General features: G+C 41.1%; 1 pseudogene; it reads left to right on the top strand.

Moving 5' to 3' along the window:
* Nucleotides 1-26,587: 26,587 nt before the first annotated feature.
* LOC141248970 (uncharacterized) lies at nucleotides 26,588-32,513 on the top strand (annotated as a pseudogene).
* Nucleotides 32,514-63,753: the final 31,240 nt, after the last annotated feature.

Below are 63,753 nucleotides of genomic sequence, written 5' to 3'. Positions count from 1 at the left end.
AAGCTCGACGCGATCACGCACATCAAATCTGCAACATCGCCGACAACGCATCCATTGCCGCGACCCCCCGCGTATACACCCACTGTAAGACTGCCCAATTTCATCTCGTTTTTCACCTCTTGTTGGGGTTTGTTGTGTTGATGGCTGTTTGTGCTTGTGCTAGCTTGTTAGTGTTGGTCTTGCCTTGTGGTTGCCAATTTTGTTGAATTTGGAGTGAGAATGTCTAAGCGATCACGAAAGGAAGTAGGTTCTTCCTCTTGTAGTTGTCCCCAAGGCCTAAATCCGACCAGCATAGTTGACGACAAACTAATTGTGGGAACAAAGTTCTTCGATTCCTCCACACTTGACGTCTAGGGATGCTTGAGAGTATGGAAGATATGTTTGCAATGCCGGTTTGGGCGACTTCATAGAGCTCGCTGCCCCCACATTCCCAAAACTTATGAAAGAATTCCCTGTCTCCTTCCGCGAGGTTAAGAACAGGTGACAAGGGAAGTCGAGGGAATCACGCTCCAGTATAAGAAAAGGGCGCGCTCTGCTTTAATTACCCAAATGAAAAGCATCTTCGGTGTAACAAAGGACCCCACCGATGGGTCTGACACGGCGGTTGAAACTCACCTCCAGGAGTTTTTCTACACCATTGTCGGCGCCACACATCGGGGAAAAGACGAGTACAATTATAATCTGTTTCACCCTTGCCTTCGATTAGCACACAAATTCCTTGCCGGAACATTCCTCGGGAAGGCGGGAATTGAACAAGTTCCCCACCTCCGACCTATGGTATGTTTACAGCCTGATGGAGGAATGCGTGAGCATACCCCCTTTGATCTCCATCTCCTAGCAGCCTGCAAAAGCGCCGCACGAAGGAGCATGAAAAAACATTTTGGAGGGATGATAACATTACTAGTGCTCGGCCGTTCAACGTAACGCTAGAGGCGTTAGAGGGAGAGGAGAATCCGTAGGGTCGCATAAATACGATTAGCATTACTTGGCCGCAGAAAAGATAATAACGGGACGACACAACCACTGGAGGTGGAAGTCCAGACAAACAACGAGCACACCATTGTTCTGCCCCGACCAATTCGTCTTTGGTCTAATCCACCTATTCCGGATTCTTCCCGATAACACGGGCATTGCGGCAGATGAAGAATCAGCAGATGAGCAGCCCCCCACTACAAGGTCAAGACGTCCCACCAGGGCCGCTTGCGCAGGATTGGAAAGAGAGTCTGTTCAATCAAATGCAGAGCTCAGAACAGGCTTTGGGCACATTCAATTGCAGCTGCCAGAATACTCCTCTCTGGAGCAGCAGCTAGCGGGGACGCTTCTAGGAATGAAGGACTTCAGGTGAGTGTAGTAGGGCGCCGCTGCAGCTATCAGCGGGATTTTGGCCTCCAATATGATTTGGAGGAGTGCTATGATGAGGAGTGAGGTATGTGTTCTCTTTCCCCTAACCTTTTACCTTTGTCTTTCTTGTTCACAATAGGGACATTGTGCGCTTTAAGTGTGGGGCAGGAGATTCATACTTTGATAGGTAGTTCTTGTATATAATTAAAGAAAAAATTTGCTTGAGTGTGATTTGATGTTGTTGTTGATTGAAACAATTATGTCCCTAATTCTGTGTGATGCCATGTTAGGAAAATGGAGTTTGAACCCTTGAATCTCTGATGGTTGTTAATACTGCACGTACATTGTCATTGTTGAACAATCTGAGTTAGTCTTAATAAATCATGAATTGAGCATGTTGATATATGAATAGGATGCACTAGGAAGATTTTAGGAATACATGTTGACCAGCCTGTTTTTACTCTATAATGTGATTTTTGTTAGGGAGTATATCTGATCCCCGTCCTACTTGAGTCGAAGAAAGGAATAAATAAAGGTAGCAAAATTCAAGTGAAAGAAAGTCGGAAGAGAACGCGATGCCCAAAGTGTGAAATAGAACCGATGGATCGATCCTCCATGAACTTTTGAGAAAATTGCCTTGTACCCAACAATTTGGCCAGGACATAAAATGAACGGACCCGAAAAAAGAAGGAAAGAAGCAGAAAGTGAAACTTGAGTAGGATAAAAGGGGGCCAACAGAAAAATATCCATGGTTGTATGGATTTTGTAAAAGGAGGATCTTGGTCATTGTGTTTCCAAAAGCATTGGACTAGTTATGTCTCAAGCTTATGGTATGAAGCACGTGAGGACAATGATTGATTGTTAGGATGATTTAATGTTCGATCACATAATATTTGGGTAGAAGCCACGTTACATTTTTTTTGGATAAAACTTCCATGAACCTATCTCGGAGGAACATTGTGAAAAAGGAAAGAAGTTGTTGAAACCATTGCGTTTGTTTGAGTCTAGCATGGAGTGAGTTTCTTTGCTGAATAATTGTCTTTGAGTGTGGTTTTGATGATGAGTGTTATGTTGGACTCGGAATCTATCTATGCATGTGCTTGGATGTTTTCAGTGTTTCTATGGAGCGCTATTGTCAAGGGTGAGGAGTCAGTGCTTTCAAGTTGTTTCCCACATGAGTGACGCCACGAGACTTAAACGAAGAGTAAGGCATTGCAGCTTTCTCGAGGACGGTTCAAGAACTAAGTGTGGGGGAAATTTGATAGAAGTTGTTTAGCGCAACATAAGAAGAGGTTCTTAGCACATTTAGAGCATAATATCAATGATATAAGGGTGTTTCAGTACTTGGGACCTACGCAGCGTGCTACGCCATTTAACAAGGAGAAGCTGCTCCAGAACAGAAGGCGGGATCGTGTCACACTTGGGCGCGATCGCGTCCTGTCTCCAGAAGCCAAGCGCAATCATGCATCTATCGGCGCGATCGCGCCTCTGGCCGGAATGCGAGATTCTAAATGGGCTTTCTTAATTATTACTTGCTACGGGCCTCCTCCTCCTTATTGATAGGGTTCTAGAAGAGCCTAAGGATATATAAGCAACTAGGTTGCCTCCATTTGCATTCATTCATCATTCCAAACAATTTGTCATCATTTGGAAGAGATTATCTTCCAGTTTGTTTGCATTTCATTTGATCCCTGAAACCTTCGGATCATCCTCGGTTGTAAGATATTCTACCTTTGTTCTAGTTATGTTGAATTGTTTCCTCTCTTGTGCCGTAAATGTTATTGAAATAAACTTGACTTTCTAGATTGACCATTTAGTTAGATTGTTTAATTCATATTCCTAGGTTTATGTTCGTTTGGGTTGGAGAACTTAAGCATTTAGTAGCGCAAGCAAATCACTAGGACTATTTGACCTTGAGATTGTAGGAAGTTGAATGCATGATCAATATCAAGGATATTTAGTGCACCTATTTATTCCTGAACGTACTCCTGCTAGATTGTATAGACTGGATAGTTTCAAGGCTATAGACTAGTTTGGCGCTATTGGGACTAGTTGCACCAATACCAATTTTAGAACATGATTTAAGAAAATTCATTTGAACTATTGAACATAGGAGGAATAAAATTCAATGATCAACCCGCTGATTTGATATGTGAATGTCGATTGAATGAAAGTGCTTCTTTAAATAATCATTTATTCACATTACTTTAGTTAGAACACAATAAAAAACCCTATTGGTTATTTAAGTGTCAATCATATTATTTACATCAGAATTAATTCCCCTGACTCTTTTTGGATCGACCATTTCTTACCACTTTACTAGTTAAAAGTAGTAGTCAGGTATTTAGTATTTGATTGAGCATAAACTACACACGTTTTGTGGTTCATCAAAAGCTCTAAACTCTTGTTCGGCTCTATGAACTCGTTAGCTCAACTCGTGTGCCTAACAACACCTAATGCACACAAATAAAGTATTTCTAACCTTAAACTCTAAAGCTAGCCAATCTATTATAAGCAGCAATGAAGACAACAACCTTGGCAAACCGTGTGATCATTAGCGCTCCGGAAATGCATCAAACGGCCTATGTCGCTTTGTTTTTCTTCACTTGATCTTCTATCTCATCATTGTGGCAATCCTCACCCTCAACGCATCTCTGATTTGTCCAGCTTGGGGATCCTCATCCATCCACCATCCCAAAGTAGAAATCCGAACAAGCTCCCTATTGTTTCCATTTCCCTAAGTTGTAGCTTCAAAAACCTTCCCTTCACTTGACCCAAATCCTCTATGCACTTGTGCAGGATTCCACTCATAGACTCTTGCTTTTCGCTCTATTTCTGTATCTTCTCTCTTTTCTCTGAAGCGCGATCCACTAGCTTTACAGCGACTCTCGCTCGCTTAAAGCTAGTCATTCCGGCTTCTTATTTTGTCTCTACAAATCTTATTCTATCTTGGTGAGATTCATCTTTCCCCGCTAGACCCTTAAGCTAGTCTCCTCGTGGACTCAACTAGGTCCGCTTGTGTCAAAGTTACCCTTAGAACTCCTTGAGCTATACCTGATTAGCTTAGAACACACCATGGACATCAAATACATAGGTTTGTTATCATCAAAATAAGTGGAACGGTTGTTCTAGCTAGGTACACACTCTAGCTCAAACAAACAATTCCTCCCTTTTTGATGATGACAAACCCTTAAACAATTAACCTCATAAAATTTCAAAGTATACTCAATAAATCTATAGATATGAAATAAGGCTTAATCAATTACTTTCAGATATAGCAAATAAGCTCAATATCTTCGTTAAAAACACTTAACGAGTATACTTTCATTCCCTTAGACCAAGCCGGTCTAATATCTCTCCCCTTAGTTGAAAAAGGTATGTACCTATTTACTCCCCCCTTTTGAAATTATCGAAAAATGCAAGTATAACTCATGCAAAGGGAACTAAAGTGGAAAGTGCTATCAAGCTAACTCAGTAATCAAGCATGGAAAGTCAATAAGAAATAAATAGCCAAAGTGTAACCAAGAATAAAGCACATGATTATAGAAACCAAAAGCATACTTTATATAGCATTAAAACCTTACAAATTTTAGACGCTGGAACCATAGAAGTCTTAGCAAGCAAAAAATATAAAACAAAAGGCACATCACAAACGCACATTGAAAACCCTAGCCATCATGCTTGACGAGTGAGAGCAACTATGTTCTGTAGTAGAATGACCATCTCATCTTCTCTAGTTGTCATGAGTTCTAGTTGTGATGTAATCTTTGATAACTTCTTCTATAATGTAGAACACTGTGACTGGATAGAAAAATGATTCGCTCGGTAGAAACAGACTCGCCGGCAGCAGGTAGAAGCAATTCTCTAGACTGAGTTCAGGATGAAGAAGCAGTAGGAGTAGATACCGTCGTAGGAATTGGTTTGGCGACATATCTCGATCACCTTCTCGATTGTCAACATGTCTTTGAATGACATTTCTTAACTGGCTTGTAAAGACCCTCTGCCTTCAACGTTCGAGAAATGATATGAGGAAATGGGAGAGGTGAGCCGTGATGAGCGTGACTAACAACCATATATGAAAACATGATCTGGGATGGGTTGACTAGCTGACAGCTCAAGCACTCTGCCATAATACAACAGTTGGAAATCGTCACCAGATCCAGACTAGAATTCCTTGGATTGATATTCTTTATGATAAAATAACGACGAAGTCGCTTGGTGGATGAGAGATGTTCTGTCTTCAAAACCGCTGGCACAATTTTGCCGAAGACAGTCACCTTGATCACTTTTGAGTTACTTGGCCAGTTCTTCTTATCTAAGCGACCAAAGCCAACTAGAGAGCCATCTGAGTCGGGCTCTTGTACGATTGACTTTGCTAGATTCTTTGCTTTAAACTTTCCCTTGCATCATTGAACAGCTGAAAGATACAAGGACGTTCACCTGCAGATGAGTTACTTCTTAAGCGGGCGTAGAATTGTCTGTCGAGCTCTAGATCTGCTTGACTGACCTCTGTCTCGAGCTTGTCTCAGTTCTGCATTTTTGAGCAAGTAGGTGAAGTGATCTGAGTTGGAGGCGAGTTCTATCTTATGGAGAATATCTGGCGAGACAATGACCAGAAACAGAATATCTCACTTCGCTATATCAGATGGAAGAGGCGGGAACTCAGACTTCACAACTGGGCTTGCTTTCTTTCTCTTTCTAGTACGCGGAAATTTTTCTGTCTTCACTACTACCACAGTCGAGGGCTCTGTCTTGTCACCTTCTTCTTCTTCTTCTTCTTCGTAGAGCAGGTCCTCCTCCTCTATCAGCTTGTGTTTGCCCGCAGTTTTAGATGCGCTCTTAGCATCCTTGATAAGATGATGTAGAACTGCGGCAAACACATCATCCGCTTCATCAGAAAAAGAAGCAACAAGTATATTAGAAGAGGGAGAGATGAGTTGTAGATGGTCACCTGAGGTAGACTTTGTTGGCGTCATAAATGGATCTGTTATAACGGTGGAATTGTCTGAAATTACACTGGAGATCACATTGGTGACTGGATCTTCGACTTAGACAACCTCTTTACCTTCTTCAACAGTTGGACCAACGAAAAGGTTAGTAACACTGACTTCTGGATTTAGCAGTGTGTCAGATGTCTTAAACGATGAAGACAAAGTCGCCAGATTTTTGGGCCTACAAGGAGGTAGAGCTTTTTGTCCAGCCATCCTTTCAAGCTTCTGTTGCGCAAGCTTCTAAAGATCCGACTCACGAGATGTGCATAACTCTTCAAAGAGCTCTTTCTTATTTGGAATGGGAATAAGGATTTCATCGACCATTTTAGGATTTGAGGTGCTCTGTGTATTTAGGGTTTTGGAAATTGGGGCTTTTCGAGGAGTGTGAGAGAATTTGTAGAGAGCAAGTGAATGCGAGGCTACTAACGGAGTTTATGGAAAATATATAGAGGCAGAATAAATTAGACACAGTAAAAATCTAAAGCTAAAGCATACCTGTGTACTTATAGTGTAGATCAATCTTCCTCTTTAAGTTTCCACCGCTTAACCAACGGCTAGAATCACTCAACGTCTAGCATTCCAAATCACTTTAACAACTCTATTTTCTCGTTGGAAGCGTTGCAACGAATACATGCACATACCTTTTCTAAAGATACTCTTTAACAACGGTCGACATGTGATCTGCAAATAGATCGCTGCAATTACTAGAATAGATGCGTTGTACTGGTTAGTTAATGCGTTGTAAATGGCTATGTGTGGCTTTGCTGAATCTATTTAGACTAGACCACTGAGCCACATAGTTTTTTTGAATCTATTTAGACTAGATCACTAAGCTACTTGTTTAGACCGTTATCTTTTCTGAGCCTCAAAGATAAGCTTTCGCATTTAAGAAAACTTCACAATTAAGCAAACCTCTGAGTAGCTTAACCCAGAAATACCACAGACAGCCTTGTCATCTATTCTCACATAAGCTCTTTATCATGTTAGGAGTGTAAAGTGTGTGATATGTATACTAATTATAACCATTTAAGCATGAAATGAATAACAGGGAATGGACATTTCATATAAAGGATATAACACACTCACACTCAGCATATATGAATATATGGTATGTGCATATTGAGGGGTAGCTAGATTTTTGAAACAAAAATGAATACTTCTTATTTGTAGAGTTTATCAAGGGACATAGGAAGGCACTACATTTAAGTAAAGAAAGGGGACATCGTAGGAATGGGTTATTTCCTTAGGCTTGTAATATGGCAAGAAGACGATCACCATTCTCTATTTGTGGCACAAGAAGAGCATGTAATTGGTCATGACTATAAGCAATAGCTTTAATGCAATATACTACTTTAGCTAGATTGGATTTTGAAATAAATGATGCATGAATATAAAGCAAGCAAAAGAAAATCAAACTAAAGTTCCCAATGTAGATTAAACTGCTAATTTATAGTCAAAGTATGGGAGAAACTTACAACACATATCTTGCTTTAGCTAATGAAGAGATAGAAAACTGGACTGAAGGCCTAAGGTGTGGAAAGATATCCATGAAAAGTGCCTTGAAGAGATATGATGTTGTTTTTCTCTTCCAAGAGTACAAGAAAGTGTCTCTACGAGATATATAAAGACTCCTCTTTGAAGCTCCAGAGACTCGCTTGAACATATCTAATTCTTGTTTGAAAGAATATGTGTAGCTTTATCATAGATGAGACTCGCTTGAACAAAGCAAATCTTACCTCACATAGATGTACATCTCTTGTTGGATAACAATGAAAGAGATGTGTGTTGACGACTGAAGTACGCTTGATTTCTTCTTGATAGAGATGAATCTCCTCTCTTAGTCTGAAATGAGAGTAGCTTGAAGATTTGACTATATAGCTCTTACTCTACATTTCAACCTGCAATGAAAATCAAGCTTTTGGTGTCCAACGAAACGATGACTTTCAAGGCACATTAGCACTAGCTATTCCGGAGATGGAAGGTAGAACATTCATCATCACACCTCTAGGAATCGGCTCATAATAGATATCATCGGTAAGATCAAGCACTTGGTGAGACTTACCTTGGAAGTACTCCTCTATGTGCTTTAGTTTGTTCGTCCTTAGCTTTTGAGGGCCTTGTACGTACAAACATGGTCATAGAGGACCCGCTCTGGTCAAGCTCATCTATAGCGAGACTCGCTTGATGGAGATTGTCTTTACAAGATTTATCCATAAGTTGCTTATTAGGCTTTTGCTTCAGCGCATTTAAGCGCTCATACTCATGCCTATAGTGACCATTGTTTCCATAGAAAGTGTAATAATGGTTATACCTTACATAACCATACTTGCCTTTCCAAGGAAAAATGGTATCTCTTTGTGTAAATCTAGTAGGTTGAGTGTTTGGATGAGATTGTTCTTGTTTGATATACATTTTATGCACATTCTCTCCATGACACCATTGTTTTTCATATCTTGGTCCTTCCTCAGAACATTCACTTTGCTTTGTAAATAGCAATTCTCAGCTTTACAAGAGTGATGTTCTTTATCTAGCTTGATTAATTTATCATGTAGCTCGCTAGATAAAGAGGGACCTGAATCGGATGAGTCATGATTGGTGAAGCCCAAACCTGGTTGTGCTTTCACAAAAACTATTTGTTTGACAGTTTTGCTCCAAACATTCGCAACTAGATCATCTAGCTTGATTAGGATTTCATCAAGCACGCTCGCTAAAGTTTAGTCATTGCTCTGGGATGAAGCTATACTTTTGCCTTTACAAAGCTCATAGGATTTTCTAAGAAGGGTGAGCATTGTAGACAATCTTTTTAGTTAGCTCAACCGTTTGTACCCTTAGATCATGAATCTCTTCTTGCTGAGCTCTTGCTTTAGCACCAAGAGCTTATGATCTAAAACCAATTCCATTAAAAGCTCAACAAGGTTTCGCTTTGGAAGAAGTTAAAAATTTAGAGAGCTTACCTCGATGTCCTCATCTGTCTCGGAGTCTTTGGCGGCTATTAAGAACAACTCTTGTGCTTTTCCACAGTCTAGCTGATCATCCAAATCTCCCCATAAAGTGACAAAGGCCTTTCTCGGTGGCGTTTCAAATGGTCGACATCTTTACTAAACTGCTTTGAAACTCGAGAGTCTCGCTTGAAAGAATATGTGTAGCTTTTGATGCAGGAGCATCCCTCAAGCCAACTACCCAAGGAGGCATCACAAGAGCCATGTCAAAGAAGATCCAAGACCTCATTATACAAGCAACTTTGACTCAAGACTTAGGGCATGATTTGGAACCCATTGCTTCTACACTTCTGGCATGTAAAAGAAGTGCTCATCCCCAACAAATCCAATGAAGACAGCCAAGCCATTGGAGGACTCTACATGGCTGGATTTGGCGTTTTTGTGCAACTATCACAACTAGACACTTAGCCGGTTAAGCTGTCTAGGTGTAACGTTTTCACCCTCTTCCCTAACTATTTTGTGGAACTTATCTTAGGTAATTTGGTCTTTATTTCAAGTATTTTTAGGTGTCAAAAGGGCCGTATTCAACCTAGGTATAAAAGCCTAAAGTTAACCTTCACTAGGGGCCTTTGATTAAATTGATGTTGTAGTAGAGTAAAAACTCCTCATAGTTTTCTCATGGGCCATCTTTGATTAGTTTGAGCAGATCTATCAAACCTGCTTACCTTCCCTATTTCATCTTGTTTATGTAATTGATTTTGTAAACTTGTTGAATGGGAAACTCTTGGTGCTCATGGTAGTATATCTCCATGTTGTGTTAAGTTATAGCTTGTTTGATTTTTCTCTTCTTGTATTGTGTTGAGGTTAAGTCCAAGGTGCCTTACATAGCAAGAGAAGTTCTCTTCAAGAACATATCCATTTATTCCCTTTAAACTCTTTCTTTCTTCTTGTTCTTGCTTGTTTCAAGTTTGAACAACACTTAGAACACTTGTTCTTAGTGTGTGTTGGTTCAACACTCTAGATCCGAGCTTGTGGGAGGATAATCCTACATCAAGTGGTATCAGAGCTCAGCTGAGTTTTCAACCATCTCTCACCCTTAAAAACACAAAAACAAAGTGATTTGCAACACTTGCAAAGTCACACCAAAAAACAGCCCAAAAAACACTAGCCAAGCCTTGTTGTTGTGTGCCTTTTTGTTGGTCTAAGTCTAATGACTCTTTTGAGTATTTGCAGGAACTAAAACACAAGTTGGAAGTGTTTGAAGAGGCCTAAGGAATCACCAAGCAAAGTTGAGGGAGTGTCTAAGAGAGAACCAAAGCAAAAACCTAAACCGGGTGCTTGATTTCATGCACAAAAGTGGTCAAGAACCCAACTTTGAAGCTTCACACCTCAAACCAAACACAACAAATGAAGAACACTTATGAGCCCCATGAATAACAACATTTTATCTGTTTAGGGCAACAAAAATAAGGCCAAGGGCACGAGTAGATTGTCCAAACACTAAAGCCAAAAATCTTTCCAAAGCGGTAAAGTGTCATTTTCTACTTTTCAAAAGTGTTGACCTAGCCTATTCACAAGACTTTGCAGCCTCATTGGGTCGTGACTTTTTGGATGTGACCTGAGCCTTACACATAGAAAAACCCCCACTACAAGGATCAAGAAAGTTCACATCCATTGCAGCTCCTTAACCTCTTGAAACAAACACCCAAAGTTGCTTGCAACACACTTTTGTACCCTGGGTAACGTGCTAGCTTGCTTTTTCTTAACTAAATCTTGTACCTTTTGTTGTGTACTCCAAGTGCAACATTTGGAACGTGACAAGTGTCCTATAGCACATAAAGAAGAAGGAGAGAGGGGATTTCCATGAGCCCCTCACACCTAGCCTAACCCACCCCTATACCTTGTACTCGGCTACACTTAGCCAAGTTTAAACAATATCCTAGCCTAATTCTCAAGGACACTTCCAAGGCTAAGCAAAGGGCATTTCAAGGGCTTCTTTATGCACCATAACTTAGGTAAGACATTCTCAAGTCCCTTTGAACTAAACACTTTCCTACATCATCTTCTTACAAGTGCACTTGCTTGTCTATGCTAGCTATAACTCTTTGTTGATTAAGCATCTTAGTGTACCAAGCTAACAAGTGTTACTAGAATCACATTGCATTGATAAGGTGATCAAATAGCCAAGGTTGAGAGGACATTAAAGAGTGTAGAGTGATTCAAACACAAGCAAACACAAGCTTATTAGACTAACATTAACATTGTTCATTGTTTGTTGTCTTTGATCATGCCTAGCTCACAACAAGGATCCCAACATGGATCTCAACAAGAGGAGGTTCACCCACACCTACCCTCGGACAATAGCATCACTAATCAACCTGATTTAGTGAACATTCTTAGTGACTTGAAGAAGGTCATTGGTGACCTCTCTAGTAGGCTAGCCACCGTTGAATCCAAACAAGACAAGCCTAGAACTCCACCTATAGTTCTAGGGACCCAATTTGAAGTTGGAGGGACTTCACGCCCACACACTCAACTACCATTACCAAACCAAGAAGTGAGGCATGAACCCATATCACCTCACCTAAGGCCGGATCCCATAAGAATACCCACTAGACCCATTGTCTCACCATGGCCTAGACCTCCACCAATGAACTATCCAAGGGAGTTTTCTAACCCTAACTCTCCTGAATGGAATAGGTATAGTGATGATGGTGTTGATGAGTTTCAGGGGATAGGCATATGAGGCAAGGAGGAAGAGGAAGGAGGCCAAGGTTCCAAAGACATGAGCAAAGATATGATCAAGCTCCTAGACCAAGAGAGGAAGATGGTATTGGCAAAGTGAAGGTCAAGATCTCTAGCTTGGAGGGCAAGTGTGATCCTCACTTGTACTTACTGTGGGAGAGGAAAATGGATCAGATTTGGGCTTGTCACAACTTCCCTGAGATGAAGAAGATACAACTTGCAACATTGGAGTTTCAAGACTATGTCATGCTATGGTGGGATAGTTTCACTCAAGGGAGAAGGGATGCGTTTGCACAACCTATCACCACTTGTGATGGCATGAAGAGACACATGAGGGAGAGGTTTGTACCAGAACATTACAAAAGAGAGCTTAGATACAAGTTAGTGAGTTTGAAACAAGGAAGCATGAGTGTGGAGGAAGTGTACAATGCCATGCACATGGCCATGATCAAGGTTGATGTTAAAGAGGATCCAGTGGACAACAATGCTAGATTCTTAAGGGTCTTGAATCCATCTATCTCCCTAGAAGTGGATATGTACCCTTATGACACAAGTGATCAAATCCTACACAATGCTATTAAGGTGGAAAGGAAAATGAAGCAAAGATTGTTGCAAGCTTCAAGGCCAACATCTAGGCCTACTACTAAAGGCAACACATGGAATGGAAGGCCATAATCTAGCACTCCATTTCAGCCTAAGGTTTCCCCACCTTCAAGAGACTTTCCTAAGCCCCACGGCAATGCCATGGGCACTCAAGGGAGTACTTCTAAACCCCCTCAAACATCCAACAATGTGCATCCTAAGTCTAGTAGTTTAGAATGTTTTAAGTGCAAAGAAAAGGGCCATTTTATGAGAGATTGTCCTAACAAAAGAGTGATGGTTATCAGTGCCCTAGGACAATATGAATCAGAGAGTGAAACTGAGGAGAATGACCCTAATCTTGCTATAGAAGATGACTTAGGAGAGGACAATGATGAGATACAATATGAACAAGGAGAAGTGTTAATTTGCAAATGAGCTTTAAGTGTGCAAACTGAGTTAGTGGAAGATAATCAAAGAGAGAACTTGTTCCATAGTAGATGTGTGATCAAAGATAAAGTGTGTGATGTGATCATAGATGGAGGGAGTTGTTGCAACATTTCTAGTAGTGAGTTAGTTGACAAACATAGCCTACCTTCAATCTTGCACCCTAGACCATATAAGTTGCATTGGATGAATGATTGTGGAGAACTTAAGGTCCATAAGCAATGCAAAGTCACACTTAAGATAGGACACTATGTAGACACCATCCTATGTGACATCTTACCTATGCAAGCATGTCATCTATTACTAGTTAGGCCTTGACAATATGATAATAAGGTCACACATGATGGGTTCACAAAAAAGTATACCTTTATGTTTAATGGAAACCTAACCACTTTGAAACCTATGACTCCTCACCAAATTTTTGAATCTGCGGAAGCTAAGAGAATGAAGGATAAGGTGAAGGAGAAGCCTAGGATAAAAGACAAGCCATTGGCTATGTATACTTCCAAGTGACAAGGACAATTTTCCATGCTTGTGTTCAAAGAAGTTAAGGAGGATGATTTTGTGCCCAAGGATGCAAGACTCGTGAGCTTAGTGAAGAGACACAACATGACCTCATAGAACCCACATATCACCCTATCTAAACCCATTCAAGATGTCCTATATTCCTTCCATGAAGTGTTTCCACAAGAGCTACCACTAGGCCTTCCTCCACTTAGGGGCATAGATCACCAAATAGACTTCATACCCGGTTCTATACTCCCCAATAGGCCAGCCTATAAGATGAATCCCATGGAGATTAAGGAAGTGGAGACGCAAGTGCAAGAGTTACTAGAGAAGGGATACATTAGGGAGAGTATGTCCCCTTGTGCCGTGCCAGTTCTCTTAGTGCCAAAGAAAGAAGGCACCATGAGAATGTGTGTGGATTGTAGAGCCATCAACATCATCACAATCAAGTAAAGACATCCAATCCCAAGGCTTGATTACATGTTTGATGAGCTCCATGGAGCCACATGCTTCTCCAAGATAGATCTCAAGAGTGGTTATCATCAAATAAGAATGAGAGAAGGTGATGAATGGAAAACTGCATTCAAGACCAAGTTTAGCCTCTATGAATGGCTTGTCATGCCATTTGGCCTCACCAATGCTCCATCAACCTTCATGAGATTGATGAACCATGTTCTAAGAAGCTTTGTAGACTAGTTTCTTGTGGTTTACTTTGATGACATTCTCATCTACTCTAAATCTCTACTTGACCATGCCTACCACCTAAGGGAAGTATTATCCAAGCTCAAAAATGAATCACTCTTTGCTAATATTAAGAAATGTGATTTCTACTCTAATCATATAACTTTTCTTGGCTTTGTAGTGAGTTCTACGGGGTTGGAGGTGGACAAGGACAATATCAAAGCCATACAAGATTGACCAACTCCAACAAGTGCAACACAAGTTAGGAGCTTCTAAGGACATGCTAGCTTCTATAGAAGATTTGTCAAAGACTTTAGCACCATTGTCTCCCCTTAACTGAACTCACAAAGAAGAATATAATATTCCAATGGGGACCAAGGCAAGAAGAAGCATTCAATGAGCTCAAGGCTAAGCTAACTGAGGCACCACTCCTAGTTCTACCAGATTTCACAAGGCCCTTTGAGGTTGAGTGTGATGCAAGTGGTGTGGGAATTGGAGGAGTGCTTATGCAAGAGGGTATGCCTATTGCTTTATTTAGTGAGAAACTCAAGGGTGAAACTCTAAACTATTCTACTTATGACAAAGAATTGTATGCCTTGTTTAGGGTGTTGAAAACTTGGCAACATTATCTTTGGCCTAGTGAGTTTTTCTGGCATACTGACCATGAGTCACTTAAACACTTTAGAAGTCAAGACAAACTTGACAGGAGACATGGTAGATGGATGGAGTTCATTGAGACTTTCCCTTATATTATCAAGTATAAGAAAGGGAAAGACAATGTAGTGGCTGATGCTCTCTCTAGGAGGCATGCCTTGCTCACCACCCTTGATTCCAAGGTGTTAGGTTTCACCTACATCACGGAACTTTATGGACATGATTCTGATTTTGGAGCTATCTATGCTCATTGCCTTGACAAGGGTCAAATGGGCAAGTATTACTTGTTTGATGGATTCTTGTTTAAGGTTGATAGAGTTTGTATACCTAAGTGTTCTCTTAGGCTTCATTTTGTGGAGGAATCTCACAAGGGAGGAATAATGGGGCACTTTGTGAGAGACAAGACTCTATCCATTCTGAGTTCCCATTTCTTTTGGCCTCATATGCTCAAATACATAGAAAATATGCTTAAGAGATGCATAGAGTGCCTTAAGGCCAAATCCAGAGTTAAACCCCAAGGATTGTACACACCATTGCCTATACCTAGTGCACCATGGCTAGATATTAGTATGGACTTTATAGTTGGTTTGCCTAGGACTAGAAGGGGTAGAGATTCCATCTTTGTGGTGGTAGATAGGTTTAGTAATATGACACATTTCATTTCTTGTCACAAAACTGAGGATGCCACTAATGTAGCTAACTTGTTCTTTTCTGAGGTTGTAAGACTACATGGATTACCTAGGACCATTGTGAGTGATAGAGATCCTAAATTTCTTATCCATTTTTGTAAAACCTTGTGGGGAAAGATAGGCACTACACTCTTATTTTCCACATCTAGTCACCCACAAACGGATGGACAAACGGAAGTGACCAATAGAACCTTAGGTACAATGCTTAGAGCCTTGATTAAGAGTAACCTAAAGGAATGGGAAGACTTGTTACCACATGTAGAGTTTGCCTACAATAGAGCTACCCACTCTAGCACAAAACTGAGCCCATTCATGTGTGTTTATGGAACTAACCCCCTAACCCCATTTGATCTTATTCCTTTGCCTTGCAAAGAGATGTGTGACTATAGTGCAGAGAACCAAGTGAAGTTCATTAAAGTTCTCCATGAGAGGACCAGAGAGAGGCTAGAAAGCTTGTCCAAGAGTGTGGCAGGGACAAAGAACAAGTTTAGAAGGAAGGTGTTGCTCAAAGAAGGTGATCTAGTATGGGTGCATCTAAGGAAGGAGAGATTTCCAAACCTAAGGACTTCCAAGCTCTCTCCAAGAGGAGATGGACCATTCAAGGTGTTAAGAGTGGTTGGTGACAATGCCTATGTCCTTGAACTACCTGAGGAGTATGGAGTGAACCCAACTTTCAACATAGGAGATCTCACTCTCTTTGAAGAACAACAAGATGAAGCATGGGAGGAAACTAGCCAAGAAGAGCCATTTCCCATTATGGGAGGGGATGGCCTGAGGTCAGGCCTCTCCCAAGAGGGAGGGAATGATGCAGGAGCATCCCTTAAGACAACTACCCAAGGATCCATCACAAGAGCCATGTCAAAGAAGATCCAAGACCTCATTCTACAAGCAACTTTGACTCAAGACTTAGGGCATGATTTGGAACCCGTTGCTTCTACACTTCTAGAATGTGAAAGAAGTGCTCATCCCCAACAAATCCGATGAACACAGCCAAGCCATTGTCGGACTCCAACATGGCTTCATTTGGCGTTTTTGTGAAACTATCACAACTAGACACTTAGCCGGCTAAGTTGTCTAGGTGTAACGTTTTCACCCTCTTCCCTAACTATTTTGTGGAACTTATCTTAGAGTAATTTGGTCCTTATTTCAATTATTTTTAGGTGTAAAAGGGCCGAATTCAACCTAGGTTTAAAAGCCTAAAGTTAACCTTCACTAAGGGCCTTTGATTGAATTGATGTTGTAGTAGAGTAAAAACTCCTCCAAGTTTCTCATGGGTCATCCTTGTTAGTTTGAGCAGATCTATCAAACTGCTTACCTTTCCTATTTCATCTTTTTTATGTAATTGATTGTGTAAACTTGTTGAATGGGAAACTCTTGGTGCTCATGGTAGTATATCTCCATGTTGTGTTAAGTTATAGCTTGTTTTGATCTTTCTCTTCTTGTATTGTGTTGAGGTTAAGTCCAAGGGGCCTTACATAGATAGAGAAGTTCTCTTCAAGAACATATCCATTTCTTCCCTTAAAACTCTTTCTTTCTTCTTATTCTTGCTTGTTTTCAAGTTTGAACAACACTTAGAACACTTATTCTTACTGTGTGTTGGTTGAATACTCTAGATCCGAGCTTGTGGGAGATAATCCTATATCATCTGACTTGACTACCTTCTCTTCTTTCTTCTACTTTTTTGCTCTAGACTGGTTCTCTTTCTTAACCACCTTTGGAGGAACTGTTTCTCCACTTTCTTCTTCCTCTATAAGCAGATTTTCCTCCTAAATCTCTACCATATTTCGTTAACCTGTACCCTTTGATGCAATCTTAGTATCCTTAATGAGTGTGTGCTAGGACGGGGAAAATTCCTCATCCTCTTCATCTTTAAATGAAGCAGCTAATGTCTGGGGGTGTGAGGAAGATGTAAGCAAGATTTTTTCACCTTCTACAGTCTTTTCTAGCAGTGTAAATACCTCTAACTCAACATTTACCAGATCTGTGAGCATGTTGGCCATTGAGGTTGTTACCAGATCAATAGTTGGTACAAGCTCTTACTTGTCTGAGCGGTTGTACCCTTGGCGATGTCGGTAACACCTAGCTTTGGATTACGTGTATTGGCAAGAGTCTGTGAAGACATTGATCCCAATACCGGAGCTTTGGGTGTCGCTGGTGCAGGAGTTGTAGAAGTCTGAGCAACCAAATCCATTCTTTCAAGCCTTCGTTGTGCTATCTGCTCAAGATCCAATGTTCTAGAAGCATATAGCTCTTCAAGAAGATCTTCCTTAGTTAGCTTAGAAAGATGGGATTTATCATCCATTTGGAATGTGGTGCTTTGTGTTTTAGGGAATTTGAGAGTTTGGGGCTTTCTCAGGACGTAATAGGTTAGAGTGAGTAGAGGCGAGTGGGAGCGAGTGGGAATATAGTGATTTCAGAGAAGGAGATAATGATAGGACACGGTAAAGGTCAATAGTGAATGCATACCCATGTCTTTATAGTTTAGCTCTATCTTCATGTGTAAGATTCACCACTCAACCAACAGCTTAAAAATCGTAATGGCTAGCTCTACAACAGATCTATCTCTGCAATGGCTATAATTCAACGGCTAGATTATCTTAAGTCATACAACGACTCAATGGAGATATATTTTCTGATAATTGGTTTTCTGAAAGACATATGGCACTGCAAATAAACACGTTGTAATGGATAGAAGAGACGCGCTGTCAAGCTAGGTGTGGCTTTTCAAAATGTATTTATGCTAGATCACTGAGCCACGTAACTTTTCTAAATCCATTTATACTGGATCACTAAGATACTTGCTTAGACTTCACTTTTCTGATCGACAAAGAGAACCTTCCTCATTAAACAAACTTCACAGTTAAGCAAACCCCAAAAGCAACACAGACTACCTTTTCAGCTACTCTCACACAAGCGCTTGATCATGCTAGGAGTGTAAAGGTTGTGATATGTTCACCAATTGTAACCATTTAAGATTGTAAAAGAATAATGGGAAATGCACATTTCACATGTAGGGACACAACACACTCACACTCATCATATATGTATATCGTATGTGCATAAGACGATGTTTGGCTTTTACAGAAAAATGAATACTTCCTATTGTGGAGTTTAAGAAGGGAATAAAGAAGCACTAAATTCATGTTAGGCAAGGAACATTGTAGGAACGGATCAATTCTATAGGCTTATAATATAGAAAGAAGTCAATCACCGTTCTCTATTTATGGAACAAGAAGAGCATGCAATTGGCTAAGACTATAATCAATAGCTTTGATGCAATATACAAACTTAGCTAGACTGACTCATGAAATAGATAAGCATGAATAGCAAGCAATCAAGAAGCACAATCAAACTAAAGTTCCCAACATATAAATAAATTGCTAATACTTAGTCAATGTGTGGGAAAAACTTATAGCGCAGATCTTGCTTTGACTAATAAGAAAAGATAGAAAAATCCAGTAGAAGTCCAATGCGTAGAAAGATATCCGTGCAAAGAACCTTATAAAAGATATGTTGTTGTTGTTTTGCTCTTCTAGAAGTATAAGATATACTTCAGCGAGTTGAATAATGATTCGCTTGAAGTCTCCAAAGATACGCTTGAAGTCTCTAAAGACTCGATTGAAATATATGAGCCCTTCTTGAAATAATATATCGCTTTGAATAAAGCATTTTTGGATAAATTATCACTTAGATGTACAAATCCTATAAGATAAGAGTGAAAGTGATGTGTGTTAGTCAATGAAGCACGCTTGATTTCTTTGTTTTCAACCCTAAAGGAGATAAAAGCTCCTCTTTATTTCTCTAAATGAGTTTAGCTTTAGGATATGACTTTGTAGCTTCTACTCTGCAATTCAATCCTGCAAAATAAAATCAAGTTTTTGGTTTCTAATGAAGCATTGGCTTCGAAGGAATGTTAGCACTCGCGATAACAGAACTGGAAGGTAGAACTTTCATCTTCACAACTCTAGGAACTCGCTCATGTTCTAGATTATATATAGAAAATGTTCTAATAAAGTTTGAATGGATTGTCCTACTCTTTGTTCAAAGATAGTAACTAGTCCAAATAGTCCTAGAAACTCTAATCATGCTACAACCAAGGAAATACCTAGATTTCATAACACAATTGAATAAAGCTCAAAGATATGTAGGTTCATGCAATACCATTGACAAATAGTCGGTATTTGACATGAATCCAAAATCTCTTCCCTATAAACAATCACCAATTGTTCTTGCAAATAGAGTTTGCTACAAAAAGTGAAGACTCTTCAAATAGAATTGTCTAAATCTAGCAATAAGAATAATATCAATCAACGTAGTTCATGACCTAGATGAAATCAATATCAATCGATTACAAATTAAATCACAAGAGATCAAGGAACAATTCCATAAACAAATTAGAACAAGAGAAGTAAGTACCTTACCACAATGACCAAAACCAAGGCTAGAACTTTAAGGTGAACATAATAGGGTCTTATTTCTTCAAAAAATTGAGGGAAAAACAAATTACAAGAGAGAGTTTTCTTGAGAATGAGATATTTGGTTATGAGATAATGGTCAAAATAATCTAATATTTCCTTATAAACTGCTCCAAAATGGAAGTTTCAAAACCCCCATTCAACCATCTTAAAAGCTAGGAGTTACAAACAATGGTCAAACTACAAGAATTCACTTCGGGAGGCACGACATTGTCATCGACGTCCATATCACAAGTTTCGTTTCTTCTCAACTGATCGGGTATCCGCGGATCACGTTTAGTGAAATAAAATGATGCAAATTTCGTGATTTCTTCTTGCAAATATCCGCTGCTAATGCTTCCTTCCACCCTGCCTTTATTGCTGACCTTTTTCTTCAACTTCCCCAAATATTTGTTTTTTGAATCTATTAGTTATTAATTGATAAAAGAATGAAGGGAAAAACGTAAATTGCACAACCAATACATTTCAAATGGATACATCCATCAATATTGAACTAGTCCTGCCATCATCGCCTCATAAGGAAGATGCAAGGGAATATGCTCCATAGAGTCATGACAAAACTGGGCGGGAAAATACGTTCCAGCTTGCAAAGTATTTTGGGGATTTACCCACCAGACGATGCATGTCTTCTTCTGTCAATGAGGTGGAAGTTAACTCCTTGAAGAAGATACTCAGCTCCGTTAATGGCTCCCACACATCTTTTGGTAAAAGCTCCTGAACAGCGACTGGCAGAAGTCGTTGCATAAATACATGGCAGTCATGAATTTTCATCCCATGCATTTTCAGATTTTTCGGATTGACACATCTGGACAAGTTGGACGCGTACCCATCTGGAAACTTTATCTTCTGTATCCACTCAAGCAGGACTCTTTTTGAATCCTTGTCCAATGTGTACTTGGCCTTCGGAAACTTCCCAGTCGCAACATCTTTAGCTAGCTCTAGTCGATCACATATTTCCTTCAGTTCTTTCCTGGATTTTTCATGGTCTTTTGTCTTCCCTGGGAGATTGAGCATGGTATTGAACACATTATCGAACACATTTTTCTCAATATGCATGACATCTAAATTATGCCGAATAACATTCCTACTCCAGTAAGGCAAATCCCAAAAGATGCTCTTCTTATTCCATCCATGTTTTTCGGACAGTAAAGCATTATGATGTTCTGATCCAGGTTCATATGACTTCTTAAATCCTAAACGATCCATCTCAGCTAACATTTCAGCTCCAGTTCTCACCCCCTAAGCCTTTTGCGCTCTTCTATGCCCTTACGAAAATCAGTGACATTTTTGGGAAATGGATGACGCGGAGGCAAAAACTTCCGAGAGCAATCAAACCACTACTGTTTACCACTCTTGGGCAGTGTGAATGCATCTGTCTCCTCCATGCAATAAGGGCAAGCTTGTCTACCAGCATGGCTCCATCCAGACAACATAGAATAGGAGGGGAAGTCATTATTGTCCACATAAGAGCCGCTTTCAGCTGGAAGTTCTGTCGTTTATGAACATCGTATGTTGTGACTCCACACTCCCATAACTGGTTTAACTGTGCAATTAATGGTTGTTAGAATATGTCCATTTACTACTTTGGATATCTAGGACCCGGGACCAGAACTGTCAGAAACATAAACTCATCCTTCATAAACATGCCAAGAGGGAGATTATAGGGTGTTAGGATGACCGTCCATGATGAATATTGTTACCCAAAGTTGCTGAATGGCTGAAACCCATCGGAACACAAGCCTAATCTGATATTTCTAACTTTGTCGGCGAAATCGGAATGCAGCTCACTAAAACGTTTCCACGCCGGAGAGTCGGACGGGTGACACATCTTGTCATCAACCATCTGATGGTCAGCGTGCCACGTCATATGTTGGGTAGTTGCTTTCGAAGCATACAATCATTTTAGCATTGGAGTTATTGGAAAATAAAACATTTTCCGATATGGGACTCTAGCCTTTCTTCTTTTTGATTTGCCTTGGGTCACTGGTTTCCACCACTGTTCACCACACACTTTGCATTTCGTTCTATCTGCATCTTCTCCCCCCCCCTAATAAAGCATACAGTTTTGGCGACAAAAGCCAAAGACCTCAACCGGCAATCCCAAACCCTTAACAAACTTCTTTATGTTAGCAAAATTGGTTGGCATCTTGTTATCCTCCGGATGCAGCTCTTGTATAAACTCGCACATGTCATCCATTAACCTTATTGAACTCTGATGACGACACTTGATATCCATCATTTTAGCAGATGTAGAAAACAGGGAGTGCTTGTTGTTACCAGGCCATATTTCTTGTTCCGCTGCTCGCATCATATCGAAAATTTCTGTGATTCGGCGTTAGGAGGCTCAGCTTCATGGAAGACCACTTCTGGACCAGCAGCATCATGTATCATTCTATGAACGGATGAGAACCCAAACCCCTCGACATCATTCTCCGGTACAGCATATTGTTGTCCTCCGGGATTCAACACGGTCCCCTCGCCATGAAACACCCATATTTGATAATCTTTCACAAACCCATTCCTCGAAATATGATATTCTACATCTTCGTTATTGCGATAGATTTTATTTCTACATGCATACTTAGTACAGGGGCATTTAATTTTTCCTTCACTCATACATGGTGGATGATCTATGGCGAACTGGATAAACTCTGTCACTTTCTCGGGAAAGCCGGGAGTTAGCAACCCCCCCCCCTGTGACCCTCCGGTACATCCAACCACGGTCTTGGTTCATCTCTGAAGCGCGTTTTATTAGATAACGATTCCATCTACTCGCATTTATTATCTTAGTAACACAATCTCTAATTTATTCTATTGTATTACATGTACACTGAGAATTAGGATTAATCCTAATTCTCATTTTCTATACATTAATATTTTAATATTTAAATAATATTAAATATTACATCCACCAATCATATATATTCCTAAATCCACAAAAATTCTAAATCCATAATATTCTAAATCCATAAAAATTCTATATCCATAATACTCTATATAATTCCTACAAAATCGTATATAATTCCCGAACGATCCCTTAATATTCTAAATCCACAAAAATCCTAGATCCATAACACTATATATCATTCTATAAAATTCATAAATAATTCTATATACTTACTTAAAATTCATAAAAAACACTTTATAATTTCTAAAATTCTTTTACATAATTTATAAAAAAATCTATATAATTTCTAAATTATTCTAAAAATTGTATATGGGGATTTTTAGTAGTGGCCCTCGCTCCTTTAGAATAATTTCTAAATTATGCTAATTTCTAAATTATGCTAGTTTAGAATAATTTATAAATTATTCTAAATTAGCGAAGGAAATGTATTTCGTCGCTAATTCCGTCACAAATATGGGGATTTGTAGTAGTGGCCCTCGCTCCTTTGTTTTATCTCCTCTTCATTCATTTCGGTGCCGATATTCCCCTCTCGTCCCTCCGTTCGTCCTTCTCCCTCCGCCACCGACGCCGAAGCTTCGGCTCCTCTTTCTCCCGCCGCCACCGCGCACTCCTCGCCGCCTGCTGCAGTTACCGCTGACTCTCTCCCAGTATTTCGGCGGTTTAGCTCCGACGACGCCTTCCGTTTCCCGATCTCGCCGCCGTTGCCTTAGCCGATCCGTCCAGCGCTCGTTACCATCTCTGACCAGCGCCGCCACCATCACCTTCCAGCGCCGCCGCCGACTCCGTCCCACGCAGCCCTCGCCCGACTTTCAATCTTCAAATCTGAGGGAAGCCCGTAGCATGGTAGCACCCTTAGATATTTTGACGATGAAGAGATTATTGCTGCTAGGACCTATGTTCCTCTGTACTGTCCTGAAATTGAAGCCCACATAAAGTAAGGATTACGTTGTTATAAAGTTCTATCACATATCTACTCTACAACTATAATCTAATTCAGGTGTTTTCATTTGAAAGTGTTTTCGTGGCCGAGTTGCGCAAAAGGAACAATGGTATAAGCGAGACATAAATTTAAAGGAGGTTTGAGAATGACTTCGCATCTTGGTTCGAATCTCATGTAAGTACTTGTGAGACTCGTTAAAAAAGATTCTTGCAAAGTGTGAGAACTCTTACAACTGTGTACTTGAACTACAGGTCAAAGATCCAACTGTCTATACCAATCCCTTCATCATGGGCCTTGCAAAGGGACCGTGTAGAACATTGGACACATGTAAAGGGTACTACGTGAACGGTTACAAGTTCCTAACTCGAGAATACGAGCAAGAAAAGCTTACGATGAATAGCGGTGTTTGTGTTAGCGGAACAGAATATGTCGAGGGAGAAAATGACTTTTATGGTGTGTTGACTGACATAATCGAGTTAGAGTATCCAGCTCTACCAATGAAGAAGACCGTCATATTCAAATGTGAGTGGTTTGACCCCACGGATAGTGGCACACACACTAACACTCGATACAACTTTGTGGAAGTCAATCATAGACGGATATACAATAAGTATGAACCGTTCATCTTGGCATAACAAGCTGACCAAGTTTAGTACTTGCCATATCCAAGCAAAAGACGAGATAAAGTAAATTGGTGGGCAGTATGCAAGGTTAAGGCAAGGTCAGAGTTTGACATGCCAGAGTGATAGGATCTTATTGTATGGTGTTAACTAGCGACTATTAGCTTAGAATTAGTGGTGTTTAGGTTCTTATTGAGTGGTATTCTCGGAATCCGGTATGGTGTTCATTTATGGATTTGCAGGATGCTCATAAGCGGTATTTTGTGGTTTTATTATGGAGGTCGCGTTTGTACTCACCTTTAGTGCATTTGGGACGTTGCTAGAGAGAAGGATACCACACCTACACCCATGGAGAAGCCTAGAGGCGAAGCCGAGCTGCCTCGAAGCTTATAGAAGACCAAAGACCAGTTCAAAAGAAGGCCTCACGACCGAGAGGAGGTGTCACGACCGAGAACAAGCTGCAGAGAAGATGTCTTGATCGAGACCCAGAAGTCGCGATCGAGACTCAGCCTCAGTAGACATGTCTTGACCGAGACCAACGCCGACTCTGAAAAACTGGGGCAAAGTCGCGATCGAGACCCAAAAGACTAGATCGAGACCGCAGATACGGACCGGCCCAATTGCAGATTTAAGTCCGAGATTTGATCAGTTTTTCCCTATTTTATTATTTCTTTTTAGTTATTTTATTTCCCTTTCACCTGATACTATATAAACCCTTAGTTATTAGGTTAGAATGGACCTTTGTTCACTTTTACAATTCATCCTTAGAAATTCAGCAGCCAAGAAGAAAGCTCCCACCTTTGTGCCACTTTCACCTTCACCCCTGATTAGTTTCATCCATAATTATGTATTGCTTTCAATTGGGTATGTCTGGCTAAGATCTTACTAGTTCACTCTTAGGTTGAGGCCATTATTCTAGGATATGTTTGTGAGAATTCTTATGTTTATGTTCTAATAATAATTTCAGCATTGTTTTATGATCTCTTGTGCTTTATTGTCTATTGATTGATCTTGATTTTATCTAGGTTGCAAACTAGGTTGATTATTATTCATTAATATTGCTAGGCTTGGTAATTCGATTTGAAAAGTCTTGTCTTTTATGTAGCAATCACAATTAGCATAGACTATTTGCGAGTGCTTCTTTTGTAGAGATTATAAACCTATGTCGAGTATCGGTGATTTGCCAATGGTACTGCATAGGCCTACTTATCTTTGATCTTTATGTTGCGCTGTTGAACCGTAGGATTTCTTTGGTTTATTGCTTACAACAAGGGTTTCTAGGACTATTTGGACTAGTTGCTATTTACGAACAAAGAGTAGGACAACTGGATTAGATAATTAAGAATATAGGATTAATAGAATTCAATGATCAACTTTCCATAAGAATGATGCGTTGATACTAAGAGAGTGAGCTTTCCATCATTATAGTTTACAAATCCAACAATTACCATTTTATTATTGTTAGTTTAGATTACAACATACAAAACCCCCCTAGTTACTACTAGGTAACACAATAGAAATAAGCTATCGTTGTGTCTCTTTTGAGATTCGACTCCGACTTACCACTTTACTAGTGGATTGTTTAGTTTGGATTATCTTTGATAGGAAAAAGCGACCGTTTTACACCTGTCAATTTTTGGCGCCATTACCGGGAAGCCAACTGTTATAGTTTGTTTCTTTTTGTGTTATCTTGGTGTGGACCTATCTTATGGTCCACACTCGCGCCACTAATACAGATTTGCTTGATTTCATTCCAGAGATAGACGGGAGGCATCTACGCAGTCTGCGAGAATCTCTACAAAATCTAGTGATCGAATCAATGGCGGCCAGAATGTTGTGAGAGCTTACAGACCCAGATCTGATGCAACAACATCTAGGAGTGACGCTTCCTGCCCTAAATGCCGGCGTCACCTTCGAACTAAAGACCAGATTCATCAATTTACTACCGAAATTTCATGGCTTGGTTGGGGAAGACTCGATTACGCCCCTTAGTGAGTTCCACGACATCTACAGCTGCAGTAAGCTGAGTAACATCACCGATGAGCCAATTTAGATGAGAGCTTTCGGTCTTATGCTGAAAGACAGCACGCGTCAATGGTACTATTTGCTACCCACCGGAAATATTGATACTTCGGAGAAACTTCACAAAGCCTTCCTGAGTAAGTATTTCCCGTCCAAGAAGGAGGTTGCGTTGAAAAGAGCTATTGCAATGGTGGAATAGCAGGACGCTGAGACGCTGTATGACTACGTAGAAAGGTTCGCGAGACTGTGTGCAAGCTGCGCATTTCATGGGTTTGAGGAGAATGATTTGGTGACCCACCTTTACAATGGGTTACTTGATAATGAAAGGAGGTTAGTTGACGTTGCGTGTAACGGGAGTGTGCTGAATTTGACTCCCGCCAAAGCTAGAGCGCGACTAAATGAGGTTGCTGAGGGAACGAGAAGTTTTGGAAGGACTTACACGAGGAAATTAGTAAACGCTGTGGATTCCAGAGAGCCCGGATGGAAGAGTGAGATAGCTGAGTTGAAAAGTATGCTCAAGAATATCGCAATTGGAAGTCAACAACCAGCGAGACTATGTCGGATCTGCGAAGATGACAACCATCACACCGACGCATGCCCGCAACTACAGGACCCAACCATCACTGAAGTACATGCTATGGGAGGTTTTGGACCTCCTAGTCCCCGATGGAACGACCAAGCTGGTGGACGAAACCAACAACAATATCAATATTCAAACAACTTCAACCGCTTCCCATACCAACCTAACCCCAGGATCCATCTATGGAGGAAATGCGTAGATCGCTGAGCAAGCACTTCGCTGACCATGCTCAAACTACCGAATCCAACATTAAAAATATCGAAAAGCAATTTGGGCAATTGGCCGAGGCTGTCTCCAACCTTACGAAACAAAACTCGAGGAACCTTCCCGCTCAAACAGAGAGAAATCCGAGAGAGAACATCAGCGTTGTGCAGTTAAGAAGCGGACGGAAACTCAAAGATAAGGGAGAAGAAGAGGTGCTACAGAAAGAGGCCGAACAAATGACTCGACCGAGACAAGAGGGTCTCGACCACAACTTGGCCCCAGTTGACGAGTCTCGATCGCGACATGAATGTCTCGACCGAGATGACGGTACCCGAGTTTCAGAAAAATTGAACAAAAAAACTCTCGACTGTGACCCAACATGTCGATCGCGACCTGGTCACAGTTTACCTGAAGCCTCAACTTCCTGACCACGACTACTGGATCTCGACCGCGACTCTACTGCAGTGCAAGTTGAAGACAAAAATGAAGACAGAGGTGACTTTAAGCTACGACAAGAAAACTATGTAAGGCCTAACTTTCCTCCATTATACTCCGAGAAACCACCTACACCCTTCCCAGAAGCCTTGAGGGACACACGCAAACCTGCGAATGACAAAGAACTCTTCGAAACATTCAGTAAGTGTGAGGTAAATATTCCTTTGCTAAACCTCGTTAAAAGTATTCCTCTTTATGCTAAGTTCTTGAAGGATCTCTGCACCATCAAGAGGAACCAAAAGTTGAAAGGTAAGCAAATGGTACAGGTGAGTGAAAGAGTGTCCACAGCCATTACGCAAAAGATCGCAAAGAAGTGCTCAAACCCGGGGATGGTTAGTATCCCCTGTATTATCGGTGAGAAGAGGATCAATAAGGTCGTGCTAGATCTAGGGGCTTCTATTAATGTCATGCCATTCTCTTTATATAAATTGCTAGGACTAGGACCTTTGTCTGATATAGGGATTGTGATTCAGCTATCCGACAGATCAACGGTTCACCCGAAAGGGATAGTCGAGGATGTGTTGGTAATGGTTGATAATTTAATATTTCCAGCTGATTTCAATGTATTAGAGATGGAGCATGATAAGCAAGTTGCGCCTATCCTCCTGAGTAGACCATTCATGAAAACAGCCAATACTAAGATAGATTACGCAAGTGGGGTGCTGACACTTGAGTTTGATGGAGATGTAGTTCGTTTTAACATACGTGAGGCTATGAAACACCCTACGAATAATTCTGTTTTTGCCACAGATGTAATTGACCCTATTGTTCAGGAAGTTTTTGATATGTGTGGGATTGATTCTCTTAAATCAGTCGTAGAAAATAGCATTGTAAGCTCAACTGAGCATGATATGACACTACCCGCTGATGTGCATGAGGTTCTAGCTGAGCTTGATGCTCCAGGGACCCTTTTGGCCGGTGGGCCCGCGTTACTAACATTTTCGAGCAAGAAACCGCTCCCTTCTATTGTGCAGGCACCCACCATTGAGCTACAAGAGCTACCTCCAGATCTGAAGTATGCATTTCTCGGCCAAGGAGATACGTTGCCAGTCATCATCTCAAGTGCTCTCAGGAAAGAACGGGAAGAGAAGCTGGTGGAGGTCTTGAAAAGCAACATCACAACGTTAGGATGGTCCATTGCCGACATAAAGGGAATAAGCCCGTTCACATGCATGCACATGATCTTATTAGACGAAGGATCTAGGCCAAGCCGACAACCTCAGCGGCGATTAAATCCTCCCATGATGGAGGTGGTAAAGAAAGAGGTGCTGAAATTCTTATCGGCCGACATGATCTACCCGATTTCAGACAGCCGGTGGGTCAGCTCAATGCAGGTCGTTAAAAAGAAAGGAGAGATCATTGTAGTGGAGAACGAGGATGGTGAGAAGGTGCCACAAAGAACGCAGAATGGATGGCGTGTTTTCATCGACTACCGCAAGCTGAACGCAGTAACCTGTAAGGACCACTTCCCTCTCCCTTTCATTGATCAAATGCTAGAACGTCTTGCAGGTCGCGTCTACTACTGTTTTATCGATGGATACTAAGGGTACTTCCAGGTGGCAATAGCGCTGGAAGACCAAGAGAAGACTACTTTCACATGTCCTTTCGGCACGTTTGCATACCGCAGAGTGTCGTTCGAACATTGTAACGCACCTGGTACATTCCAAAGATGTATGGTAAGCACCTTCTCCGAGTATATTGAGAACTTCATTGAGGTATTTATGGATGACTTTACATTCCATGGTGATTCGTTTGAGGCATGTTTGAATAACTTGACACTTGTGCTACAAAGATTTGTAGAAACTAATTTGGTGTTAAATTCTGAAAAGTGTCATTTTACGGTTAATCACGGGATTGTGTTGGGCCATATTGTATCAGCTAAAGGAATTGAGGTCAATAAGGCAAAGATTGACGTAATTCAGTCCTTACCTTACCCTACTAATGTGCACAAAGTTCGTTCTTTTCTTGGACATGCAGGCTTTTATCGCATGTTTATAAAAGACTTCTCCAAGATCTCGACACCATTATGTGGGATGCTGAAGAAAGAGGTGGATTTTGTCTTCACCCACGAATGTAAGCTTGCGTTCAGAACCTTAAAGTCGCACCTCACTGTCGCACCTATCATCAACGTGCCGGATTGGTCCCTACCCTTCGAGATTATGTGCGATGCTAGTGATTATGCTGTAGGAGCTGTTTTAGGCCAGAAAGTGGGGCGAGCAATGCACGTTATTTATTACGCGTCAATGACGCTGAGCGGCGCCCAAAAGAACTACTCCACCACCGAAAAGGAGTTGCTAGTCGTAGTCTACGCCTTAGACAAATTCAGACAATATTTACTCGGCGTCAAAGTAATCATCCCCACCGATCACGCAGCTATCCGTTACCTCATGACTAAGAAGGAATTGAAACCTAGACTCATCCGGTGGGTTTTATTGTTAAGCAAATTCGATGTGGAGATTTGGGATAAGAAGGGTTCCGAGAACTCCGTGGCGGACCATCTAAGTCTGATAGTTCATGATGGCGGTGAAGAGGCAAGACCGCGGCTAGGCGAATTTCCGGACGATCCCTGTGCCGAATTGATATCCTTTACACACAGGAATTACACATGTCTAGACCGCGACTAGATGTCTCGACCAAGATGACGGCCCTTCGTCCGAAATCGGATATTACTGGAACGAAATCTCGACCGCGACCCGAGAATCTCGACCGCGATTTAGGCCAAGTTGACGAGTCTCGATCGCGACCCAACGTTCCCAACCGCGACTTGGTCCCAGTAGATAAGTCTCGACCGCGACTTGTAGCTCTCGACCGCGACTTGTAGCTCTCGACCGCGACTTGCCCTCAGAATTGTTTAGTTCCACCTCCGAAGCTCAATTGCTTACTCTTCGCTCACTCAAGCCGTGGTACGCACACATAGTGAACTACCTAATTTGAGAAGAATTCCCTCCTACCGTCACCAAAGCTCAACGCGAAAAAATCAAAAGAGAGGCCAAGTACTATGTGTGGGATGATCCTTACTTATGGAAGCATTGCGTGGATAAGGTAATCCGACGGTGCCTCCCGAATAACGAGGTACAATCTGTCCTCTCTTTTTGTCATTCTTACGCATGTGGGGGGCATTTCGGACCCAATAAGACTGCTAGGAAGGTGCTTGGCACATGTTTCTTTTGGCCACACATCTCTCGAGATGCTTATGCTTTTTGTCAATCTTGTGATAGGTGCCAGAGGTTTGGGAAAATATCCCGAAGGAATGAAATGACGCAAACACCGTTGGTCTTTTGTGAGATCTTCGATGTTTGGGGGATAGACTTTATGGGATAGTTTCCTATCTCTTTTGGGAATCTATATATATTTTTAGCGGTGGACTATGTCTTCAAATGGGTGGAGGCAAAAGCCACCAAGACTGATGATTCGAAAGTAGTTGCAGGTTTCCTTAAAGAGAACATTTTTGCTAGATTCGGAATTCCAAAGGCCCTTATCAGCGATCAGGGCACTCACTTCAAAAATAAGACAGCCAGCGCCCTACTCAAGAAATATGGAGTAACCCAGCAAATCTCTACAGCATACCACCCACAGAGCAATGGCCAAGCCGAGGTCTCAAATCGGCAAATCAAGGGGGTGCTAGAAAAAATTGTTGCTCCAAATAGAAAGGATTGGATCCTCCGCCTCGATGACGCACTATGGGCCTATCGCACCGCATACAAAACTCCCATTGGGATGTCCCCATACCTCCTTGTGTTCGGAAAGGGATGTCATTTGCCAGTGGAGCTCAAGCACAAAGCATGGTGGGCGGTCCAGAAATGTAATATGGAGTTAAACGAGGCTGGCGAGCACCGGAAGTTGCAGCTGCATGAGTTGGAGGAGATACGCCAAGAAGCATACGAAAACGCGATGATATATAAGGAGAAAAATAAGGCGTGGCATGACAATCACATACTGCGCAAGACCTTCAATGTGGGAGATAAGGTACTATTCTACAACTCGCGTCTTCAACTCTTCCCAGGTAAGTTGCGGTCTAGATGGAGCGGGCCCTTTTTGATAGCCCATGTCTTTCCTCACGGGGCGGTGGACCTTTTCGACAAGGACAACCATAACACTTTCAAAGTCAACAGTCAGCACCTAAAACCTTATCATGCGAGTTTCTCCAACGAGGTAATTGAAGAGGTGGCTCTTGAGGAGCCCGGTACGGACAATTGAGGAGCTAGATTACGTCGTGCCGCGACGTTAACTAAGGCGCTGATTGGGAGGCAACCCGAGGGATTTTTACTAACGTTAATCCCATTAGTTTGTTTTGTTTTTATTGTTTTTAGGAACACCCGCGGAGCCAGCAGGTAGGAAGCCATTGGAGGAGTAAAAACCAACACATCCACCTGAAACAACCCATGTCGCGATCGCGACTAATGCATCACGATCGAGATACTGCCTCAGTAGAGATTTCGCGATCGCGACCCCTGCATCCGACCGCGACACGGCACCCGCCTTTGCTCAGATCGGACGACGATGGTAGATCGGGGTACCTTCTCCCTCTTCCCTTTTTATGATGTCCTCTTTTGCTGCATTGAGGACAATGCGTTGTTCAAGTGTGGGGAGAGGAGTTGACGTACCGAGGAGGTTTATGATGTTGTTTTTCGTTTTCTCTTGCTATTCCGTTTACTATTTTATGTTTTTAGAGTCTATGATGAACTGTTTTAGTTAGATTTCAATCGAATCTGTACCAGGACTTATGTTGCTTGAACATCTGCATCGTTTTTTATTTTAAAGAAAAAAGCATAAAAACCCATGGAGAGTAAAAAAGGAATGGATCGAAAAGGGGGGCTCCAACAAAAATAAAAATAAAAATCAGAAAAAAATTAAAAATAAATAGAATAAAAACCAGGCAAGTAAAAATTGAATAAAAAGGAAATGGTTGGTGCCTGAAAAATAAAAAGAAAAGAAAATAAAAAGTTCTACCACTTAGATTTTGGTAAAAACCCAAAAGGGCGCCGGATTTACTTTGTTTTGTGATTGATCATATTGATTGCATATCTATTGGCGTCGGAGACATAAGAAGGGAGTTGAAGGATGTCTCGGGTTTCTAGGATTGACCAAGGAGGGATAAGGAGTTAGTTTTGTCCTTTTATCTCTCTATTAATGAGCTTATTGTTATCCACACCTTGCATGCTTACCATTCCACTAGTTCATTAGTTTTGCTGCATATTATTGGCGGTTGTGTTAGATTCTAGGATTAGATTTCTATTTCTTGGAATTTGATGCCTATTTTTTTGGTTGTACTATGCAGATTTTTGAATTAGGATTGGTGGTTGTGATTTGTGGATTTATTACATTATCTAGTGGTTTAGGACATTACTCGAAGAGGAGGAATAAGAAGTGTATAAGAGAGTGGCAGACTCGATCCTATCATTATTATGTTATATTTATGTACACTTACCCCTGAAGGAGATTAGGAATTCCACATGTGCTTAAACGCACACCACTTGGTTCGATTTTACTATTGTATTGGAGTGGTGACATATGAAGTGGAGAAATAAGGAGGGTTTTGGGTAGGACATCTCGGAGACATAAGGAGATAGATCGGAGTTAGGTTAGTGCTAGATACACTTGAAGTTTGAAGTATAGTCGCTAGCAGGCTTTCTCTACACTTACTGTAGACCTTTGTGCTTTTTAGGAGGAGTGAGATTTATTTTGCTTACTCGAGAACGAGCAAGGTTTAAGTGTGGGGAGGTTTGATAGGAGCTTATTGTATGGTGTTAACTAGAGACTATTAGCTTAGGATTAGTGATGTTTAGGTGGTTATTGAGTGGTATCATGAAATCCGGTATGGTGTTCATTTATGGATTTACGAGATGCTCATAAGCAATATTTTGTGGTTTTATTACGGAGGTCGCGTTTGTACTCACCTTTAGTGCATTTGGGACGGAGCTAGAGAGAATGATACCACACCTACACCCATGGAGAATCCTAGAGGCGAAGCCGACCTGCCTCGAAGCTTATAGAAGACCGAAGACCAGTTCGAGAGAAGGCCTCACGACCGAGAGGAGGTGTCACGACCGAGAACAAGCTGCAGCGAAGATGTATCAACCGAGACCCAGAAGTCGCGATCGAGACTCAGCCTCAGTAGACATGTCTCGACCGAGACCCTAATGTCGCAATCGAGACCCAGGCCGACTCTGAAGAACTGGGGCAAAGTCGCGATCGAGACCCAAAATTCTCGATCGAGACCGCGGATACAGACCGGCCCAATTGCAGATTTAAGTCCAAGATTGGATCAGTTTTTCCCTATTTTATCTTTTCTTTTTTGTTATTTTATTTCCCTTTCACGAGATACTATATAAACCCTTAGTTATTAGGTTAAAATGGACCTTTGTTCACTTTTATAATTCATCCTTAGAAATTCAGCAGCCAAGAAGAAAGCTCCCACCTTTTTGCCACTTTTACCTTCACCCCTGGTTAGTTTCATCCATAATTATGTATTGCTTTCAATTGGGTATGTCTGGCTAAGATCCTACTAGTTCACTCTTAGGTTCAGGCCATTATTCTAGGATATGTTTGTGAGAATTCTTATGTTTATGTTCTAATAATAATTTCAGCATTGTTTTATGATCTCTTGTGCTTTATTGTCTATTGATTGATCTTGATTTTATCTAGGTTGCAAACTAGGTTGATTATTATTCATTCATATTGCTAGGCTTGGTAATTCGATTTGAAAAGTCTTGTCTTTTAGGTAGCAATCAAAATTAGCATAGCCTATTTGCGAATGCTTCTTTTGTAGAGATTATAAACCTATGTTGAGTATCGGTGATTTGTCAATGGTATTGCATAGGCCTACTTATCTTTGATATTTATGCTGTTGCGCTTTTGAACCTTAGGATTTCTTTGGTTATTTCTTACAACAAGGGTTTCTAGGACTATTTGGACTAGTTGCTATTTACGAACAGAGATTAGGACAACTGGATTAGATAATTAAGAATATAGGATTAATAGAATTCAATGATCAACTTTCCATAAGAATAACGCGATGATACTAAAAGAGTGAGCTTTCCATCGTTATAGTTTACAAATCCAACAATTACCGTTTTATTATTGCTAGTTTAGATTACAACATACAAAACCCCCCTAGTTACTACTAGGTAACACAATAGAAATAAGCTATCGTTGTGGCTCTCTTGGGATTCGACTCCGACTTACCACTTTACTAGTGGATTGTTTAGTTGGATTATCTTTGATAGGAACAGTAACCGTTTTACGCCTGTCACAGTGACAGTGGTCCCAGCCTTCCAATACAACATCGAAGAAAATCCCCTAACTGTTGAAACAGATGAAGATCCGACAAACTTGTTTGATCAGAATGAAGAAGCGGGCAAAGATGCGTTGCACGTTCCTCCCGTGAAGATCCAGATGTTATCTTTTCATCAACTGACAACGAGGAAGAGGAAGGGGATGGGAAGAGGAACAGGAAGAGGACGACAAACTTGACTAAAGTAGATAGGTTTTTTGTTATATATAGATTGTTCATTAGTGTTTTGTACTTAATTATTAGATGTAGTTAATTCAGTTTTGACATAATAATATATTAAGTTATTAATTACGGTTGCATCTTTCCATTTTAATATATATTGTTGAAGAAATGAGAGGACAAGGATCTAGCGGTGATCAGACAGGTGCCGGTCGTGGGTGCGGTCGTGGTGGAGGCCGTGTGCGTGGACGGTCTACGACAACGTCCTTGGGAGTAATTCCCCAGGCCGGTCCCTCTTCTTCTACTCCACCAGCACCGTTGGATGTTGGTGACAAAGTAGTTGTCCAGCCCGACCATACCGGGTCGTTGTTCCTTCCGTCCGGACCAGTCACTCGTTCTATGTGGGAGATCTTCCGGAAATCTTTCCTCCATTCCGGTAGAATGTGGCGGTTTTTATCGCCCAAAGAGGTAGACTACTACTAAGGAATTCAAGGTAATTATTAATCTTAGCTTCACAAATACGTTAATGTACAAATGAAAGGTGTAACATGCATGTCTTTTATGCGTTTCAGATGGAGTATACCTGGGAAGAGAAGTACGATGATGACTACATGTATTGGGTCTTCACGAGGCATGCGGGGAACCGGTAAGTTATAAATCACTATAGTTTGAAATAATTCATTAACTTAATTTGTAATTTTTGAATTAATTTTGTTTCATATGTACAAGGACGTCATTCACAAGATGAGGACGTCTGGGGTACCGAATCACTCAGTGAGTGCTGATGTTTGGGCCAACTGAAAAGCCCATTGTGACTCAGAGGAAGAGAAGAGGAGGTCCCGCACTGCTCATGCCAATCGCATGAGCGAGCCTGAGGGTGAGGGCACCGGATTGGTTGGCCACACGGGGGGCTCCCGATCCTTCATGGGTCATTACGACAGCTTGGTTTGATTCTTAACTTTATTTTTTCGATTCGTATAATGAAATTTATTAATTTTCTGACATACTAATAATTCGTATTGTTTTTGGTTAGTCCAAGGAGCTCGGTCGCGCTCCGACGGCTCCCGAGCTTTATACCCACACACACGTCGAGGAAGGACAAGGATAGGCCTGTCCCAGTAGACTCGAGGACGAAGAAGATGATGGTACATATTTCGTAAATTGTAATTACATTATGACACATTCATTAGTACCTAACTATACTATGTTTTCATCGGTTATTGTAGGAAGCGCTCTCCCAGAAGATTAGTCCCTCGTCCCAGCCACCGCCCGATGAGGGTCAAGATGCGAGTATGGCTGACGTGGACCCGACACAGATCTATCTGGAGATGGAGGGCGTAAACAAGAAGAACCGGGTGTACGTACTTAGTTCAGCGGCCGGTGCATACATCGGCACATCAAGCGGCCAGGGGCGTCGAGCCAGGCCATATAACCACGGTTCGTCCTCTCGGATGAGTTAAGATGATGTTCAACGCCAGATGCAAGAACTGCAAGCGCAGATGCGGAAAATAGAAGAGCGGATGGAATCGCAGGTGTATAAGTGAATGCAGTCATGACTTCATTCAGATATACATGCGCAAATGTCCGATTTCCTACGAGATGAGGTGGCCAGGATGAATGTGACCCTTCCGCCAGAACATCGTCCGTAACAACCGAGAGACGACGAAAACGACGCCTAAGAGTCTTAGTTTTTTGTTGATTTGTATCTTTGTTTTTTATTTTAAACGAATGATGTTTGTAATAACAATTTCTGTTTAATTTATGATTTCTATCTTTGTTTACGATTACTTTTATAATATTTTGCAACTCAATAAAAGTGCAAAAAGGTTGGAAATATTAACGTAAACGAACATGTAAAACTGTATTTTATAACGAAAATCAAGGACGTGCGGAAGAAATTTACGACTGTTTTGCGAAGGATATCCATCTCAGGTTTGGGGGTTCAGGGACACAGAAATAGCGATGGAATTCGGTCGCCAAAGACGTCGCCATAGTCGGTCCCTGGGTATCACAATTAGCGACGGAAAATAGTTTCAAAAATTGTCGCAACAATCGGTCTCCCAGGTATCCCTATTAGCGACGGAAAACCGTCGCAACATTCGGTCTCCGACTTCCATATTTCTACACGGCTTTCGATCACAACATCCGTTGCTATTTATCTACGACTATAATTTCCCGTCACTAAAATCAATTGGCGACCATTCCGGTTGCGACGGGCTGTTAGCGACGGAAATCCGTCGCTAACAGCTATTGGCGACGGAAAAATCCGTCGCTAATAAATTGTTTTGTAGTAGTGATAATGCATTTGCAAAAACTAAGAAACAAAACATAGTAGAAAGATCCAAAGTATATGTACTATTATGAGAACTCAGAACAACGCAATCAGGGGATGCAACAACCGACACACAAAATCAAAATAAAACACACCAAAAATTTCAAACTAGCCAGAAACAACCAAAAACAATCAACCACAAACAACCTACATGCAACTCTACGAATACTAATCCCCTCCTCCACACTTGAATATAGAAGTGTCCTCAATGAAGCAAAAGAGGACTAACAATAATAATAGGGAAGGAAGATAGCAAACTTACCTCACTGGTCTGAAGGAGGTGGCGGGTAATGGGAGTAGAAATGCTCCCAATGACCCGTGTAGTAGTTGAACCGGGTCTCCACGTACTGCCTGAACCCGGCCTGCTCCTCCTGAATGCCCTGGAGCCTCGAATCGAACCCAGCCACCATTTTCTCCACATAATATGGCGAAAATCAGCCTGATCTGCCCCCCCGCCACACTCTCGCCCAACTCACCAACATGAACCTGGATCCACCCCATCTGATCAGTGATATGGCCCAACTCGGAGAATAGGCGGTCTCACTGCCCCGTACCCCGCTAAGTACCATAAGGACCAGCAGCCGCCTGGTGGGGAACTTGAACTCGTGGAGCCTTGGTCTGTGCCTCCTCGATCCGTCGGAGCTTGCGCTGGCAAGCGGAGCTAAAGACCTGAATCCCCGTGGTGTCGTCCGACTGGAGGAGAAAGGTAGGAGATGGCCGGTAGACGAGGGACCAGGGGAGACGGATGTACAAGTCGTCGTTCTTCCCATAGGTCCACAAGAACTCGTAGCTATCTCGAAACCGGAACATCATGTGGCTGTGGAGCAACCACGCCTCGTTATACACAATACCCCCTCGGATAGGCAGTTTGGGGCTATCCGCACCCTCCTGGTGGTCAATATCCACCTGACTCTCGACCAAGAGGGTGATCATACCCCCCATGGTAATCTTCCTATTCGACCGAGTGCGAGCAAGCGCACACCGTTGTATGAAGAGCCCCACCCAATCTGGAGTCAACTCACACTCTTGGGCCATCACCCACAAGTACTGGAGGTCCGCGATGTTTTGGGAGGGATGGATGAGTGTGTTATTGAGAGTGTTTTAAAGGGAAAAATGTGTGAGGGAGAGAAAATAGAGAGCGGCGACTTGATATTAGGTTCAGTGAAGCAAAAACCGGCATTGTGATGGATTTGAGAGGGATGGATGAGTGTGTTCTTGAGAGTGTTTGAGAGGAAAAATTGTGTAAGGAAGAGAAAATGGAGTGCCGTGTCCTGATATTAGGTTGGCTGAAGCGAAAACCATGACAGCGGTCATCAGACCGCAACCGCGGAAATGTTTTTGCAGAGCTTCCCATGAAATCCACAAACAGCGACCGCGGTCACCAAACCGCGACCGCGGAAAACCTTTTTGAACTGCCACTCTTCTATTCTTAGACTTTAACACAAGTTCCCATATGTCTAGCTTCTTTATATATATATAGAGAGAGAGAGAGAGGACTACAAATATCGGGTTGCCTCCCGACCAACGCCTTAGTTAACGTCGTGGCACGACGTGGTCCGGAATTTCAAACATCGGACTCGGGATCCTCGAGAGCGAATTCTTCAACTACCTCTTTGGAAAACCCCTCATGGTAATGGTTTAACCTTTGACCATTGACTTTGAAACCGTTGTGCTTGGCCATGTCGTGAAGTTCTACCGCTCCATGAGGAAAAACACGGGCCACCACATAAGGTCCACTCCATCTAGATCGTAACATTCCCGGGAAAAGTTGAAAGCGAGAATTGTAAAGAAGGACCTTCTCTCCAGTCTTGAAGTCCTTCCTCAACACGTTCTTGTCATGCCACATCTTTGTCTTCTCCTTGTAAATGATAGCGTTCTCATAAGCTTCTCTTCGTATTTCCTCTAGCTCATGGATTTGGAGTTTCCGGAATTCTCCTATATCATTCATCTCAGTATTGCACTTCCGGACCGCCCACCAAGCCTTGTGCTCGAGCTTGACGGGAAGATAAATCCCTTCTTTTCTCAAAACCAACTGATAGGGAGACATGCCAATGGGTGTCTTGTAGGCAATGCGGTATGCCCATAAGCAATCATCAATATGGAGACTCCAATCTTTCCTATTAGGGCCCACCATCTTCTCTAGAACTCCCTTAATCTGCCTGTTTGACACCTCGGCTTGCCCATTGCTTTGTGGATGATAAGTAGTAGAAACTCTATTGGTGACGCCATGCTTGAGAAGAGAACTCACCGTCCTATTCACGAAATGAGTTCCCCTATAGCTCACAAGAGCCTTAGGGATCCCAAACCGAGATAAGATGTTCTCCTTCAAAAAACATGACACCACTTTCGAGTCGTCAGTCCTGGTGGCCTTTGCTTCCACCCACTTGGAAACATAGTCCACCGCAAGCAATATATATATATTCCTATAAGATTTAGAAAAAAGGTCCCATGAAATCGATCCCCCAAACATCAAAAATATCACAAAAGATTAACAGTGTTTGCGGCATTTCATTCCTTCGGGAGATTTTCCCGACTCTTTGACACCGGTCACAAGCTTTGCAAAACGCGTAAGCGTCTCGAAAGATGTGTGGTCAATAGAATCCGGTGTCCAAGACCTTTCGAGCCATCTTATTCGGTCCAAAGTGACCCCCACATGCATAAGAATGAAAAAGGTTAGAACCGATTGTACCTCATTATCCGGGAGACATATTCGGATAACTTTATCAACGCAATGCTTCCAAAGGTATGGGTCATCCCACACGTAGTACTTGGCTTCGCTCTTGATCTTATCTTTTGGTGCTTTGGTGATGTTGGGAGGGAACTCCTCTATCACCAAGTAGTTGACCAAGGGAGAATACCATGGATTAAGAGAGCGGAGGGAGAGTAGATCAGCATCAGAACCACGACCATGGTCACCCGACAGCGACGGTGGAAATGTTTCTGCGGTAGAGACTTGGGAGAGCTCAGATGAACCGCAACCGCGGAAATGTTTCCGCATGAAGGGCATAGAGGGACTGATCCGGAAAATCGCCAAGTGGTCTCAACGTTAGTTCTTCTTGATCACGGACAATCCAACTAAGATGATCGACCACCGAGTTCTCAACCCCCTTCTTGTCTCGTATGTCCAAATCGAACTCACTCAAGAGAAAAATCCACCGAATGAGTCTCAGTTTGGATTCTTTCTTTGTCATGAAATAATGAAGTGCCGCATGGTCGGTGTGGATTATCACCTTCGTGCCCAATAGGTATTGGCGAAATTTATCAAGGGCAAACACCAAGGCTGACAGCTCTTTCTCGGTAGTAGAGTAATTCAATTGAGCGCCATTCAACATCATTGAAGCGTATTAGATCACATGCATAGCTCGCCCAATTTTCTGACCAAGTACAACCCCCACAGCATAATTACTAGCGTCGCACATGATCTCAAAAGCAAGAGACCAATCGGGCACTTTGATGATAGGCGCATTTGTGAGGTGAGATTTAAGAGTGTCGAAAGCTCTCTTTCACTCATCGGTAAGCTCGAATGTCACCTCCTTCTTCAACAAGTCGCACAAGGGGGAGGAAGTCTTGGAGAAGTCCTTGATAAACCTACGGTAAAAACCTGCATGGCCTAAGAAGGAACGCACTTCACGCACATTAGTAGGATAAGGCAACGACTGAATTACATCAATCTTTGCCTTATCGACCTCGATACCCTTGGACGCACTATATGACCCAAATCAAACCATAAAATGACACTTTTCCGAGTTCAAGACCAAATTGGTCTCAACACATCTTTCAAGCACAAATGTCAAATGGCGAAGGCAAGAGTCAAAACTGTCCCCATTTACCGTAAAATCATCCATGAAAACCTCAATAAAGTGCTCAATATATTCATAGAAGATACTTACCATACATCATTGAAACGTCATGGGTTCGTTACATAACCCGAATGTCATCCATTGATATGCAAAAGTACCAAACGGGCAAGTAAACGTCGTCTTCTCCTAATCTTCCGACGCTATGGCCACTTGAAAGTACCCCGAGTATCCATCTAGAAAATAGTAGTAGGGCCGTCCTGCAAGCCTCTCGAGCATTTGATCAATGAAGGGCAAGGTGAAGTGTTCCTTTCGAGTTACCGCGTTCAGCTTGCGGTAATCGATGCAAACCCTCCACCCCTTTTGTGCTCGTTGAGGAACCATCTCACCTTTGTCGTTTTCCACAACGGTGATCCCTCCTTTCTTCGCGACAAATTTTGTAGGTCTAACCCACTTGCTATCCGAGATAGGGAAGATCATATCCGCTTGTATGAGCTTCAACACCTCCTTCTTCACTACTTCTATCATAGGTGGATTAAGTGGCCGCTGAGGTTGTCTACTAGGCTTGGCTCCTTCTTCTAGGAGAATCTGGTGCATACAAGTATAAGGGATTATTCCCTTGATAGCGGCTATAGTCCATCCTAGAGTCGTCACATTCTGCTTAAGGACCTTCACCAATTTCTCCTCTTGGACTCCCGTAAGCGTGCTAGAGTTGATGAGCAGTAGAGTGTCATTCACACCTAGGAAAGCATACTTCAATTGCTCTGGGAGTTGTTGTAGCTCAATCACCTGTGCCTGCACTATAGAAGTAAGAGGTCTTTATCGGGAATTAGTAACATGGGCCCACCGGGCAAAAATGGCTCTTTCGAGTCCAATTGAGCTAAAACTTCGCTCATGTCGGAAGACATAGTGAGGTCTATCTTCGATGAATCGACCAAGATGTTCTCTAAAGCGGATTGTAGCTCATCCAAACCATATACATCAAAAGTATCTTGCACAATTGGATCAATCACATCAATAGAGAACAAAGAGTTATCATCACAAGGGTGTTTCATAGCATTATAAATATTATAACTCACAACATCCCCATCAAACTCAAAAGTGAGTGAACCACTTGCTAAGTCCGTTTTAGTATTGGCCATTTTCATAAACGAATGCCCAAGTAGGATAAGTGAATCCTTAGCCTCATGTTCCATGTCTTAGGACAAATAAATCCGCGGGAAAGATGAGATTATCAACCATAACCAATACATCCTGAACTATCCCTTTTGGGTAAACCGAGTATCTATCGCCCAATTGAATCACAATCCCCGTTTCATTCAAAGGTCCTAGGCCAAGCAACTTATACAAAGAATAAGGCAAAACATTAATAGAAGCACCCAGATCTAACATGGCACTATCTATTTTAGTCTCACCAATGGTACAAGGAATGCTTACCATACCCGGGTCACTACACTTATTGACCACCTTTTGTTGGAACATTGCGGAGACGCCTTTGCTCACTTGCACCTTTTGCTTCCCTTTAAGCTTCTGCTTCCCATTCCGCTTCATCGTGCATAGTACTTTCAAGAACTTAGCGTATTGGGTTACACTTTTGATGAGCATGAGCAAGGGAATGTTGAATTCGCACTTGATGAACGTCTCGAAGAGCTCCTTGTCATCAATTGGCCTTCGAGTGTCTTTTAGGGCCTCCGGAAAAGGAGCAAGAAGCTTTTCGGCATAGAGAGAAGGGAAATCGGGTCGCACATAGTTCTCTTGTCGAAGGTGGAAGACCCCTAAATCTTCATAGTATTCCTCCTCAATATTCTTCTCCACATCAACTCCAGCCTTAGTAGGTAATCCGTGACCACGGTCGGCCGACCGCGACCGCGGTTGGTCATGAAACTCCGGGTCTCTTAAAGTGGGTGAACCACAACCGCGGAAATGTTTCTGCAGAACCCTCCATGTCTTCTCCCTCTTCATCTAGGGGGCATCTCCACACACCTTACCACTTCTCAAATGAATAGAACTTACATTCTCCCTTGGATTCACCACCGTTTGTGATGGCAAATTCTTGTAATGTTGTTGATTTTGTTGAGAAATCGCATCGGGCAAGTTGGACAAGTTACTTCCCAATGCTCTTTATGCTAGACTCCGTCTTTTTAACGTGAGTGGTGAAGTGAGCGGTCAAGGAATTCAGCATATCCTCAGTAGATGTCTTAGGAGGTCCATAGCCCGGTGGTTTGTTGGGTTGGTAAGGAGACCGGTATTGGTGGCTTGGTTGAGCCTGTGGTCGGAATTGATTACCCGGATGAGAAGGGTTCTATTGGCCTCCGGATGAATCACCATATCGAAACCCCGCATGATCATTCCACCTCTAGTTGTAATTATTAGCTTGGTTATCGAACCGAGGTCTAGGAGGTCTGTATCCCCCCACGACATTGATATCCGCGGTAGTGGTAGTGTCTTGAAGTTGTGGACACATATCCGTGGGGTGGGATTTATCGGTGCAAATCCCACAATCCCGCGTCGGCGGGTCTTTACACATGATCAAAGCCATCGTCATGATCATACTTTTGATCTCAGTCCAATCATTGCTTGTATTGGGACAACTGGAGCTCGCAACATGAACTCCCTTTGTTGTATACATCCTACCAAAGCTTCTTGTTCCATCAGTGATGTCATGGATCCGGCTCATGGCTATGACATGCGTCAAGTTCAAGACACTACCATTGCAAGCAGCATCTATAATTCTCCTCTCTTGATCTAGTAAGCAACTCGCGCACAACCTCATGAAACGCTCACAATAGTCATAGAGCGTCTCCTCATCCTCTTGCTCAACATTAGAAATGGCTCTCTTCAAAGCGGTTGACTTCCTAGCGGGGAAGTACTTGTCGAAGAAGGCCTTGTACAGCTTAGGCCAAGTGTCAATGGATCCCGCCGGAATATGGTAAGATCAATATCTCGCAGTATCCTTCAAAGTGAAACCAAAGGCCCGCATCTTGAATTGCTCCTCCGTTACATTGGCCGGCTTGCTACACATGCATATGTCATGTAATTCACCCATGGAGGAGGTTGATGACACCAGAATTCAGCTCAAAGGACACACCGGCATCCAATGGTGGCAGGACGACCGCCAAGGGTTGTTAAGCGAGATTAGGAACCGTAAGCTCTCCTAGTGTACGAGAAGCAATGTCCTCCACAACAAGGTTTTGCAAGGCGTGCCTCATGTTCCGCAAATGCGTTCGCTCGATCTCTGGATCAAAATCAATGAGAAGTGAATTAGTGGAACGGGGGTGGACCATCAATGAGGTCCACACCAAAGGTAATCACACAAAAACGAAAGAAAGAAAAACATTGCTCCCCGAAAGTGGTGCCAAATTTGATGAAGGCTAAAGACGCCTCGCCTTATCAAAGAAATCCAAACTTCCCACTATAGAGTATAGAGGTAAGTAGGGGTCGAACCCAAGGGAGCAAGCTTTTCTTGTTAAGTTTTTATGTGATTTTCTAGTAACAATAGGAGGGGATCGGTATTGTAACAAAGAACACGAAAACAAATAATGAGTGAAGAAGATCTAATGATTTAAAAGGTTCACCTATCCATTCTAGAAATTGGCATGGTCGGTGGATCATAGATTCTTAATCGCAAATGTTCTAATAGAGTTTGAATGCATTGTCTTACTCTTTGTTCAAAAATAGTAACTAGTCCAAATAGTCATAGAAACTCTAATCATGGTACAACCAAGGACCAAGATTTAATAACACAATTGCATAAAGCTCAAAGATATGTAGGTTCATGCAATACCATTGAAAAATAGTCGGTACTTGACATGAATCCAAAATCTCTACCCTATAAACAATCACAAATAGTTCTTGTAAATAGAGTTTGCTACAAAAGGTGAAGACTCTTCAAATAAAATTGTCTAAACCTAGCAATAAGAATAATATCAATCAACCTAGTTCATGACCTAGACGAAATCAATATCAATCAATTACAAATTTATGCACAAGAGATCAAGGAACAATTCCATAAACAAATTAGAACAAGAGAGTAAGAACCTTACCTCAATGACCAAAACCAAGGATAGAACTTCAAGGTGAACACAATAGGGTCTTAGTTCTTCATAAGATTGAGGGAAAAACAAATTACAAGAGAGAGTTTTCTTGAGAATGAGATATTAGGTTATGAGATAATGGTCAAAATAATCTAAGAATTTCTTATAAACCGCACCCAAACTGGAAGTTTTGAAACCCATTCAACCATCTTAAAAGCTATAAGTTACAAACAATGGTCTACAAGAATTCACTCCGGGAGGCGCGGGAGCGGTTTCGCCTAAGGATGACCTGACATGGATGATGGGAATTGCGACCGCGGTGGGCTAACTGCGACCGCGGTGGGCTAACTGCGACCGCGGTTTGGTTTCTGTAAGCACACTTCGACCTTGCCTTTATCCCACTTTGGCGTCTTCGATCCCGACGCCTCGTAAGCTCCATTGTGTTGCTCAAGTGAGTGGAAACACCCCTTTTAGTTGCCTAAAGTGCTCCTTTGGTGCCATCAGGATTGTGCCCATCAGTTGGAAATCAATGAGACACGGAGAATTTTTATCAAGTCGTTCAGCGATGTAGATGAAGACTCACCCCTCTACACCGAGATGATAATGAATCCGGACGCTTCACGCATTTTATATGAGATCGCGACCACGAAGAAAAAGTAATAGCAAAAGGCTCTTAAGTGGAAGAAGAACAACACCAACCACATGCCAATGAAGGAGGAGGACCCCGAGATGTTCACTATTCCCATCAACATAGAGAAGATGAATGTCCACCAAGCTTGATCGATCTAGGTGCATATATTATGACCTTGGTCTGGGTCCTATGCAGTTTATTAGATTCGTCATTCAATTGGACAACAAGACCAACATACTCCCACTCAGTAAAGTGGAGAATGTATTGGTTCGTGTGGGTGAGTTTACTTTCCCCACGGACTTTTACGTAATGGAAATGGAGTATGAGACTACGGCGGTTCCTGTCATTCTAGGGAAACAATTTATGAAAACCGGAAGCGTGATTATAAATTTACAAGTAGTCACAACTAACTTGGGATTTGGTGGAAAAAATGTTACATTCAAAATGGACGGTAAGACCATCGATGATCCATTGGTTCATTCCCTCAACAGGATTGAACTAGTTGTGTTGGGCTTGCACATTGGACTAAATTCACCATGAGGAACTAGTCCCCAAATCTGCCGTTACATTCACATTTGTGCTCCGTCAAATTTGACGGGCCACAAATGTGTGTCGTTATGTCCAGTCAAAGTAAATTATCTAACCAACTACTCTTACTAGTAAAGTAACAAGAAAGGGACGAATCTAATAGGGAGCCAGGTATTCAATTCTTGTGTTTGTAGATTAATCAAATTAAAAGTAACAAAGGGAGAAAGTATTGCCACTAAACTAACAAAGATTATAATGTAATGATGAGAAAATACCTTATTCAACAAGTGTCCACACAACGAAATGATTGGTTGATCATTGACTTCTAATGACTATCGAGTTCATCTTATAATTCATATATTAGGGTCATCCTAATCCATGTTCTTGTATAGTTAATAGTCCAACTAGTCCTAATAGCCCTAAAAATATCAAGTTTTAATAATCAAGCAGCAATGAACTCAAGAATAAATAGGTGCATGCAGTACCATTGACTCAAGGTCGATATTTGACAAGTAATCAACTCTTTCTACAATAACAATCCCAACTAGGTCAATCATTGATTTTCTACCTAATGATAAAACTCTCAAACTCGGACAAGTCCAACCTACCAATATGAATAGATCTATTCTCCCTAGATGATCAGTCTAGACAGATAAATCAAATCAATTATAAAAATTAGTGCAGGAGAGATGAAACAACTCTATAATTACATAGAACCAAAATAGAAGTCTTGCAAACCAATCATCTGCAGGCTTAGACCTGTTGAACAAAGCTAAGGAGACTACTCTGACATGGTTCTCTAAACAACGTAAAATTAATCTATGGAATGGAATAGGATGGAGGCAAAGTTCTCAACCATATTTATAAAACCTAAACATAAAAAAATTAAGACTAAAAAGTCCAGCCCAAAGCTCCATCAGAAAAGAGGTAAAAATGCCCAAAATAATCCCGGAAGAAAGAAGGCTTGCGCTCCCGGCCCAACAGGGGTGCGGTCGCGCCTGCCACAAGATTTTACCCATGTTCCATGAGTAGTGGCTCGGTCATGCCCTAGGCTAGATTCCTTTGCGCGGCTGCGTCCTCTAGTGCTTGATCGTGCCTTTGCTCCTTTGTCAATCTTTTGTTCGTCCATCTCTCGAATACCTGTAATCCTCGTAAATAACACATTTTCTCTTCGAGGTCCGGATTACAGTAATATGCTCAAAATAATTGCCAATTCACCTATAAATGATGCTAACGACCACTTGATGTGTTATACTAGATATCGCCTATCAGGCACTCCCACACTTAGACCTTGCTCGTCCTTAACTAAGTTGCAGCGAACAACTTGGTCTCAGCGAGTATGGAAGAACTTCACAGCAGTGGTCGTAGCTAAACACTTCAGCTCCATAGTACCTGCAATCATCAAAGCATGGACGTAGACTCTGACTCTACTAGAAATCTTCAAAACAATACAATGCTAGACATAATAGGATTCTAAACTAACCCAACAATGGTATCAACAATTCCCAAAACTTGAACTGTGTTTATCCTACTCAAGTACATGACAATGAATCCCTAAAATATACAAAATATGTATCAATCCAAGTGATATATGAAGGATAATAGTGCAAGATCAAACAAACGACCATTTCTTTTCCTTACATTCTTCATAACCAATGATAAGAATATCACGAGCTCCAATACCACCAAAAGCACAGAAAACCACAACTCAACTCAAGTAATACCACATATAATTTTTATTGCTTCTTTTCATCCTATTCATGTATTTTCTTCTTTTAAACCACTTAGTTAGGTATCCGGCACGCCCTTTTATGGTCCGGGCCAACTAATGCAACACTTTGCTTGCTTATCCATTGAGGATCAAACCCCAAGTGATCTTTCACAACACAGAGATCACGTGCTCTTCCCACTTATTTCACTAGGAGTTGATCTACATTTTATTTCGTTTTTATGCATTTTGTAATGAAAAAGATGGAAGCAAAATATGAACAACATGATAGAATAAGAGATAAGATGGTAAATTGCAATCTTAATATTGGTCCTAATGCATCCTAATCATAATCCACATGCTCAAGTCAAAGTCCTCAACTTAATCAATCATACCATCATCATACACAATTGTAATGTCAACATCTAAAGGATATTATAGAGATTCAAAATTAATGCACCATTATAAGAGTCCAGAAAGGATCAAATAGGGGGAGTATGATAACCGACTCTAAAAATTCAAAAAGACTCAAAAATATCAAAACTGACTCAAATAACTCTAATAACAAGGATAGTTGAGGTAATTCCCTCCCCCACACCTAATCTATACAATTTCCCTATTGTGAAGCAAAGAACAAAGCTAAGAGATGGGTGAAAGTGGAAAAATACCTCAATTCTCAGGTTACCTCCCGGGCATCAACTTTGGTTAGAGTCATAGGCTCGACATCTTGCTCTCGATCATCCATCACTTTGCTCCTCCAATGCCAACTCATCTAGAAACTCTCTGTTCTTCCTCACACATTAGGATTTGATGCTTCGTCGTTTCCTTATTCTCTTTTTGTAGCAACCCTTTTTCTTTATCCTGAAGTGTCCCGGATGCGACACCTTATGTTGGTTCTTGGTCTCTTCTTCCTCTTCACCGTGCATGGCCCCTTCAAGAGTTCAGCGAAGTGAGGCAAAGATGCTCATGGTTCAAAGTCCCGAACATTTGCAGGTGTGAAAACACCTAGGTGTCTTGGCTCATCTAGAGATCATCTCCCAGATCAACTATCTCTCCTTATCATCGAGTAATGGGCTCGAATCGTCCTCATCGACATTTAGCAGCAAGGAGACTCCTTTGTTGAAGGTAGCTGGGAAGCTGGGCATGGGGTGCGCGGGTTCGAGGCGTGGGTGTGCACGTCTGCAGACAGGATTACGCGGGCATGCAGTTAAGGGACACAGGCGCGCATGGCATTAGTGGGTTTGCCACGGTCGTGCGTCCGATGGCGGGGTCACACACATTTTTCCTGAAACAAGGCCGCAAATGCGCGGTCGCGTGGTTCTTAGGTCCGTTCGCGCACAGCTGCAGAGGGTAGTGCAAGTTCACGCATGACTATGGCGCGATCGCGCCCTTCAACAGTACCGTCGGCACGGTCACGCAACTCTGGAACGCAGTTACGCAGCTCTATAAGGGATAGTTTTCTTTCACACTTCTCGGGAAGCGGGCGCGGATCTGTTGGTTCTTCATCCTTATCCTCCTCTTCATCACTTTGCATCTCATCCGAGATTTAATCGCTACTTGTTTTCATAGTATTGTCATTCATAATGCTTGGAGTCACTGTGATCTGAGTTGTAGTGCATCGGATTGATTATTAACCTGGGTAGAAACTTCCTGTATCATATTCTCAATCTTCTCTTCCACGTACTTGGAGCTCGCTTGCGTAGTACTGGCCAAACTCTCAATACATGCATTGGTAGTAATTCCAGTGTTCTGGATGCTTGATTTGACATTCTGGGAACTAGTTGCGAAGTCATCAAATCCCTAATAGATGGTTCATACCTAGGTTGTGGATCACTGGGCCTCCTCCTTTATTGCTTCTCAGGCGGAGAATAATCTCTATACCTCGGGTAGTGGTTAACGAGCTCCATCATGCCTAGTCAAAATAATAATTCCTAACTAGCTACTCTAACTAGCATAGTAGCATTGAAAGGGTCGATCCCACAGGGAGTTAGGTATTCAATTCTTTTGAAATTAACCTAATCAACTTAATAGTAACTAAAAGGGGGAAAATGATTGAATGCAATCATAACTAACAATTGATTTAAGAATAAAAATGAGCAAGCACTTCGCTCAACAAGTATCCACAGAACAGAATGATTGATTGATGATTGACTTCTTAATTACAATTGGGTTCATCCTCATATTTATATTCTATCGTTTTCCTAATCCTTGTTCTTATATAGTATATAGTCCAACTAGTCCTAATAACCCTTACTTAACTACAACCCTAAAACTACCAAAATATAATAATTAAGCAGCAATGAACTCAGGAATAGATAGGTACATGCAGTACAATTAACTCAAGATCGATATTTAAGACACAATCAACTCTCCCTACAATAACAATTCCAACTAGGTCATGTATTGATTCGCTACCAAACGATTAGAATCTCCAACTCGGACAAGCCAACCTAGATATATGAATAGACTTATTCTACCTAGATGATTAGGCCAGGTAGGTAAATTACATTCAATAACCAATTAATATTAACATATATGAAACAACTAGAATATAATTAAGAAGCAGGATATAAGTCTTACAATCAAATCATTTGTTGTCTTCCACAAGTTGAACAAAGTAAGTAGAACTACTCTTGCAAAATTCTAAACAACGTAAAACTAAGAAAATTGTGAACTGGTGATAGGGTGGAGGCAAAGCTCCAACCATATTTATTAAACCTAAATAATATAAGACTAATGCTAAATAGGCCCATCCCAAGGTTCATCAGAAAGTAAGTAAAAATCCCAATGAAATCACACTGAAAAGAACAAAAACAGAGCCACGGCCCGACAGTGGTCATGCCCAGGCATGGCGCGGTCACGCATGTGCATTTGTGGTCGCATCCGGGCATTTTTGCTCAATTTGTTAGCAATTATGGGCGGGGTTGCGCCATTGATGGGCATTGTCGCGTCCAGGCTTCTGTAGCTTGGAGTGGTTGCATCTTATCCGGTGTGGTCGCACCTTTGTCCCTTTGGCAATCTTATCTTCGTCCTCTCTCTAATGTATGTAATCCTCACGAATAAAGTCTTTTCTCTGCGAGGTCCGGATTACAGTAATATGCTCCATAATCATGGGAAAAAACCTATAAATGATGCTAACGACCACTTTTTGTGCTATACTAGATATCGCCTATCAAACACGTCCACTCATAGACCTTTATCATCCTCAAGTAAGTTGCAGCGAACTACTTGGCAATCTCAGCAAGTATGGAAAACCTTGACAGCAGTGGTAGTCGATCAACACTTCAGCTCCTAGGTATCTACAATCAGCAAAGTATGGGTGTAGGACTCCGACTCTACCAGAAATCCTGAAAACAAAGCAAGACTCAACATGACTCTAAACTAACTCTAAACTTAACCCAACATGGCATCAACAATTACCCAAACATGAACCTTGTTTATCCTATGGAAACAAACTAACATGAACATCTAAATTATGCAAATGATATCTCTATCTAAGTGATATATGAAGGATGATAATGCAAGATCAAACAAATGACAATTTCTTTTCCTAACATGCTTCCTAATCTACGATAGGATATCACTAGCTTCGACACCATCGAAGACACACAAAATCAAAACTCAACTCATTTAATACCACATATAACTTTTTATTCCTTCTTTTCAAGAATCTTTGACTTCCTGGCAATGGCGCCAAATTTGACGAGCGTCGTTATGCCCAGTCAAACTAATAATTCCTAACCAGCTACTCTAACTAGCAGAGTGGCAAGAAAGGGTCGATCCCACAAGGAGTTAGGTATTGAGTTCTTGTGAAATTAATCTAATCAACTTAATAATAACCAAAAAAGGGGGAAATGATTGAATGCAATCTAATCTAATAATTGATTTGAAAACAATAATGGGAAAGCACTTAGCTCAACAAGTATCCCATAATAGAATGATGGATTGATCATTGACTTCTTAATTACTATTGGGTTCATTGTCATATTTATATTATATAGTTGTCCTAATCCATGTTCTTATATCTTTAATAGTCCAACTAGTCCTAATAAAACTTACTTAACTACAACCCTGAAACTATCAAGATTTAATATGAAGCAACAATAACCTCGGGAATAGATAGGTGCAAGCAGTACCATTGACTCAAGGTCGATATATAAAACACAATCAACTCTCCTATAATAACAATCCCAACTAGGTCATGCATTGATTTTCTACAAAGCGATAAGACTCTCCCACTTGGACAAGCCAAACCTAGAAATATGAATAGACTTATTCTACCTAGATGACCAGGCCAGACAGGTAAATCACATTCAATAACTAATTAAGAACAAGAGAAGATGAAAAAACCTATAATATGAACCAAGATTGAAGTCTTACAATCAAATCATCTGTTGGCATCCAAAAGTTGAATAGAGTAAATGGAACTACTCTTGCATAATTCTAAAAAACGTAAAACTAAGAAAAGTGTGAACTAGTGATAGGGTGGAGGCAATTCTTTAACCCTATTTATTAAACCTAAACAATAGAAGACTAATGATAAAAAAGGCCCAACCCGAGATCTATCATAAAGTAAGTAAAAACCCAAAGAAATCCGGCAGAAAAGCCGAAAACAGAGCCACGACCCGGCAGTGGCGCGGTTGCTCCTTAGGCATGGTCCGGTCGCGCTTGGGCAATGGTGCGGTCGCGCCTCTGTACGTGCGGTTGCGTCTTGCCATTTTTGCTCAATTTGCTGGAAATCATGGGCGCGGTTGCGCCATCCATGGGCGTGGTCAAACCTAGGCTTCCTTAGCTTGGAGGGACTACATCTTCTCTTGCGCGTTCAAACCTTCCTACCTTTGGCAATCCTCTCTTTTTCCTCTATCAAAGGTCTGTAATCCTCACAAATAAGGCCTTTGCTCTGTGAGGTCTGGATTATAGTAATATGCTCCATAATCATGCGAAAATCACCTATAAATGATGTTAACGGCCACTTGTTGCGTTATACTAGATTTTGCCTATCATTGGTCATACCTTTGTTGATCATACCAAGGGTGTGGATTCCCATATCCCCCATAAACATTAACAATAGCAGCTTCATTTTCCTGAAACTCAGCCAAGATTTCCTTGAGTTCATCTGGATCCCCAACAACCTTCTTCCATTCCTCTTTCATATCTCCTGCAAGATCAACAGATAAACTTATTAGTAGAACGGATGTTGACCATACAATGGTCAACACCAAACTCAATCAAACCAAAAACACAAGAAAAGAAGTTTTAACTCCCCGACAATGGCGGCAAATTTGATGGGTCACAAACGTGTGTCGTTATGCCCGGTCAAAGTAAATTACCTAACCAACTACTCTAGTTAGTAATGTGGCAAGAAAGGGTCGAATTCCACAGGGAGTCAGGTATTCAATTCTTGTGTTTGTAGATTAATCAACCTAAAAGTAACAAAAGGGTGAAATGATTGCAACTAAACTAACAAAGTTCGTAAATGTAATGATTAGAATACCTTAATCAATAAGTATCCACACAACTGAATGATCCATTGATCATTTACATCTAATGACTATCGGTTTGATCTTATAATTCATATATTATGGTTGTCGTAATCCCTTTTCTTGTATAGTTAATAGTCGAACTAGTCCTAATAACCCTTACTCAACTACAACCCTAATAATCAAGCAGTAATGAACTCTGGAATAAATAGGTGCATGCAGTACTATTGACTCAATGTCGATATTTAACACATAATCAACTCTTCCAATAATAAAATCATAACTTGGTCATGCATTGATTTACTACCTAATGTTAAAACTCTCCAACTCGGACAAGTCAAACCTAGCCATATGAATAGATCTATCCTACCAAGATGATCACGCCAGACAGATAAATCAAATCCAATAATACAAATAAGTGCAAGATAGATGAAACAACTCAATTATTACATAGAACGAAAATAGAAGTCTTCTTAATTACAAAGCTAAGGAGACTACTCTGACATGGTTCTCTAAACTACATAAAATTAATCTAAGGAATGGAATAGGTTGGAGGGAAAGCTCTCAACCCTATTTATGAAACCTAAAACATAAGAAAACGAAGACTAAAAGCCTATCCCGAAGCTGCATCAAAAAAGAGGTAAAAAGGCCTGAAATAATCCAGGAAGAAAGAAGGCTCGCGCTCCCGGCCCAACAGGGGCGCCGTCGTGCCTATGTGGGCGCGGTCGTGCTTGACACCAGATTCACCCCATGTTTGGCGAGCAGTGGCACGGTCGCGCCCTATGCTAGATTCCTTTGCAAGGCCGCGTTCTCTTTTGCGCGGTCAGGCCTTCTCTCCTTTGGCAATATTCTCTTTGTTCTTCTCTCAAATGCTTGTAATCCTCATGAATAACACCTTTGCGCTGCGAGGTCCAGATTATAGTAATATGCTCCAAATCATTTCCAATCCACCTACAAATGATGCTAACGACCACTTTATGTGCTACACTAGATATTGCCTATCAGTTACATTTTGAATTTGTAGGTTAGATCGAGTCATGGAGTCATTTTCTACAAAACAAATTTTGAGCTATATCTTAAAATCATTTGTGTATTACTTAAAAGTTTTTCAAAACTGAGTGGAAGCGAGGCTTTGTGAGGAAAACATGTTCAATGTGAAAAAGGATATGAGCAGTAATAAAAATTATAAAAGAATAGAGCGGAAAGAAAAATTGAAAGTGAAAAAAAGATATAATGTGGGACCGAGATAAGAAACGAGGGAAAAGCATTGAGTATGAAAAAGAAAGTGAGGAGCTAGTGTTTCTTAGGTCTGTGATGGTCGATGAGATCGAACTGAAAACAAGAAAGTTGCGTGAAAAGAGAGAGTTGAAGAGTATGTGCGTTTTTGGTGAGGACTCCTAGAAATTAAATCCAAAACATGAAACTAAGAAAATACCCTTAGCCTCTCATCATCTACTCCCCCCACCAACTTTCCTAAAACTCTAACAACACCAAACACAATCCATCCCTCTCCTTCCAATTCACCACTTTAAAACTCTCCCCTTCTCTTAGTTTTAAGCAGAAATACACAAACCCACTAAAAACTCATCCTTTCCCCTCCAATTTCGAACAAAAACCCAATTTTTACCCACGTTCCACTTTGAGCGCTCGCCAACCATAATTGGGAAGTGAGATTTCTTGAATTGCAGCCAAACTCGCGGCCCAAAAACAACCCATTATCTTCTTCATTCTCCGGCCTACAAATAGAGTGGTAATTTGGCTCCGTTGGAAGTAGTTTGCACCACCGATTGGAAGTTCTTTTGTTTGTTGAGTTTCTTCTCTAGTATTTTGACGTCCACCTAGCAACATCGGCACCCACCAGTTCAAGTACAGAGGAAGATTTCTCCATGTCGCGTCCAAGAAAGTTAAACTCGGAGTTCTCATTGAAGATTCTGGCGATCGGCAAGCCATTTCCACTCCCTCCACTGTCCAATCTTTGAGAATTCTACAGAAGACACTTCGGCGCCCTTCAAACCTCCAGCCGTGCCCGCTGACTTCCCTTGCGCTCGCATTTTCAGTACTTTCTTTTGCCACGCTTTTTCATTATTTGATTTGAGTATGAGTTCCACACACCGTGCTTTGTCCTCCAACGATGGTTCAATCCATGGTCCTTCTAACAAAAATGCAATGACAGTCGATGCGGTGAATATTTCGGCTGATATGCATAACCGAGATGTCTTGAGCACCATATTTTTCACACCAACTTCAACCGGGAGTTGGAGATCGACGCCTGTTTGCAGGAGATATGCGCTCACGCCTGTTTGGGTGGGTTTTTGGATGAGTACATGTCGATGTATGTGAGTTGTATGCAAGAGTTTTTTATTGACTCTCCGTATCGAGGAGAGTATGTGGATGATCAAGTTCACCATGGGTGGATGAATGACGCAGCTTACATTTCAGCGTTTGTGCGATATCTTTGTTGCCACCGCAACGCCTGTACCTTTCACCGCAGAGGAGCATGGAAACATTGGACTTCTGGTTCAGGCCCACAGGTTGAAATACGACTCGAGGATCATAAATTACAACTATTCGTGGTCACACCCCTATCTTCGTCCGACCCACAAGGTAATTTGTAATGGCGTTCTTTGTCCAACCGGAGGTCAACAAGATCTCCTTTACCGACTTGAAGTTCATGTTTGACTTTCACACAGAATGACACGTGATTGTGGATAGGTGCGTTCGTTTATGGAGAGTTGTTTGAAGTTCCAGAGGGAAATGCCAGGAAGAATTTGCTTCGGAGGGATGATTACATTGATTTGGGACGTGTTAGATCTTGACCTCCCTCATGAGGAGCCGGTTAATTAGAGGTATTCAACGTTGTTCAGATGAGGGATTTTCACATTATTCCGATCGATATTTTGCGCCAACAAACAAAGCTGATTGGGGGGTCCATACATATCTTTTTGTCATCGGGAACGAGAATTGTTTTTTCTTCCTATGTCCAAGCCTTTTCCATTCCTGGGAGAAGACTACGCGGAATGAGACTTGATTGACTTGTTTAGCATTGATGTGCCTCTTCCTCCTCCTCCGCCACTAGCAGTAGCAGAGTAGGATGATGATGATTATGACTGCATAGCCTACGAGCGAGTTCAGAGCTTAGATCAGCACTTTACCGACTATACAACTAGCCAGGATGCTAGATGGGCTGCTCAAGAGATCCATTGGGGTGCGTGGGACACCCATTGGGCTGCGTAGGACGCACATAGGACCATCAAGATGAGCAACTGCATATGATGATGCAGATGATGCAACTGTGGGATGCTTTTGTTGGGTTCTAGTACCCAGGTTATCCACCACCACCACCACCACAGTAGTAGCAGTATTCTTCTATTTTCCTCTTGCTCTTCATTTACGTCCGATATAAGCCGTGAGGGCAATGCTTCGTTTAAATATGGGGAGGTAGATTTATTTCATTGCTTGTACATACTTGTAAAGATCATAATTTTCTTTTAAAAGGCATAAATGAAAAGAGCCAATATTAAATCCTGGGATGAGTGAAAATCTTCGGGGCGCTGAGGCAATAAGCAGGTAAATCTGGCTAACATTACGCTTGGAAAATGAATTTAAAGAGTTGTGAGTTGGATAATATCACTATTGATGAGAGTGTTAAGTGAAAACCCGAAAGGGCGCTTAAGCAAGAATTAAAGTGAAAAGAATTTGAGTAATTACTATGGTTCTTTTCCATATTTTGGCCCTGGTGACATAAGTTGTTGGAGTATAGGGGGTAGGTTTCACGAGGAGCAATAAGGTGTAGATCAATTTCTATTTTATTTTCACCTCTCATTTGATCTTACACATTTAGATCTCTTCGATGGAGTATCTTGATCTTACTCTTCATATCAAATAAGGTATATTTTTACCATTATTTTTCTACTCGGAGATTTGGAGACACACTTCTCGAGATGGTATGGAGTAGATATTATGATTAAAATTCTTTTTTGGTGTTTGCTGCATATTGTTGTGGTTGTGCTATGCTGATTTTTTCTCTAGGAATTGGTGGTTGAGCGTGGTTGTTGAGATGGACATTATCAAGATGAGTAGGTCATGACATGGTGTTTGAATAGGATATGTGTAGACCGGGATAGGATTTTTATTTTTGACTTTTGACATTTATTTTAGAGGAGACTTAGTTCGTTGCTTTTATCGGCTTAATGTTACTTGGGGTACATGCTTATATGATTATGAGATACTACTATTGTGAGGATTGAGAGCATTCTACATTGAGACAAAACGATGATGTATAGGTTGGATTGGATTAGGGACGAGCTTGTTGGGTGTTACATTCTATGTGAGCGTTTTTGTACTTGGGCTTTCTACATGGGATTATTGAGAGTAAAGTGGTATTCTTTTCCACTTGGGACGAGTAGAAGTTTATGTATGGGGATGTTTAATAGGAAAGTCTACAGCGCATCTATGATCGTAGATTTAGCATCATTTTTCTAGACTTATGGGCATTTTTACGATATATTTGGTGTATTCCATTATCTGGCGCTACATTTTTTATTCGACGTATTATGGAGCTTCTTAGAGATGAAGAGAAGATAACGAAGAAGTGAAGACGAAGATGAGCATATTGAAGATCATGAAGGAGATGAAGGAGTTAAAGACTGATCTTATTTTGACGCCCAACTATGCTTCAATGGCGCCCGCCGATGTGAGATTGACCAAGTTTACAGAAGACAATTCGGCGGTCGCCGATGACATTTCAGAGCCCGCCGATTTCAAGACGAGAATAAAAGACTGAGTCTTTTTACTATATTTTTGTTATGATTTGCTCAGATTTTATTCTTATTTTTCGATTTAATTGAATTATTTTATTAGTTTTTAGGGTTTCATTGCCTTATCCTATAAATAATACTTTATAATTAGATTAAATTAACACTTTTATTTCAGAATTTGGAGTATCGTACTTTGTTCTTGAGAGTTTTTATGCACTTGTTCTTTTGGGTTTGAGAGATTTCTCCACAAGTTAGACATGAATTCTTACTATTTTATCTTTGTAGAATCTGCTATGGCGGGCTGAAGCCCCAACTCTCATTAAAGATTTCAAGTGTTATTTGGTATGATCTGTTGAGTGATTTCGGATACACTAAGCATTGTTTGGTTGTTTTTCTCTGGATTATAATGCTATTGAATTCTATTTTTTTATCCTAGATTGATCACCCTAAGATTGAGATTGTTATTCATACATGTTAGGATAGATTAATGGCGTTTGTCTTAAGCTATTCCTTTGAAACAAGCATGAAAACATAGATTCGGTTTGAACTACGTATTTTGTGTAGAGATTTGCATTATAAGCTAGTCGCTAAATACCTATACCTTGGTGTTCTTTTCTTATTTCTTCCATTGATTTGACTTATAGGCGTTCCATAGTTAATCAAGTTGGATAGTTTTTTATGATCGGTTTGAGGTGCCAGATAATTGTTGTATAGAGATAGGGTAAAAATTCGAGGATATGTGTTCTATTAAATTACAAAGATATGCATTACCAAATGACATGGATCTGCTTTGCTAAGAACATTCTCCAATTAGTTTTACAAAACCATTTACCATTGTGTTCGTAGTCATTTTTCAAAACCACAAACTCCCCTTTTTTTGTACTTTGATTTGTCCAATCAAAGCCTAAATAAGTTGATGCCTCCTATGGGATCGGACCCTTACTTCCTTTGTATTCTAAGTAATAGAAATTAGTTAAGGTTAGGACTTAAAAGAGACCAAAACATTTAGTCCTCCCTTGTTTTCACTAAGAGTTGCGTTTATTTAATTTTGCCTAAATTCGATTTGTGGATTTTAATATGAGTGAGGATCGACTAAGATAAAGCGAGTGTAACTAGATATGATCGATAATGTTACACTTACTCTAAAATCCAATGCACGAAAGCTAGTAAACTAGTGTAAAGGATCGTATTCAACAAAAAGAGTATATATGAAAAGAATCGGTGTTGAACACTTAATAGAGTAGCTTATATCGACTATATCTTTATAGAAGTGTAGCTCGATAGACTAGCTTAAGTGTTTTTAAGATGCGGAAATGGAAAAAGAAACAAAGCGAGTCTATGTCCCTTTGTAAACACAACAAGCGAGTAGCTAGTGTGTTTATATGTAGAGATTAGAGACTAAGCCACAATAAGAACTTTAAATTGTTAGATTTAAAGTTCAGCTCAATATGCATAGAGATTTGGTAAGGTCTGAACACTTGGCTTAACTAAAGACCGGATAAAACTCACCACTATATTGATTATATCAAATGAAGATTACAAACACTCGCTCTCTCCACTCGATACAATCGCTCTTCAACCCAAATACAAGTATGCTACTCTCAAGGTATTGTTGACTCACTTGCTCCCTCTGAGATTACTAGCTTTTCACCCTAAACAATCAATCGTACTCACCTCCCATCTTTCTAGTCATGTTGTGATCTTCGCTAACCACTCAACTATAGTAAGTCACATGTTTACGAATCTTGTTGTGTTTCTCTCTTGGGATAGCTTCTCCTAAGCTCACTAGTTTGTTTCTCACTCTATGAGGTTCTCAAGCTCCTGCGTTAACAAATACCTATCTCACCTATATATAGAACTTCCTAAACTTAATCCCCAAGAAATGAATTCTATTACATATTGCAACAAAGTTCCACGCTGGCAATCTGTGGGTCAGTCCACCAAGGAGCACCACAAATTCCATGCACTTCAGCTTTTCTTGACAACCAAACTTGTAACAAACTCTTCCACGCTGTCAATCCATCCCACACCACTCGCAAGCCTTTTATTTGTCTAGTCTGGCGATCCTTGTCCCTCAATCTCCATGGTAAGAAACACATTCTTCACCCATCCTTAGCTTCTCGATCGACATTCCCATTAGCTGCGCTTGAATACCCTACACGCTGGTGCATGGGTTACACATGGGACATCTTCACTTCATGTTTGTTGAAGCAAAGGTATCACTAGCTCGCAGCGACTCTCCATCCGCTACACTAGTCCTTCACCTTCAACGCACTTCACTGCACTTCACTTCACTTCTGAGTTGATTTAGTTTCTTCAGTTTTGATTGAGACTTCCTTTGCGATATTCTCTATCTTCGCAAGGTTTAAAGCTAGTCTCTAGCTTGTTCCCTATCTCAAAGCGACCCTCTTGACTTCTTAAGCTATTCCTGTCATTCTTAGAAAACACAAGATATATTAAATGTAGTGTTTATTATAATCAAAACAAAAGGAGGGATTAGTCTGAGCAAGCTCAAACTAACAACTTCCTCCTTTTTTATGATGACAAACACTTAAACAGTGTAAGCACATCTATTTCAAAACGTACTTAGTTAAGCTATAAGATATAAAATGAATCTTAAACTGATGCTAGACAGATTGATCAAACATGCTCAAAATCTTGCTAAAGGCACTTAGCAAGTGTACCTTTATTCCCCCTTCGACCAAGCTGGTCTAAATTCTGCCCAGTTTCAACAACGAAAAGAATATTCTACCTCAATCCTTCACTTGCCCAAACCGTTTTTCTTCCCCCTTCTGGCATCATCGAAAACGCATATATGATTCATCAAAGGGAACTAAAAATAAGGTGAGTTACGCTTAACTCGGATAACAAGCATAATCATGTAAAGAGCATGTAAGCGAGACAATAACCACGAAGCACTCAAGTCACTACAATAAATCTATGGCATACTGTAAATATGTATATTAAACCTCACACCTTTGTAGCTGGAACCCGAGCAAGTCTATCACACAGTCACGCAAAAAGAATTTAGAAAGCAAGTGGGAGTATCATCTCAAATCACTTTCTTCTCAGTATGTTCACCAGCTTTTACCAATAGCCTTGATTTCTGCTTGAAGTAGCTTCGCTTGTCTCAGTGCCAAATGATAAAGAGTGGTTTGGCACTGTTCTCGAGCTAATATACTTGAACCGAGACTAGACAAGATATTGATGTAACTTGTAGACTTCAGATTTCACCTCACCCGATGAGCACTTAATTTAGATAGTTATGTTGGGCTTTAAGGTAGTCCATTCTTCACTCACATAGAATAATTGGCGCTTAATTACTTATATTGGAAGAATTTTATCACGCTTAAGATGTGATACAGTAGCTTAGCATGAACTTCAAAGCGCAACAATGAGGGGATATAATGCACATATAAGGGGGGTTACTCACACTCAAATATAGCATGTAAGAATCATGTGCATATATGGGATAATGGCTTTTTGTCACAATAATGTATACTTCCTGTTGTGGAGTTTTATCAAGGGAATCAAGAAGCTAACATTTATGTCAGGCTTAGGGACACTTAGAAGTGGATCATTTCTTAGGCATCTAATAGGCAAGAAGACGATCACCACTTTCATGAGAGGTAAAGAAGAGCATGAAATGATACAGAAGATAGTAACATGCTTGCCTCAATATACTCATCAAGTTAGTCATTTCTTGTTCAGATATAGCAAGTTAACAAGAAAAGATCATGAAAGCATACCTCATCCTAAGTTTCCAAAGATAAAATAAATTGCTTAAACATAGCCAGTAGAAAGGAACTTACATCGAGTGGATGAATGGTCTAATTGATAGGAATTAAGCCCAACTGAAGCCTTAGATTTAAGAAAGGTAACCGGTTTAGTGCTTTAGTTAAGAGGTCAGAAATTTGACTCTCTGTTGGTATATGAGTAAGCTTCACCCTCTTATGCTCAACGTCGTCTCGCAGAAAATGATGGCGAACATCTATGTGCTTAGAGCGACAGTGATAAACCGGATTCTCAGAAAGATTTATGGCGATTGTGTTATCGCAGAGGATCTGTAGAGTACCTAGGTGAAAACCATAATCAACCAGCTTCTGTTTCAGCCATAGCAATTGAGAACAACAAACTGCTGGTACGATGTACTCTTCTTCTATGGTTGATGTGGCTATGGAGTTTTGCTTCTTCGATCCCCAAGACACAAGACATGGGCCGAGATACTGAGCCATGCCATTGGTGCTTTTGTGTCCACCAAACATGCGTAGTCTGCATCGCTATATCCTATGAGGGAGAGCTTACCACTGCTGGGATACAAAAGACACAAATCTAGACTCCCTTTTATGTAACGGAAGACTCACTTTACATTCTAAAGATGTTAATCCCTTGGATATGATTGAGCACGAGCACATACGCCTAGTTCAAATAATATATTAGGTCTAGACACAGTAAGATACATGAGAGACCCTACCATTCCCCTGTAGAAAGTGGCATCCACTTTGGGTTTATCAATACCAGCATCCAGCTTAGTTGTGGTTGAAAAAGGGGTTGGTAGCGGCTTGCAATCTTCCATGTCATACTTCTTTAGAAGTTCCTTAATATACTTCCGTTGGTGAATTTGAATACCTGTTTTTAGTTGATTAACCTGCAATCCTAGGAATAAAGTGAGCTCACCTATTATGCTCATGCTAAACTTTGAGCTCATTGTATTCTTGAAATCTTCAACTAGTTGCAGGTTAGTATAGTCAAAAATAATGTCATCAACATAAATTTGGACAACAAGCACGTCACCTCTTACCTCTCTAATGAACAAGGTCTTATCAACAAGATCTCGCTTGTAGCTATTTTAGAGAAGGTAGTCTGATAAACACTAATACCAAGCACGATGAGCTTGTTTCAGTCCATAGAGTGACTTATCAAGCACAAAACATGTTCTGGATAGTCTGAATCTTCAAACCCGGGTGGCTGCTTAACATACACTTCCTCTATCAGCTTATCATTGAGGAAGGAAGTCTTTACGTCCATTTGGAATAGCTTAAATTCCTTATGGTCCGCATAAGGAATTAACAAACGAATGGCTTCAAGTCTAGCAACAGGTACATATGTTTTATCATAGTCAATACCTTCTGTTGATTATACCCTTGAGCCACCAGTCTAGCTTTATTTTGAAACACCTCACCAGCATCATCTAGCTTATTCATGTACACCCAACG

This window comes from Phyllobates terribilis, unplaced genomic scaffold (assembly GCF_046119375.1).
Source record: "Phyllobates terribilis strain yellow unplaced genomic scaffold, ASM4611937v1 Scaffold_4202__1_contigs__length_63752, whole genome shotgun sequence".
Classification (NCBI taxonomy): domain Eukaryota; kingdom Metazoa; phylum Chordata; class Amphibia; order Anura; family Dendrobatidae; genus Phyllobates; species Phyllobates terribilis.
The sequence above is the reverse complement of the archived record's forward strand: the minus strand, read 5'-3'. Positions and strand labels throughout refer to the sequence as shown.